The 68,957-nt window shown below is 38.1% G+C and overlaps 12 protein-coding genes across 16 annotated transcripts in view; 5 read left to right on the top strand and 7 right to left on the bottom strand.

The window, feature by feature from the left end:
* Window positions 1-88: 88 nt before the first annotated feature.
* Window positions 89-6,888, top strand: LOC310925876 (transmembrane protein 205). 3 transcript variants are annotated; one of them, XR_014592807.1, is made up of 5 exons: window positions 89-194; window positions 2,014-2,226; window positions 3,377-3,540; window positions 4,099-4,462; window positions 5,392-5,416. XR_014592807.1 is itself a non-coding variant. In XM_083887913.1 (4 exons), exons 2-4 carry the CDS (start codon window positions 2,127-2,129, stop codon window positions 4,399-4,401), a joined length of 567 nt encoding a protein of 188 aa, XP_083744039.1. In that variant the 5' UTR covers window positions 89-194; window positions 2,014-2,126; the 3' UTR covers window positions 4,402-6,888. The 3 variants fall into 3 exon arrangements, 2 of the variants coding, with proteins under 2 accessions (XP_083744039.1, XP_083744040.1); XM_083887913.1 differs by having other exon boundaries at window positions 4,099-6,888; XM_083887914.1 differs by lacking the exon at window positions 89-194 and adding an exon at window positions 377-458 and having other exon boundaries at window positions 4,099-6,888.
* A 9,586-nt stretch (window positions 6,889-16,474) lies between these two features.
* Window positions 16,475-23,808, bottom strand: slc35d1a (solute carrier family 35 member D1a). The gene is made up of 12 exons (XM_083887634.1): window positions 23,663-23,808; window positions 23,355-23,388; window positions 23,182-23,268; window positions 22,879-22,946; window positions 22,697-22,768; window positions 22,454-22,522; window positions 22,134-22,236; window positions 21,122-21,214; window positions 19,992-20,059; window positions 19,672-19,750; window positions 19,509-19,591; window positions 16,475-17,646 (listed from the first exon to the last, which is right to left on the bottom strand). The coding sequence occupies exons 1-12, from the start codon at window positions 23,770-23,772 to the stop codon at window positions 17,541-17,543; spliced, it is 972 nt and encodes a 323-aa protein (XP_083743760.1). The 5' UTR covers window positions 23,773-23,808; the 3' UTR covers window positions 16,475-17,540.
* A 1,784-nt stretch (window positions 23,809-25,592) lies between these two features.
* aqp12 (aquaporin 12) lies at window positions 25,593-27,237 on the top strand (the record flags this gene model as incomplete). The annotated part of the gene is made up of 3 exons (XM_083887918.1): window positions 25,593-26,187; window positions 26,910-27,026; window positions 27,110-27,237. 3 exons carry the CDS (start codon window positions 25,593-25,595, stop codon window positions 27,235-27,237), a joined length of 840 nt encoding a protein of 279 aa, XP_083744044.1.
* Window positions 27,238-27,305: 68 nt separating this feature from the next.
* rpp21 (ribonuclease P subunit p21) lies at window positions 27,306-29,146 on the bottom strand. Its single transcript, XM_083888760.1, has 5 exons — window positions 29,020-29,146; window positions 28,805-28,905; window positions 28,176-28,258; window positions 27,954-28,088; window positions 27,306-27,699 (listed from the first exon to the last, which is right to left on the bottom strand). Exons 1-5 carry the CDS (start codon window positions 29,074-29,076, stop codon window positions 27,602-27,604), a joined length of 474 nt encoding a protein of 157 aa, XP_083744886.1. The 5' UTR covers window positions 29,077-29,146; the 3' UTR covers window positions 27,306-27,601.
* A 563-nt stretch (window positions 29,147-29,709) lies between these two features.
* pak2b (p21 protein (Cdc42/Rac)-activated kinase 2b) lies at window positions 29,710-37,060 on the bottom strand (the record flags this gene model as incomplete). The annotated part of the gene is made up of 14 exons (XM_083888210.1): window positions 29,710-30,764; window positions 30,890-31,027; window positions 33,264-33,460; window positions 33,560-33,659; window positions 33,767-33,884; window positions 33,994-34,106; window positions 34,402-34,450; window positions 35,475-35,538; window positions 35,657-35,792; window positions 35,900-36,016; window positions 36,115-36,146; window positions 36,391-36,541; window positions 36,658-36,764; window positions 36,871-37,060. 14 exons carry the CDS (start codon window positions 37,058-37,060, stop codon window positions 30,678-30,680), a joined length of 1,599 nt encoding a protein of 532 aa, XP_083744336.1. The 3' UTR covers window positions 29,710-30,677.
* A 3,493-nt stretch (window positions 37,061-40,553) lies between these two features.
* pigx (phosphatidylinositol glycan anchor biosynthesis, class X) lies at window positions 40,554-41,984 on the bottom strand (the record flags this gene model as incomplete). Its single annotated transcript, XM_083888208.1, has 6 exons — window positions 40,554-40,691; window positions 40,783-40,883; window positions 40,994-41,207; window positions 41,306-41,441; window positions 41,522-41,609; window positions 41,963-41,984. 6 exons carry the CDS (start codon window positions 41,982-41,984, stop codon window positions 40,554-40,556), a joined length of 699 nt encoding a protein of 232 aa, XP_083744334.1.
* A 354-nt stretch (window positions 41,985-42,338) lies between these two features.
* On the top strand, window positions 42,339-43,823 carry cep19 (centrosomal protein 19). The gene is made up of 2 exons (XM_083888516.1): window positions 42,339-42,558; window positions 43,080-43,823. The coding sequence occupies exons 1-2, from the start codon at window positions 42,429-42,431 to the stop codon at window positions 43,424-43,426; spliced, it is 477 nt and encodes a 158-aa protein (XP_083744642.1). The 5' UTR covers window positions 42,339-42,428; the 3' UTR covers window positions 43,427-43,823.
* Window positions 43,824-43,995: 172 nt separating this feature from the next.
* On the bottom strand, window positions 43,996-49,023 carry ing5a (inhibitor of growth family, member 5a). Its single transcript, XM_083888441.1, has 8 exons — window positions 48,760-49,023; window positions 47,169-47,240; window positions 46,677-46,843; window positions 46,448-46,559; window positions 46,257-46,356; window positions 45,423-45,558; window positions 45,271-45,332; window positions 43,996-45,038 (listed from the first exon to the last, which is right to left on the bottom strand). The coding sequence occupies exons 1-8, from the start codon at window positions 48,794-48,796 to the stop codon at window positions 44,999-45,001; spliced, it is 726 nt and encodes a 241-aa protein (XP_083744567.1). The 5' UTR covers window positions 48,797-49,023; the 3' UTR covers window positions 43,996-44,998.
* Window positions 49,024-49,560: 537 nt separating this feature from the next.
* plekhb2 (pleckstrin homology domain containing, family B (evectins) member 2) lies at window positions 49,561-54,117 on the top strand. 3 transcript variants are annotated; one of them, XM_083887480.1, is made up of 8 exons: window positions 49,561-49,617; window positions 50,637-50,687; window positions 50,798-50,950; window positions 51,046-51,148; window positions 51,329-51,368; window positions 51,462-51,548; window positions 51,988-52,102; window positions 52,495-54,117. In XM_083887480.1, exons 2-8 carry the CDS (start codon window positions 50,651-50,653, stop codon window positions 52,629-52,631), a joined length of 672 nt encoding a protein of 223 aa, XP_083743606.1. In that variant the 5' UTR covers window positions 49,561-49,617; window positions 50,637-50,650; the 3' UTR covers window positions 52,632-54,117. The 3 variants fall into 3 exon arrangements, with proteins under 3 accessions (XP_083743606.1, XP_083743605.1, XP_083743604.1); XM_083887479.1 differs by having other exon boundaries at window positions 49,610-49,716; XM_083887478.1 differs by lacking the exon at window positions 49,561-49,617 and adding an exon at window positions 49,754-49,829.
* A 588-nt stretch (window positions 54,118-54,705) lies between these two features.
* LOC310925632 (vacuolar protein sorting-associated protein 4B-like) lies at window positions 54,706-59,838 on the bottom strand. The gene is made up of 11 exons (XM_083887619.1): window positions 59,706-59,838; window positions 59,011-59,122; window positions 57,848-57,995; window positions 57,558-57,616; window positions 56,787-56,906; window positions 56,558-56,714; window positions 56,331-56,479; window positions 56,155-56,236; window positions 55,820-56,039; window positions 55,479-55,619; window positions 54,706-55,098 (listed from the first exon to the last, which is right to left on the bottom strand). Exons 1-11 carry the CDS (start codon window positions 59,724-59,726, stop codon window positions 54,997-54,999), a joined length of 1,311 nt encoding a protein of 436 aa, XP_083743745.1. The 5' UTR covers window positions 59,727-59,838; the 3' UTR covers window positions 54,706-54,996.
* Window positions 59,839-60,902: 1,064 nt separating this feature from the next.
* Window positions 60,903-66,496, bottom strand: ankrd29 (ankyrin repeat domain 29; the record flags this gene model as incomplete). The annotated part of the gene is made up of 10 exons (XM_083888207.1): window positions 60,903-60,986; window positions 61,090-61,188; window positions 62,075-62,170; window positions 62,736-62,834; window positions 62,922-63,020; window positions 63,319-63,417; window positions 63,688-63,786; window positions 65,034-65,132; window positions 66,059-66,169; window positions 66,461-66,496. The coding sequence occupies 10 exons, from the start codon at window positions 66,494-66,496 to the stop codon at window positions 60,903-60,905; spliced, it is 921 nt and encodes a 306-aa protein (XP_083744333.1).
* A 2,287-nt stretch (window positions 66,497-68,783) lies between these two features.
* cts12 (cathepsin 12) overlaps window positions 68,784-68,957 on the top strand; it is a gene marked incomplete at both ends in the record, with an annotated part of 3,809 nt that continues 3,635 nt past the window's right edge. The window contains one exon of the mRNA XM_083888206.1: window positions 68,784-68,817. Coding sequence (XP_083744332.1) covers window positions 68,784-68,817 — 34 coding nt within the window. The remainder of the gene's footprint in view (window positions 68,818-68,957) is intronic.

The following is a 68,957-nucleotide window of genomic DNA, read 5'->3' as shown; positions in this document are numbered from 1 at the left end:
GGAAGGTTGTACCTGTTGTGGTACAGAAGGAAGGACTGACAGTGAAACTAGCAGAGAGCACATGAGCTGCTGTTCCGCCTTCTTCAGTTGTGTGTGTAGCAGCAGCTGCAGTTAGCAGGTTCACTCCGTTTACATCTGCAGCAACGACAGCAAAAGCTCGATTGGAGTTGTGCTTTTTTTTTTTGGAAACACAGGTAGGCCTGTACTCTTATTTATTACTCTTAAAGCCACACTGTTTGCTTTGACATTAGGATGAACACGCGCAGTGAAAGGAGTCGTGAGATAGTTTCCAACGCGAAGCTAACTTTACTTTAAAGTTAACATTTGGCTAGCTGTTAGCTGCCAGTTAGTGTCGTTAACTGCTAAAACTTGCTCACACACTCGTTGTTAGTTGACATAAAAGGTGACTTTGAAGCGTCGTTGACGCCCCCGTCGGTCACTCGTGGGCTTCTGCTGTTGTAAGTGCTTGTTAGCAGTGAAATCAAGCAGATATGTAATATGTCAATGAGATACTATGGTAGGCTAATATTAGCTGTGTATGTACTTTGTAGTATTTATTTTTTCTCCTGGTACAATACAAATATATATACACAATGCCACAGTAGGAGAAAGGTCAAGACAGCAAACCGGTTTCCTTGACAACAATGCGGAAGTTTGTGGAGCTTATTAAATGTTGCTTCTCTATCGAGTAAGTGCTACCTTACTGAGTTATGACACCTTTATTGTGTGTTTTGCTTTTACAAACGGAGATAAATGTTGTGTATACGGGGGAGCATAACTTCGACACGCCAGTATCCCCTGTACATGATCACTTTGTATGACACCAGTACTCATTTCATATCAGAACACCTGTTTTTCAAGATAGTTTGTTTTATTGATGACTTTAAATACCAAAAAGTGTGGGGAGAACTAGAGCAGAATAATTAATATTTTACAAATCGAAATAACACATTAGGCCAATCTCAAATGCTGCATTTCTTTTCTTTTTGTGTGTGCAAAATGTGCCAAAAGTGAATGACATTGACTATTTCAGTGTCAGAGATAGTTTACAGAACAGTAATTTTATTAATGTATCAAACACAGTTACAGCTATTGTGATAATTTGGCCAAATGTGTCTTTACGTTATCAACATTGCATTAGAATAGTTTTTTAATGGTGTGTCTAATGGTGGTGGTAATGTTTTATCATGGTTCACAAAAATATAAAACAATATCACAAAAATCCTCACAGTTAGTAGCCTATGCACACAGAAAAAATGAATGCAATGAATGCGTCATTTGAAATGTAACACCATTTTTATTGGTATCATTGAAAAATTTACATATTAATGCCCCCTTAAAACATTTCCTGCTACTCTAAAACACAAAATCAAATGTGTAAATTGTATTATCTACAAAGACGACATAAAAGCATAAATGTTCAGTGTGTCAGCGTAAAATGCAGTTTACCCTAAACAGTTATTTAACCAAGGTCCTAAAATGGCTTGTATTATGTATTGGCCTACAGAATTTAATGTTATTCTTTCCTTTTCATCCTCCACCCTTCCTTGAAGACATGGAGGTGCTGTTTATGTGAACTGCATTTACTGTATACAGGACAAGTCACAATGTTAGAGAAGGTAAATCATTCACAAAATGTATATCAGCTCAAATTAGGTATTGCATTGATTGCATTGACACATGCATAGTGTAGTTTAAATGCTCTAAATTTGTATATATTGAATTATATATATTTCCATAATATATATTTATATTTCTTTATGTTATCGCTGTATTTTTGAATCATTTCAGTTACCTGTTCATCTTAGCCTGTTGCTTTTCAGCAACAATGCCCCAAAGTGAAACTATTAACAGTTTTACTGTGCTGTTTGTTTGAACCCTCTGGGTCGTGCTCTACTTGACTTCAAACAATACCTGGATCTGACAAACCCTAAACTCACTTTTCACGTGACTTAAGTTAATGTTCTGCTTGGTGCCACACCCTCACTGTGGCATGTGGATTTATGTTTGCAGAGTTCTCTGATGTGAAACGAGACCAAGGTTGCAAGGCGAGACGCATTCCAGGTCCACGTCCAGGTCCAGACGGTGCAGTTGCTGCAGAGAGAAAGCGAAGAGGAATCGTTGTCATGGCCACCGACCATGAGCCCACGTACAGTGTGAAGCTGCTGCAGTTGCTGCTGCTCTCCACTTACTGGGGAATGCAAATTTGGGTCACCTTTATTTCAAGTTAGTTCCATGCACACACTGTGATTAGTTACTCAACCATGTTTTGTCTTCTTTGTTGTAATCTTGACATGCCTCCCTACCCATTATTATTCATTATGATACTGTTAATGAGTTTAGGAGGGAGTACAAACTCTGACATCAACAACTCAAACTTTTTTCCCAGACAACTTTATTCATTGACTTTATACATTAGGGGTGAGTCAAAATACCGTATATCGTCTTCCTTCTATTCCTTTTGCAATTCGCCAGGGACAAATTAACACGCTCTAAAGTGAACAGTCCCTACTAGTTTGACTCACCACGCGTAGTTACTTGAATGTGCAGATGAATGTAACTTGGGTGGAAGTTAAGTTAAGAAGAGTGAGTTTACAGTGGGATAATGGTGGAGAAAACTACGTTAGACTTTATATACTTTGTTCTCTATGTTGTGAATAAATAGAGAAATCCTGCACTTGTAACTTTTCACAGAAGTTTCCTTTAGTTACACAGATGTTGTGATGTATCGCTAAATGATTGTCTTATATAGTCAATATAGTGATTATCATAGAATCGTTGTATCGTGTGACCGTGTATCGTATCGTGAATCCTACACCTAGAATGCATTACAGAAACATTAAAGAAAATGTTCCAGAAACAAATTAAGGAATCAAGTACAGAAAGTTGTTCACGGGTTAGAACTTTGTGTTGCCTTTGTAAGGGTAAGATGTGAACTCAACTTCTTCACCTGCAGCTCAGTCCACTTACACAGTTGACAAAAATCCACAGCATGTCTGTGCTTATGGAGCGGTCATTCACATTCCACTCTCCATGCAGTCATTAACTAATTGACACATTACAGTGCAGCTCCTGAACTCCCTGCCATTATTTCACCACTGTATTTATAGAAGCATCACTGAGGTGTGGCTGTGGCAACAATATAATAATTTCTTTCCCTACAACTTAAGAGAGAAGAAGCAAGATGAAGAGTGTAGTTTAATCACTGTGTATTCCATGTCAAAGATGTAAAAAAAAAATCCAGAAATCAAAGTGAGATGTATATTCTTATGTTGGATTATCTGACCATACACTATTGTGGCTCAGTTCAGCTGTAATCAGAAAAAAAAACAGTTGTTCCCTGCAGTGCTAATGACTTTCTCTGGTTTCTGCACAGGCTTTGTGATGGACAGCCACCTGAGCAGACACACGTACGGCTTTATTCAGAGTCGTCTTGTGCCGTACTACCTCCACCTGGGTTCAGCTTGTGCCTTCTTCAACCTCACCATATACGCCGTGTATCATCCCTGTGACCTGCTCAATGAAAGAGAAGCCTTTCAGGTCTGTAGTTTCTTCCACATCATCACTTTGCACATCACGTACCCTCATCAGCCACTTTATTAGGTTCACAGGGCACCCCAAAAAAGTGGCAGGGGTGGCACCTGATGTGGTCTTCTGCTGCTGTCGCCTGTCATGTATCAAGGTTTGACATGCAGTGCATTCAGAGATGGTCCTCTGCATACCATAGATGTAACAAGTGGTTATTTGTATTACTGTTGCCTTGCTGTGATTGCAAACCTTCCACCTCTTCTGACCAAGCATTGACAAGGCATTTTTGCCTATATAACTGCTGCTCACTAAATATTTTTCTGCTTTCAGACCATTCTTTGTAAAACTAGATGGGATTGTGCTTGAAAAAAAATCACATTCAAAGTTCATTAACTTTGACTTGTATGTTTTGACCATGTCTACATGCCTAAATGCAGTGAGTTGCTGCCATGTGATTGGTCCACTAGATATTTGGAGCAGTAAAACAGGTGTGCCTAATAAAATTGCTGGTTAGTGTGAATTGCATCATTGCAATTACATCACTGTTTTGTCACTGCTTGTCCCCGCCAGATCTTCATCTTCTTTGTGTCAGTGATGGTTGCGGCTGTCAACGCTCAGTGGTTTGGCCAAATGACGTCTGACATCATGGCAGACATGCACCTCATTGAGCAGGCGTGTGGACTGGGCCAGGACATCGGCCTGTCGTCTAACCGCGAGGCGTACGCCAAGCTGTGTGACACGGACGTCAAATACAGACAACTCAGCAGTCGCCTGTGGCTGTACCAGCTACTGTGCTCCCTCTGTAACCTCTGCTGCATCGGCTGCAATTTCTACAGTCTCTGTTACATGGCTGAGAACCTCGTCACACTGTAACACTGACACACTGCGGCTGGACTGAAAACAACAACAACAAAAAAAGTTTTGTATAAGAGCAGTAAGTTATATATTTAATACGCAATGTATTTCCGTAAAAAAAAAAAGATTTGAAAACTCATATGGGCCTTTAGTGAGAATTAATGACAGGTTATAGGCTGTCAGTAAAGCTGAATTTCTCTCCTAATGTTGTCAGTAGACAAATTCAGCCTCAGTTATTGTCTTTTGAAAAACAAAACGAATGCCTTCAAAAATCCTTCATTTTAAGTATTTAAAACATCAGAGGAACAATATTGGGACGAAAATGGCCCAGAGCACCACACTGATCCACACATGTGAAGCAACATTTATTCTTAAGGAGACTGTGCTGTATGCTGCACGGTCCTGCTCTCCCTGTTTGGGTGGAGTGTTAATGCCTTGTTCACAGTGTGGTGTCGCAGGTTTATCAGGATTACCTCATGTTACTGTGGGACTGCACTTTGTTGTGAAAGTGCTTTTCTTGCCTTCTTTGACTGTTGGTATGAAGGAGAGTTCTAGCGTTTTTAATGTTATAGAATTAGTGTTGCTTTATTCCATCCACACGTACTTGCACTTTTGAAGCTAGCAATTATTGTCATCACCGATTCATCGGTTCAGAATGTTCTAAATTAATCAGATAATGGAGAAAAATGTAAGATATTCACAAAGATAATACTTTCTCAATAGGGAAACACTTTTGTGGCAAGGATTTGAGAAGTGCTATACAAATCAATATTATTATTATTATTATTGTTATTATTATTATAGCGGAGCAAAGAAACCAAAAAATATTCACATTTATTTTATTTTTGTATACTTTTCAGAATGGTATTATTCATTTGGCAACAGTAATACTGAGGGCTGGATAGTTTCACACATCTTTGATCAGACATCAGCAGATATTATAGGATTTGTCGTTGTAAGATTCTTTTAATTACAAGTGTGTTAATGAAGACACTCTCTGTCCTGCAGGTGAACACAAACGTGATGAGGACAGAAGTTCTAATAGTGTAGCAGATTTTTGATGATGATGATGATGATGATGATGATGATGATGATGATGATGATGGTCTAGGTCTAAATATTACAGAGCCACCAGAAAATCACAGTGGTGTTATCATTTCCTTCGTGATCTCACTGAGTTATTCATTATGAAAGGGGCTGAGTTTTGACTGGATTTGGTCACTGCTGTGACCTCAGATGAAGGTCGGGGCGAGGTTAGGGTCATTAATTTTTATATATCCAAACACATTTAAACATTATTTGAGAGGGGGAAAAGGTCATAGTACAGTGCTGAGAATAATGATAACTGGTCATGATGTCACATATTTGTACTTCTGCTTTGGGCCACATGGTGGTGCCATGGTTAGTTGTGTTGCTTCACAGCAAGAGGGTCAGTGGTCTGAATCTTGATCTGAAAAACAGAAACTGACAGCTGCACTTGAGGTTACTTATAGACTAGATACAGAACTGTTTACCATTGTTATTTATTTTCTTGACTGTTTTTGGTGCTGTAGCTGCTTTAACAACTTGTGAATGCCGATAAAGCATATTTAAAATTAAATTAAATTAAACGTTTTACATCAGGGTTCACACTGTGGTTGGCACTGTTGCCTCACAGTAAGAAGGTTGCAGGTTCCCGTACCAGTCTGTGTGGAGTTTGCATATTCTCCCTGTGTGCTTGGTCCCTGTGGTTTTCTCTGGGTTCTCCAGTTTCCACCCATATGTCCCAGAAACATGCAAAGGTTAATTGGATGCTCTAAATTGCCCAGTGTGAGACTGAACGGTTGTTGACAAGGTTGTGTTCAGCCCGATGATGAACTGGTCCAGTGGTGCACCCTGTCTTTCACCCCATGTCAGCTGGGATTGGCACCAGCAGCCCCCATGACCCTCATGTGCAGGATAAAAGGGGAGAAGATGGATGCTACTTATACCATCCAGTAATTATGCATCATATGCTACTATGGATGAGAGGGAAATGCAACACAAGCATTTAAAATCACTTCAATTTTTTAGTGGCTCTGTATAGAACAGGCTGTTCAGGAAGACCTGAATTACATCTCCCCACTTTCACTTACAATCAAGCCATGATCACAACGGAAGCATTGTGCTCACACTGCAGTGATTTACTCTTTCATTAGTTCTCAGGTTTTAGATTTGTTTTTATTATTATTGCAATACTTTGCAATTGAATCGATGTTACTTTCTCTCATCTTTCTTCCCGCCGTTCTACTTGTGTTCGTTTGTATTGTCGTCATGTTCATTAACTGTTAAAACTAGGAATACCTGTGACTGGCAGAAACAGTGCAATATTACTTGGTTGTTTTAAATGTTGCAGGTTTTCTATGATGTTTCTTGTTAATATGCAATTTCAATGCAAGTCATTTGTCTTCATCACATCGCGGGATATGACATTTTAGCTCATGCCCCCCCCCCCACCCCCTTTCTTTTTAATTGATGGTTGAGTTTGGGGTATAATTGTTATAGTCTAATGAGACAGATAGAAGCTGTTGATGGCATTGACTTTGTTGACATATGTGCTCTATTTTTGCATTAAAAGATATGTTTGCATTAAAATCTCTACTTCATTTTAATTCAATGTTGTTCAAAATGACTCGGAAGCTACAGGACGTGTTTTGGGTTTTGTGCATACAGTGGACAAAATAAATGCAAATGTGACAAAAAAGTCATTTTGACAAGAAAATGTTACTTTAATGTCATCCAAAATTTGACAAAAAAGTCTTACTTTGGTATGTCCTCCAAAATTTCACAAACAAGGCATTTGTCAAGACATGGTATAGTATGACGTTTTTGTCAAATTTTGGACCAAACATTTTTTTTCACAAAAATTGCCAAATTTTTGGACGACATAGTATAGTATGACATTCTTGACAAATTTTGGATGACATAGTATATAGTATGACGTTTAAGTCAAATTTTGGACCAAAAAATGTTTTTCAAAAAAAGTTTCAAATCTATAACGAAATATTGTATAGTATGACGTTTTTGTCAAATTCTGGACCAAACATTTTTTTTTCGACATAGTATAGTATGTCGTTTTCAACAATTTTTGGACGACGTACTATACTATGACATTTTTGACAATTTTGGACCATATAATATGTATGACGTTTTGACAAATTTTGGACCAAAATTTTTTTTTTTCAAAAATGTTTTAAATTTTTGGACAACTTCGTATAGTATGACGTTCTTGACAAATTTTGGACGACATGCTATACTTTGACTTTTTTTCACCATTTTTGGACGACATACTATACTATGAAGTTTGTGACAATTTTTGAACGACATACTATACTGTGAAATTTTGTGACCATTTTTTGAAAGAAAAATTAGGTCCAAAATTTGACAAAAACGATATTCCATACTTTGTCGTCCAAAATCGGACAATTTTTTTAAAAAACATTTGTTTGGTCCAAAACTTGACAAAAACATCATACTATACTATGTCGTCCAAAATGTGACCATTTTTGAAAAAAAAGATTTGGTCCAAAACTTGACAAAAACGTCATACTATACTATGTCGTCCAAAATGTGACCATTTTTGAAAAAAAAGATTTGGTCCAAAATTTGACAAAAACGAAATACTATACTATGTCGTCCAAAATCTGACCATTTTTGAAAAAAGAATTAGGTCCAAAATTTGAGAAAAATGTCGTCCAAAATCGGACAGTTTTTTTGAAAAACATTTTTTTGGTCCAAAACTTGACAAAAACGTCATACACAGTACGTCATATAGTATGACGTACTGTGTAGTACGTCATACTATACTATGTTGTCCAAAATGTGACCATTTTTGGACAAAAAATTTGGTCCAATATTTGACAAAAACGACATACTATGTCGTCCAAAATCGGACAATTTTTTTGAAGAACATTTTTTTGGTCCAAAACTTGACAAAAACGTCATACTATACTATGTAGTACGTCATACTATACTATGTCGTCCAAAATGTGACCATTTTTGAAAAAGAAATTTGGTCCAAAATTTGACAAAAACGAAATACTATACTATGTCGTCCAAAATCTGACCATTTATTTGAAGAACGTGTTTTTGGTCCAAAACTTGACAAAAACGTCATACTATAATATGTAATAAGTCCTACTATACTATGTCGTCCATAATGTGACAATTTTTTGAAAAAAAAGATTTGGTCCAAAATTTGACAAAAACGAAATACTAATCTATGTCATCCAAAATCGGACAGTTTTTTTGAAAAACATTTTTTTGGTCCAAAACTTGACAAAAACGTCATACTATACTTTGTAGTACGTCCTACTATACTATGTCGTCCAAAATGTGACCATTTTTGAAAAAAAAGATTTGGTCCAAAATTTGACAAAAACGACATACTATACTATGTCATCCAAAATTGGACAGTTTTTTTGAAAAACATTTTTTTGGTCCAAAACTTGATAAAAACGTCATACTATACTATGTAGTACGTCATACTATACTATGTCGTCCAAAATGTGACCATTTTTTAAAAAAAAATGAGGTCCAAAATTTGACAAAAATGATATACTATACTATGTCGTCCAAAATCTGACCATTTTTTTTAGAAAAACATTTTTTTGGTCCAAAACTTGACAAAAATGTCATACTATACTATGTAGTACGTCATACTATACTATGTTGTCCATAATGTGACAATTTTTTTGAAAAACATTTTTTTGGTCCAAAACTTGACAAAAACGTCATACTATACTATGTAGTACGTCATACTATACTATGTCGTCCAAAATGTGACCATTTTTTGAAAAAAAAATTAGGTCCAAAATTTGACAAAAACGACATACTATACTGTCATCCAAAATCTGACAATAATTTGGAAAAACATTTTTTTGGTCCAAAACTTGACAAAAACGTCATATTATACTATGTAGTCCAAAATGTGACCATTATTTGGAAAAAAAAATTGGTCCAAAATTTGACAAAAACAACATACTACACTATTTCGTCCAAAATCTGACCAATTTTTTGAAAAAAGAAATTTGGTCCAAAATTTGACAAAAACGTCATACTATACTATGTCTTCCAAAGTCGGAAAATTAAAAAAAAATAATAACATTTTTCCCAAAATGGGACCAAAACGTCATACTATGCTATGTCGTCGACCTCAATGTCATACTACACTATTTCGTCCAAAATATGACAATTTTTTGGAAAAAAAGATTTTGGTCCAAAATTTGACAAAAATGTAATACTATACTATGTCGTCCAAAGTCGGACAATTAAAAAAAAAAAAAAAAAAAATTGCCCAAAATGCGACCAAAACGTCATACTATACTATGTCGTCGACCTCAATGTCATACTACACCATTTCGTCCAAAATCAGATCATTTTCTTGAAAAAAAAAGTGTCCAAAACGTCATACTATACTATGTTGTCTACCTCAATGTCATTCTACACTATTTAGTCCAAAATCGGACCATTTTGTTGAAAAACTTTGTTTTTAGCATTTTTGGATGACATACTATACTGTGATGTTTTTGACCATTTTTGGACGACATACTATACCATGACGTTTTTTATTTACCATTTTTGACCGTTTTTTGAACAACATACTATATAGTAGGGAGGTTAAGTGACTTTTGACTTCAAGTCATGATGCAAAGGTCCCCTTTGGTATGGAAGTACCTTAGGGCCATACAAATAAATTTATCCTAAGACACAAGTGAGATCACACTTTGTTTTGGAAATAAACACGTTTTTTCAAAAATGGCCGCCAATGCGCGAAAAAAATACTCTTGAGCCCATATCTATGCTTCTGTTTTAGCTATAATGACAAATTTGGTGTCAAAGTGTACATTTTGGGGGTCAAGGAATCTAATAAAATTGGTTTCAAGTTTAAGAAACCAACAGTTTTCCCATTATTATGACAATTGGGGGTAAAAACGAACATTTCACATTGTGTCATCGAACTGTGTCATCAAAGTGACTTTATTTATCTTTTCCTTCAAAATCATTAATTTTGTATTCAAGCAGTGAAGCTACTTCTGTACATTACATTTGTCCTAAGTAGCATGAGATTTTGACCAGTCAGGAGTAGCTTATGCATTAGTTCCTGACACATCCCATCTGCATCAGGGGCTGTGACAGCTGTTCAAGGTCTGAGGTGAAAGGTTAACACTTTGAGGGACACATTATTTACCCATTGAATAGAAAAATGTGTTTAATGTTATATAACTAATAACTAGCTAACTAGTTAGCTTGGGTAAGGGTTACCCTACAGATGGAAAAAACATTAGATCCCTCTTCATCATTCAAGCTGCAAAATAATCCTGAAAGATTGCAATCGTGTAACAAAGAAGCTGTCGACAACATCCAGGAGCTGAAGGCATTAGGGGATCTGCCTGAGTTTATAGTGGACATTAGTGGTGGTAGTCAGGATGTAGTTCAGCTGATTCAAGCTGATTGTTTATCCTCAATGAGTTGCTTGAATACGTAGAGGACTATAGTTGCTCAGGGGAATCACTGGTGATGTGTGACTTGACAGCCTTCTATGACAAGCACATTTCTAATCTCCGATTTATAAACATTAAATGCAACACCACATGCCTTCGAGAGGATATTGAACGCCTCATTCCTGACATCAGATCAGTCTTAATTGTGTCTGGTCCCTTGTATTTGATGATGACCTGAGCAGAGCTGTTGTTGACATGAAAACACATCTACTGATCTCCGTTCTCCATCATCTTCCAAGCAGCCAAAATCCTTCGGCAAGAGTATCTCCCCATGAAGCATGCTTTTACAGGTTCAACTTCATGTGAAGCTGATTCTATCCCTCCCATGCTGAGATCATTCTTACACATGCTTCTTGATGGATCGGGTACTGATCAGCCACCTCCTGGACCTGAGAAGTCCCAGGATGCAACTTCCATTGGGCAGCAAATAATATTCAACTCTGCAAGATGCAGCTCAGAAACCAGCTTCGCTATATCTGGCAATGAAACTACACCAGCAAAGTGGTACTAGATATCTGGTGGAGACCATGCATAAAAGAGGAATATGTGTGTCATATGACCGCTGGAAAACATTCAGCATAGAGTTAGCGAATTCAGTGATCAGTCACTGGAGCAGATTGGTGTTGTGGTCCCACCTCAGGCAGTCAAGGTTATCAATGGTGGTTTTGATAACATTGACCACAGCCCATCATCAACAATAGCAACATCAGCCCTCCATGGTACATGCATCAGCATCATTCAACATCACTTCTCTTTAGACAGTCAACAGACTGAGAATCTGACTGACATCCTAGATCCAGCTGAAATGGGGAAGAAGCATGTGAAATCCTTGCCACCTCACTAAACAACAATGGATCTGGATGTGTCACTGCCACCTGATGAGGTTTTGTATGTTCCTGTCCTGAATACAAACAGTCATCCTCATCCAGCCTCCCGTCCTCTCATCAGTGTGATTTAAGAAGGTTAAAGAGAGGTTAGTGGTTAGAGAGAGTCAGAAACCTTATTGTGAAAGAGAACCTTCAAGCCGGAGAATGGATCTCATGGGCTGCATATTATGCCAGCATCACAGAGGCTACTTCAGCCCCTAATAAAAGTCCTCAGACAAACAATCAGCTACATTTAGTCCAGGTCAGAAACCAGTAATGGTAGCTGATCAACCACTCCTCACACTGGCCAAGTAACTTCAGTGGAAGTTTCCCCAGACAAAGCTTGGGGAGGATTCCTTTCTGGTAACATTGGGGCCAATGCATACAGAGAAGATGCTGTGGAGTGTGTCTGGTGACTGACTGGATGGCAGTGGGTGAACCACAGCTCTTACTTAAAGTGGCATCTCGATTCGTGTTAACTAGGGATGCACCTATTGCCATTTTTTGGGCCAATTGCAATTTCCGGGGCCCACGGTTGGTGTAGTGGTTAGCACTCTTGCCTTTGCAGCAAGAAGACCCGGGTTCCTGGGTTCGAGCCCCATTTGGAACAACTTCGGAACAAGGGCCTTTCTGCAAGGAGTTTGCATGTTCTCCCAGTGTGTGCGTGGGTTTTCTCTGGGTTCTCAGGCTTCCTCCCACAGTCCAAAAACATGCGATATGGGGATTAGGTGAATTGGTTACTCTAAATTGACCATAGGTGTGAGAGTGTGAGTGAATGGTTGTTTGTCTCTATATGTGGCCCTGTGATGGACTGGCGATCTGTCAGTACCCCGTACCCCGCCTATCGCCCAATGTCAGCTGAGATAGGCACAGCACCCCCCGCGACCCTCTGGTGGAGGATAAAGCAGTAGATAATGGATGGATGCAATTTCCGGTTATTCAGGGAGTTTGACCTGCCGATACCGATTTTAACTTCTCTTTCTGTCGACTCTCTGAGTTAACTTGCTATCCTGTTAGCCTCTCCACCTGCACCAGCTCATATCTCAACGTGTGTTGCTGTTGAGGCGCGATGTTGATCATGTGGCGTGCACATGCATTTGACCGCCATATCTCTGTCTGACCGGCCGGTCGCCGTTCATGGACGATCACGTGAAAATTGAAGAGGGATCTAATTTTGGTTTCCATCTGTAGGGTAACCCTTACCCAAGCTAACTAGTTAGCTAGTTATAAGTTATATAACATTAAACACATTTTTCTATTCAATGGGTAAATAATGTGTCCCTCAAAGTGTTAACCTTTCACCTCAGACCTTGAACAGCTGTCACAGCCCCTGATGCAGATGGGATGTGTCAGGAACTAATGCATAAGCTACTCCTGACTGGTAAAACTCTCATGCTACTTAGGACAAATGTAATGTACAGAAGTAGCTGCACTGCTTGAATACAAAATTAATGATTTTGAAGGAAAAGATAAATAAAGTCACTTTGATGACAGTTCGATGACACAATGTGAAATGTTCGTTTTTACCCCCAATTGTCATAATAAGGGGAAAACTGTGGTTTCTTAAACTTGAAACCAATTTTATTATATTCCTTGACCCCCAAAATGTACTCTTTGACACCAAATTTGTCATTATAGCTATAACAGAAGCAAAGATATGGGCTCAAGAGTATTTTCGGCGCATTGGCGGCCATTTTTGAAAAAACGTGTTTATTTCCAATACAAAGTGTGATCTCACTTGTGTCTTAGGATAAATTTATTTGTATGACCCTAAGGTACTTCCATACCAAAGGGGACCTTTGCATCATGACTTGAAGTCAAAGGCCTATTTTTTGGCCTTAACCTCCCTACTAATACTAGAGCTGCAACTAACGATTATTTTCGTAATCGATTAATCTGTCGATTATTTTCTCGATTAATCGATGAATCCGTTGGTCCATAAAATGGCAGAAAATGTTAGAAAAACATTGATCAGTGTTTGTCAAACCTTGAAATGACGATGTTCTTGAATGTCTTGTTTTGTCCACAAACCAAAAAGATTCAGTTTTAATGATTTCTTTGTTATGTGGAGCAAAGACTAAGAAAATATTCACATTTAAAAAGCTGAAACAATCAGAAATCTTGTTTTAATCATGAAAAAAGCTTCAAACCGATTAATTGATTATCAAAATAGTTGCCGATTAATTTAGTAATCGATTAATAATCGATTATTAATCGATTCATTGATTAATCGTTTCAGCTCTTTACTATACTATGACGTTTTTGACCAGTTTTGGACGACATACAAACTATGATGTTTTTGACCATTTTTGGACGACATACTATACTATGACGTTTTTGACCATTTTTGAATGACATACTATACTATGATGTTTTTGACCATTTTTGGACGACATACTATACTATGACGTTTTTGACCATTTTTGAACGACATACTATACTATGACGTTTTTGACCATTTTTGAATGACATACTATACAATGACGTTTTTTTTACCATTTTGACAGTTTTTGAACAACATACTATACTATGACGTTTTTGACCATTTTTGGACGACATACTATACAATGACGTTGTTGCCCATTTTTGAACTACATACTATACAATGACGTTTTTGACCATTTTTGAACTACATACTATACAATGACGTTTTTGACAATTTTTGAACGACATACTATACTATGACGTTTTTGACCATTTTTGAACGACATACTATACTATGACGTTTTTGACAATTTTTGAACGACATACTATACTATGATGTTTTTGACAATTTTTGAACGACATACTATACTATGACGTTTTTGACCATTTTTGGACGACATACTATACAATGACGTTGTTGACCATTTTTGAACTACATACTATACAATGACGTTTTTGACCATTTTTGAACTACATACTATACAATGACGTTTTTGACCATTTTTGAACGACATACTATACAATGACGTTTTTTACCATTTTGACAGTTTTTTGAACAACATACTATAGTATGACGTTTTTGATCATTTTTGGACGACATACTAAACATGATGTTTTTGACCGTTTTGGACGACATACTATACTATGACGTTTTTGACCATTTTTGAATGACATACTATACTATGATGTTTTTGACCATTTTTGGACGACATACTTTACCATGACGTTTTTGACCGTTTTTGGACGACATACTATACTTTGATGTTTTTGACCATTTTTGGACGACATACTATACCATGACGTTTTTGACCATTTTTGGACGACATACTATACTATGATGTTTTTGACCATTTTTGGACGACATACTATACTATGACGTTTTTGACAATTTTTGAACGACATACTATACCATGACGTTTTTGACCATTTTTGGACGACATACTATACTATGATGTTTTTGACCATTTTTGGAGGACATACTATACTATGACGTTTTTGACAATTTTTGAACGACATTCTATACCATGATGTTTTTGACCATTTTTGGACGACATACTATACCATGACGTTTTTGACCATTTTTGGACGACATACTATACTATGATGTTTTTGACCATTTTTGAATGACATACTATACTATGACGTTTTTGACCATTTTTGGACGACATACTATACCATGACGTTTTTGACCATTTTTGGACGACATACTATACTATGACGTTTTTGACAATTTTTGAACGACATACTATACCATGACGTTTTTGACCATTTTTGGACGACATACTTTACTATGATGTTTTTGACCATTTTTGGAGGACATACTATACTATGACGTTTTTGACAATTTTTGAACGACATTCTATACCATGATGTTTTTGACCATTTTTGGACGACATACTATACCATGACATTTTTGACCATTTTTGGACGACATACTATACCATGATGTTTTTGACCATTTTTGGACGACATACTATACTATGACGTTTTTGACCATTTTTGAACGAATATGATACTATACCAGGGGTCTGCAACCTGCGGCTCTGGAGCCACATGTGGCTCTTCAGCCACTCTGCAGTGGCTCATTGTAGCTTTAGGATCAAGGCGACAAATACAATTTTTTTAATATCTTGTGCATCACATCCAACGTCGACGTAAAATGCAATATTTAGTACACGTTTGGATGTGTCCTGTCTATCTTTGGATCCACATACCGTTTTCTCGAGCACGAACGACATACAATCCAAATATTTGCTTCATTTATTTCAAAGTGGGTTCATTTTAAATTCATTAATTTGCTATACTATGCCGTTTTTGACTATTTTTGACCATTTTTGGACGTCATACTATTGTATGACATTCTTCTCAAATTTTGGACCAAAACTTTTTTCCACAAAAATTATGCAATTTTTGGAAGACATAGTATAGTATGACGTTTCTGTCAATTTTTGGACCAAATTGACAAATTTTGGACGACAGTATAGTATGACGTTTTTGTCAAATTTTGGAGGACATAGTATAGTATGATGTTTTTGTCAAATTTTGGGCGACATAGTATAGTGTGACATTTTTGTCAAATTTTGGACCTAATTTTTTTTTTTTTAAATTGTCACATTTTGGACGACATAGTATAGTATGACGTACTACATAGTATAGTATGACGTTTTTGTCAAGTTTTGGAGAAAGTATAAAAGCAAAATCACATGTATATTGTGTCAACAAGGTTTTTAATGTAAAAATACATCATCGAGTTTTAGTTACAAATTCACTGTGTTTGAGATGAAATCAGCATAAACACCATCTATAAAAATGAATATTATTCAAAGAAAAGTAATAAATATAAAATGATGTAGATAAAACTGTAAAAAAAGAAAGAAAAAAGAACAGACACTTGTACCAGTTTACTCAAGGTTAAGAAAACCATGTTTCTTTTGAACAGCATATAAAACCTGAAATGTATGGGTCACAAATACACAATAATCCCATATTCAACATACATACAGTATGTGGATGTGGGAGCAATCTCCAAGTTAAAAGTGCGAGAATATCGTGTCAAATTATAAAAAAGGAAAAAATAACGGGTCCCCTTATTTGTTAATTCTGCATAGAGACTATAACCTACATCCACAAAAAACTTTCTGTTAATCCGAGGAAGCAAAATGTAAACCGTTAACACTTAATTATCTCCCAAAAAGAAGGCAGCAACATTATTTAAAGTCACAATCCTTACTGGGAACAGCCCCACTACCCATCCACTTTGGTTGTTTCAAGGATGAGGTTAAATTTCTGTTGGTTAACATGCTTACAACAGTGTATCCACACAAAAAAAAAGAAAAGAAAAAGTACTGAAGACTAAAGTAACAGACGTCAGTGCATCTCACTGTTCTTTGAAGGCATCTGAAGTAACATTTCTTAGTAACAGCAAAACAGAAAAAAGACAAAATAAAAATTGTGCCTTTAAAAAGAAGCATGACATGATTTTCCAACAATATTATGTAAAAACCCTTAAAACAACACGTCCAAACATGTCATGTTCGGTTTAAATGTCAGCAAATGATGCAACATTAATAACACTACTCCATGTTTCCCTTCTTCTCAGTACTCACTGTACAGTATTCAGATACAAATATATAAACAGGAAAACACCTAAAACCTGACCCACAATCCCTCTGGAGGGTTTCATTACCATGGCAGTATCAGCGGCAGCAGAAGGAGGCAGAGTCACCATGACGCCAGACACCGCCTCTGCTGCTGACATACTCCATAAATAGAAGTTGTACTTAAAATAGGTTTCTTCAGTTCATCAGTATATATAAAAAAGAATGAAATGAATCCAGTGTCTGTGTCATACAACCACCTTTCCCTTGATGTCCAGCTTGTTGTTTTCACTCGTTTTGCTGGACTGGTCCTCTGTGAATGTGATGTAGGAGTAAATCAGGCTGCCTGCTATGCTGCAATGACACAGAGAGGGGGAGCAGCTGTGTTACAACACACACACAACACAAACAACACAGTAATTAAACCAAGTGCTTACGGTTTTTGAATACTTCCAACATTTTATAAAATTTAATATAAATGTTTTGTAAAATTATTAATAAATAAATTGGTTACATAGGCAATTTTCTGTAATAATAATAATATTATTTAAGATTCTTATTTTACACTTTAAAATGTATCCCTAAAAGCATGTCTTTTGAACATTAAAACATTTTGTAACATTTTCCAGTGGTGGAAACGTGGTGTTTTTGTAATAAAAAGTATCATATTATTGTAACAATACAAAGGGTTAGGTATGTTGTGATTTTTTTTCTTCAAATTATTAATATTTTTTTATTTTCAACAACTTCAGTAACACTCCTGTGTGTGCATGTGTGTGTGGGTTTTCCCCGGGTTCTCCGGTTTCCTCCCACGGTCCAAAAACATGCAATATGGGGATTAGGTAAAGTGGACACTCTAAATTGTCCGTAGATGTGTGAGTGTATGGTTGTTTGTCTCTATGTGTCCCTGTGATGGACTGGCGATCTGTCCAGGATGTACTCCGCCTTTCGCCCCATGTCAGCTCAGATTGGCACAGCACCCACCACCACAACCCTCATGTGGAGGATAAAGTGGTAGATAATGGATAGATGGATGGGTAACATATGGACATTTGTCCAAACCAAAGACAGCTTACAGACAAAGGACTGTGCCTGTTTAGTTTTAAGAATGACAGAAAATATTCATATCATCCAATGCCAGATGACAAAATTACATCAACTGAGTGAGCGCTCACTGGGAGGCAGGAAAACAAAGCAATTTTCCTTTGAGCACTGATCAATAACATTGGGTCTATGGTCGTTGCAGGCAAGATCATGTTACTTGAGTCGTATCACTGTGGAGGTAAACATGTTGTAGCACATCACCCGTCAAAACAACTGGATCCATTTCCCAACAAGCATGCATGTTTGAGTTCATACAGCTGCATGACACATTCATATCTGCTTCTCTTTCCTTTCTCTGACCACAAACAAAAAAAGGGAAGACAAATGTAATGAGTCTTGTGAAAAAGACAAATGTTCCTGGTTCATATATCAAGCCCTCAGGCGCAGGTGGGTTTAGTGAAGATGTGGTGCACGTAGCTCTCACAATGTTCCCTTTGTCTTTTGGTTTTAAATGTCAGGAATCGAGTAATTTAACAAAATACTGGGCAAATTCAAAACTGGGCCAAATGATGGCACTAGATATAATCTCTAGATTAAGTTACTCACTCAATAGGTACTTTATAATCTTCACAGGACAATTACTCAAATGAAAATAGTGTCACCTAATGTGGTCTCTGACTTTCTTGAATATAAAACCAGTCTTGTCAGTCTCCTCTGACATCACCTAGGCATTTTTACCCAGAAAACTGCAGCTCACAGGATTTTTATTTTCCCTCTATTGGACCGTTCTCTGTAAACTGCAGAGAAGGTTGGATCAGGAGTTTCTTAGATAATTCAGATCAGCCCGTCTGGCAGCAACAACATTCAAAGTGGCTTTAATCGCATTTCTTCTCTTGTTCTGCTTGAACTTCAGCAAGTCATCCTGACCGTGTCCACAGACCATAATGCATCAAATTGCTGTCATGTGGTTGGCTGGTGTGTTGTGTGCATTAATATTGTGTTAAACAGGCGTATCCAATAAAGTGGCTGGTGAGAGTTAACAATATTCTGTTGTGGTTGCTTGGTGAGATAAAAAAAAACAAAAAACAACAAAACCAAATAGAAGATTTTTTATGAAAATGAATCCATCTATCTGACCTTTTTTTTTTAGAATTGTAAGTATTATTTTTTACCTGATATTCAAACCTATGAAGTTAGTCCAGGAGAAAATGTAGTCTCCACTGAACACCATCCCGATGTACGTTACCAGGACATTCTGCAGAGCAAAGGGAATGTAAATTAAAGTATAATGTTTGGTGTATTTCACTGTAACGCGACACAAACCGTGCAGCTCACCTTGATGCATCCCACGATCGTAGTTGTTAGGGCAGAGTTGTACTGCGTGCACAGCACGGTGGAGTACATCAGCACAAACCTGCCAAACAGAAATGTCATCATATTACTCACGAATCAACACATGTTGGAGCATGAAATCAGATTTCACAAGAAGAAATGTGAGGTCACAATGAGAGTGCTAGATTTCCCTGTTGTGACAGCAGTGCCTGAGAAACTTGGTATAATCCAGATGTTCAGTCCTGGCACAAAATGCCATCCTGCTCATTTACGCAAAAAAAAAACAAGGACGTCACACATGTTAAGTACTTGGCTCGTCTTACCCCATGATACATGAGAAGATGAACTGGGTGAGGAAAAGCACATCGGTCCAGCCGTCATATTCCACAGCCTGTCAAGAGAGGAACAGCGTGGGAAACAGCAAACATTAACAATGACATATACACGAGAACTAAGGATGAACACAATACACTTTCAAGTTGAGAGTCGAGGATCAATTATCGAGACAATTGTGAATGAGGAAAGGCATTAATATAGCCAACATAAGGGGGAACCAGTATCTTTCCAGTTAACAAAGGACCTCACAATTTATAGATTCTCATTTGAAAATATCCTACGTACCAGGTTTTTAATGTTAGTAATGAATTGGTGTTTTTTTTGGGTCACAGAAAAACGGTTTGTCACACTTCTTGGTAGCATCATTAATGCTTCTTGCAACATCAGCTCATCTGTTTCCACTTGTGTACAAACATGTGTACAAATACAGACATTCATCCAAACCAAAAGAAAGTCGATTACAAACAGAAGGCGCCAACCCTTTACGTTTAATCATCTAAAAGAAAACAATTGTTGACGCTTATTTGATCAATTATTGTAATAATCACAATCATCATTCGTTATGACAAACATTGTTCTATCTTCCCATGCCAAATGAGCACATACAGCAAAAACTGGAGGAAGAAAAGGCTAGATATATTAGATAGTGAGCCCTGAGGAGTCGATGTCACAACAAACACTAATACTAAAAAATTCAACAGTGAACGTCCAATAACTTAACTTAAGGCTAGTTGTCTCTATCTTTACTGTGGGTACTGAATCTGGACTGTGGGTACTGAGTCGAGGGGAGCTGTAGAAGCAGTTTTAATAACTGTAGTAGGTGCATAATAGCAGCTTTGTGCCTCCCTGGCTGCTGGGCCCCAGCTGGGCAAACCAGAAGGTCTTAGCCAGCTCATATTTACAGTGTACGCCCATGCCTTCATATATTTTCACTCCCTTCAATTCGGGATAAAACCTTGCAATAGCTGATTAGTTGAGCCAAGACCGTGAGCTCACTACCTTCGCAGTTTGACCACTGTTTCACAGATTTCACATTGGCAAATTTGCCATAGAAAAGAAAAGGATGTTTGGTTGTTTTAATGACAATATCTGGAAATATAATTAATAGATCAATTACCTTCTGCATATCTCCAGTCACATGAGCCAACAGCAGTGTGGGGACTATCATAAATAATGCATTATAATACAACAATCCATACTTTCCCAACTCCTGTAAGAGAAAAAGAGAGAGCAAAGTTGGGTGGAAGGAGGGAGCAACAGGAGCATGTAAAATTAGCAGAGCTTGAACAGAGAGGGTTATTCACAACTCTTTCCATTTATTCCTCACTAACTGGCATTTTTTAGACGTTAGACAGGGTCAGCCCACTGCACTACCTGGAAGCAACATTCCCACGCCTTCTTAACCATCACATTTCACACTTTCAGGGACTTTCTAACACCACACATTTTAACAGAACTATGTAGGCTTTACCAAAGTTCACTGACAACGAAGGGAGTTCAGAATAAAAATGTTCAGTCACTCTCTTCTTGGCTCTTGCACAGCAAAGCAATATTGTGTAAGTGGAGCAACAAACAGCAGGAAAGAAAAACCTACATTTCTATTTTTCCATAAGTTGTAAACATTAAATTTTATTAACCCCAAGTCTGGAAATAGAGTTATATATTCAAGGCCTCCATTTTCTTTTCTCGAATTCCCAAACATTCAAGAATTTCCAGGGCTTGTGGGAACTCCAATTCATCCGACTATAGCTCAGCGCTGGCAGATGGTGCGCTACAGCCATCACAGTCTAAATCTGGACCAAGTTCTGCCTCTGCTGTAATGCGAGAGCTACTGGGTGAGCTCATGTGACATACAGAATGACTAAAACAAGCCAGTCAAACTCATTGCGTAGAGGGCTGAATGCAAGGCAAACAAACACATTTTATGACAGTATAGTCTCACAGCAGCAAAACGAGTTTTAAATCCACTTAACTTGGACAGCAAGTAAACGCCTCAAGGTAACACTGCATTCTTTAAGCCAGACATTGAAGGACAGTTTAGTTTCTCCAAATTCACCAGCATCAGCTCGAGGCCAAAAACAGCTTCTCCCCAACAATGAAAACTATTCATCAGGCCATGCTGCACATACCTTTGCATCTAATTTTTGTTTCACATAGGCTCCATTAGCTGCAGTCAGTACATCATTCAGAAGGATGAACACGTAGCCTTCCATGTCAAAAGATAAGTCGGCACTATGGACAAAGATGAGAGAAAGCACATTGTTCAGCAGGTAAATAAGCATTATTTATGTCACAATTTAACCGCAGAGTCTCTTTAACTCCAGATACACATGTGTCTAATGAGCCTAAAGACAACATTACCAAGTGGACACATATATCAGGACAGGACATCTCTTTGTAGTGGTGGTAATTCTGCTTTAGTTAACAGTCAGGACACCTGGATTCTTACCTGGCAGCTATAAACGCCCCGAGGATCATTGTAAATACTGTCAGCTGGACCGGCCTGGAGAATTTCTTCCTGTCAGAGGTCAGAGACAGTAGAACAATTAAATGCAATTAAGATGTAAGTGAAAGCCACCATTTCAGTACCAGAAGAAAGGCTTGGCTTTCTTCTTCTGGTAACACGTCCCAATAAGTACAAGCACCAGTAAAATGACCAAGAATGTGGGTTATCTGTCATGTGCAATCTTACTTGAGCAGAATTCCCTCAGCCAGCATGGTGAACAAAATGGAAAACCTCCTGAGGACAGTAAACATGGGCAGGCTGGTGGAAGAATAAAAACATATATAAGGATTAACATTTACCATAGGAAACAAGCACACCTGATGAAACTAAATAAGCATCTCTTATACTGGAATGAGATGCGGACTCACTTGAGCCTTTTGGTTCCGAACAGACCAGTGATTTGATTTCCCACATAAAGAAGAGGTAGAGGAAATGTCTGAAAAACAAGGCAAACATACCAAGGCGCTGTGATCAGGAGCAGAAGTTTCTGATTTATAACTGTCTTGCTGTAAACAAATACCCAAGTTCTCCTTGCATGGTTAGTAAATGAGACATTCAAGGTAGAACTTACCAACAGCCTTATTTATTTATTACAGAATAGAAAATGGCAAAAGGCTTGAATTCATTGAGTGTATTCATTCATTCATAAACAAGAGGATGGTTTGTCTCACCTTGCGAAATATACTCTCATCGAAGTCAGAGAAGCTGATCACCTTCGCAGCCTTGCCCACCCACAGCACAATCACTGTGGCCAGCATCTACACACACATTCAACAGAAATGTACTTTTACCTCCGTTTCTGTCTTCGGTGAGGTGTCAACTCGTATAAATAACATTAACTTACTTGTCCTATTCCGACACATATTGAGGAAGGAAACCTGAAACGACAGAGTTGAACATCCGTTAGTCCAAAGCTTAATAATAAGCAAAATGTGACCACGCGAAGCTTCTAACGTTATAAGCTTGCTAAAAATGCTAATGTGAGTCAATCTTAAGTTAGCTCCATCGGGCGCTCTCGCTAGCAAAAAGTTGCCGGTAGCCATGAAGCTGCGCTGGGTCCGTCTCTCCGCCGTACGCGGGGAAGTTCCACGGCTAGGCTAGCTAAACGCTGTGTAGCATTCGTCACCGTTACCCGACGGCGTTAATCTTTACCTGTAGTTGGTGAGGACGCTCTTGTTCACCACGACGATGAAAAACGAACTCACTCCGTAAAACCCAGCGGCGAACAGCTTCACGAACACCGTCAGAGGTTTGTCCGCCATCCCTGACACAAGTTTTCATTCCTCTGTGAGCCGTGAGGGCTCAGTCTCCCCCTGCCATCACTGCACAGACGCGCACACACACACGGGCGCGCGCACACACACACGGGCGCGCGCACACACACACGGGCGCGCGCACACACACACGTTTCCATGACTTCAGAGGACATTTCTCCATTACATTTACTGACATGGAACTCACTAAAACCTTGAACGTAACTACTACTGGCCCAACCCTAACCTCATTCTAACCATGCAACATACCTTCCCCTTAAGCATTTTGAAATTTATGGTATTTTTGTCATGTGTCAAACTCAAGGCCCAGGGGCCAGATGTGGCCCGCCACGTCATTTTATGTGGCCCGCAAGTAATTATTTGGTCTTGAAAATCTGTGTTAAAATAGGGCTATGCTGCCAAACTACGTACGTAGTTTTTTGTCATATCTTAATACACACAGCACATGTTTAGACTCTAAATGGCTTATTTCTCACCTCAAATTATCTTAACACAGAAAAGTGAGAAACGGCCACTGTTTCAACAACAACAGTCTTTCTCTCTCGGACGCCATTGCTCACTGTGTCACGGAGAAGTATGAAGGCTTGAGGGGTCTCCGTGGTTACGCAGTCGGATAACGCATTACGCAGTCGGAGAAGTATAATGTGGCCTTAAGGTTTGCGTTGACCATAAACTACATTTCCCACAATGCATGGCGATTGCGTTACCCGCAAAGTGACGGGATCCCGCCACTACATCACAGTGTATCATTGTATACGCATCACACAAGGAGTGAAATTTCAGATTGAGACTGTGATCGTGGCAGAATGTATTCACAAAAGCCACAACCAAAAACTATGCTGCAGTGAAAGCTAGTTTTTATTGTGGCGGAAGAAATCACCTGTGTTTCAAAGTCTTTTTCTGAGTGTGCGTTTTTGAAGCAGTGCATGCTGAAGGTGTGTGAGCAGGTCTGCCCAGACCAGATACAGACTTTTAAAACTGTTAGTTTGTCAAGAAACACCATCGCGGACCGGGTTACATCTATAATGCCTGATATTTGCAACATGAATAAGTAATAAATACAGAAAGTTATTTAGCAATATGTTACGGAGTAGTTACCTTTATTTTACATATTTGGTTACATTTATTCTGTATGACAGTTGACACATCTGGCCCTTTGAGGGTAACCATTATGCTGATGTGGCCCTCAGTGAAAATGAGTTTGACATCCCTGCCCTGTAAGGGTCGTCAAGTCCCAATATATACCACAACTCAAATCCTAGCCCTGAACATAAACAGTTCCATCATGGATGTCAAGAATCTTTAACTGATAATAATAGGGTAGAAAGTGTGGTCAAGCTTAATTGCCTGTTAAGTCATCACAACCTTCGAGTTTAAAGTGCTGTATTGACATAATCTATACACCCAAGACAAGGAGACATAGTAAAAGTCTCACCACTTTCATTTTATTCTAAATCATACGACAGGTGGGACAATTTCAATACAAGGTTCTTTACAGAAGATTAGCTGTAAGTTGCCAACCATGTAAATGTAGAATGTGATGTAAAAAGATTTACAGTATATTATGATCCCAGGAGAGAGGGATGGAGTATTTAACCTAATTAGAAAGACCACTGGATGAAGGCCAGCTTCATGACCTGATCTCTCAAAGACCCATGTGTATTTTGGCAGGTGTTTCTGACATGTCTCTGATAAGAAATTTCTCTCTGCATGTGCCACGTTGTCCAACAGAAACTGCGGTTGCAGAGTCAAACCCTCAATTGTTTCCTTTTCTAAGAGACACAGCAGGGGAACGCTCAATCTGAGCCATGTCTGGACTGAACGCGTCTCTCGGATACTTTGTGGCTGTTGTGTTCTTTGCAGCCTCAGTTCGAACTCTTCTTAGAAAATGGCCAAAGTTGAGCTTCATTTTGGAGTTTGCCTCCTCTTTCATGCTGGTGGCATGTTGGCTGGAGGTGCAGACCATTGTGGAGGTGGGTGAGTGGGCTGGGGGCTTAGGCCCAGATGTGACCGTGACCATGCTGTTTGTGTTGTTGCTGACCCATGGAGTGATCTGTGGCAGCACGTCAGGAAATCCCAGTGTGGCTGTACGGGAGTTCCTGCAGCTGGAAGCCACCACTGTTCCCACTCTGCTCGCTGTTGCCTCCCAGTTCCTCGGGGCCTACATAGCTCTTCATGTTGCTGTTTATTACTGGAGCCTTGAGCTGACAGACATGCACATGATCAAAAATCTGATGGCGAGAGAATGCAGCACATCTCTGCTGGTGTCCTTGCTTCAGGGTTTTTTCACAGAGTGTGTTTGTGCTCTCATCTTTCACCTGATCCAACTCAACCTGAGACGTAGATCTGCTCTGATTCGGGTTCCTCTGATCGCTCTTCTCTTTACATTCCTGTCCTATACAGGTAAGTCTGAGCTGAATCACAAACTTAACAAGCAACAAAAGCAACACAAAATTGTACTTAATTTTAAAAAATAAAAGGAGGAAACAAACAAAAGAAAAAATAACCTAAATAAACTGCAACCATTTACTTCCACTCTCTAATTACACAACTACACACATTTCACTTTTAAACTGATCAAATATGCACAACTTAAAAGGCAATACTCTTGATTATTGCATGTAACATTAAATTAGATCTTTGGTTTCTAGCTTGGTATTTTTCTAAATCATGCCTATGTAGCACCTAGAAGAAGATTTTATTTGTAAAACACTCCTAAATATTATGATTCTTCATTTTTAAACATACTGTCATTTTTGTGGGTTTTGGTCATACCTGCCACTAGATGGCAGAGTGACCAATCTATAAGAGATGACAGCAGAACAAGCAGAAGTGAGGAGAAGCTTGAGAGTGCTGGAATGAAGTTGAAATCACTTTGTATAATATAACTTAAGTAAAAGTCTTAAAGTATATGATATGTAAATGTCATTTTCTGAAATAAAATGTACTTGTGTTTAATAAGTACAGGTATTAAAAAAGTGAGGGGTAAGGATCTCAATAGCAAAGATAGAGGAAATGTAGTGGAGTAAACGTTTCTAGAAATTACAAAAAAGGTTGGTGTGACCAATTGAATAAATGCTTGAAAACATGAACATTTGATTCAACTTTCATTATCCATTTTCTAGCCAGAGGCTTCACTTCAGCTTACATAAACCCATCTTTGGCTTATGGCCTCACCTTCTACTGTCCTGGATTTACCTTTGCAGAGTATGCATTGGTCTACTGGCTGGGCCCCCTCACAGGTAAATAATCATGACACCTGCATGTCACTGTCACTTCTGCAAACATGACCATGCTTCTCACAATGTAAATATCTGTTTTATAGGAATGATCCTGGCTCTTCTCTTGTTCATGGGTCACATTCCAAAACTTTTTGCCAAGAACCTCTTCTATTTCCAGAAGACACGCTTCAAAGGGCCCAGAGGAGACAAAGGAGAAAAGAAGAAAATGTGAAAGAAACTATGATTTGCCAGACAACAAATGACCAAGAGATGTTTACTTCAAATCAGCAAGCATGTGCATACAATGTCAAATATTTGGAAGAAATAATAATACCAAAATGTATTTATTACTTCCATTCTTGTCGGTTGTTTTAATTAAAAACTCAAGATTAACAGGCTACAGACAATTATTAAAAAAAATGATCTCACAGAGGCCAGACATTTATGATAGCAACAAAAATCTAAATTAAATACAGCAGAGTTGGCATTTAGATTGCATCAAACTGCCTCCTTCAATTCTGCTGGTCACAACTCAGCAGCACATGCTTAATGCAAAAACAAAAACAAAAACAAAACGTTACAAAGACTTGTTGCCGTTACGTGCTAGCAGTGCTCTGAGCAGAAGTGGGTTTAGAAGACTGAGGCCCATCTGGTTTTGTGCCTTTTGTCTTAGCTTTAGCAGAATCATCTGGACCTGTGGATAAGAAACAAGTGTTGAGGACTTGAAATAGTTTTATTGCCTAAATGGGAGTAGAAAAATGTGCTGCTTGGTCTACTTCAAAACTATCAAACAGGATACACACTTTATTTCAAATTCATTCACAACCATACACTATTATTCAAACCTTAGACTTAGATTATAGAGGGAACAATGATTTTGCACCACTTTATCCTTCTACCCATCGTCTTCTAAGAAGCAGCTGTGTAATATAATACATGGTTTGTCACCTGGTTTCTGCTGCTGCTCCAGCTGAGCTTCGGGGCGATCACTCCACAAAGAATAATCTGGATTATTCAGCAGCGTCTTGCTCTGTCCACAGCTGAGACACTTCACCACAGTGAAGCGAGTATTGCCCTTTTTTTCTTGGAGGGAAAAAGTCAACAAAATATTAAAAAAATGTAAAACTTGCCTCAAAATCTCAATACATTCAGTACATAATGCAAACTCACTTTTTTGTCTTGTTGAAGCAGTCACACCAGGTATAAGCAACACATAGCACTTCTTGCATAATGTTCTCTTCACTGATGGATCTCTGAAATAAAAAATAAACATTGATTGATTAAGCTTGTAGAGAGGATACCTATTTCATCATTTAAAACTAGTACTTTCATTTAAAACACATGTAATGTCATGCATGATCACATGACAGTTCTGAAGAAGATTGCCGGAAGTGCCGGTCAAAAGTATTACATTTAGAATATTACAGTATATCGTTATTAGAGTATTACATTTTGTGAGCTAGAATTAACCTTTTTGGACTAAGAGAGTTATAATGTTGCTTATGGAGAGGAGTTATAGGCACAAGCACAGTCTCGATGGCTACCTCATTTTATATAGTGTTGAAAGGCCAAAACACACCACCTTCTGGCTAAATAGATGATTAAAATCTGTATATAGTGTCGTTTCCTCAATATTTACAGAGGAAATATATTTTGATTGGGCTTGATTATAAGATTAAATTAAAAGATCAGAATATCGCCTCATGCAAATAAACAAAATTATGCATAAAACAAAGACATGCAAACACTGACCATCACATGACAATAACAGTACTCGAAAATGTTTAGGTTTAACTCACTGTCTGAGAACTAAACGTCGGGCTATGGTTCTCTGTGTGAAGGTGTAGAAACGAGCCAGCTCTACATTCTCTGGATTTTGAGATACAACACAGTGAGCAGCCTGTGGAGATAAAAACATGAGGAATTAGTTCAATCATACTGAGAGAGAAGGCTAACACGTTAGCTTAGCTATGTGATTACCAAGTCGCTTTTAAGTTGCTCTTGCTCGCCTTACCTGGTACAGAAAGTTTAATCTTTGATATGCGTCTTTGTCTTTCAGTGGTTGTCCCATTATGGAGGTTAGAAAGAAAAGGACCCAGAATGTTTCCCTCTTTTATTACATCGACTTCACTGAGTAAAAGTAGCTTTAGCGTTATAGACAGCAGTTACACTTCCGGGTCAATCTTTCAAAGTAAAAGCGCAAAAGGACTGACGACACACTATTACTGCGATCAAGTTATGTGACACTCGTTTCACCGTGCTGAAACCTACTGACGCTGAATTTTAACGCCCTCCTTACACAGGGTTTTATGGTAAAACGCTGTGATTAAATTCAAATGTGGAGTAACTGTTTTATTTTGAAAACCGGATGTTAGTGTCCTTACAGATGGCAGGCACTTTACCGTAAAAGCCTTTGTAAGGAGGGCGTTAAAATTAAGTTTAGTCGTACATTTTTATCAACTTGTTAAACGGGTTTCCTTTCAACAACAAGCCATTTGAGAAGTGAAAATACTGTTTGAAAGACTATAGACCAGATTAATAATTACGCTGTGCTCATACTGGCTTCACATTTTGTCTGGTTATTAATGACTTCCTCTTATTGATTTCACCAGAAAAGTTGATGTAAATGTACACCATTCACTGTCACACTCAAAACACAAAACAAAGAATAGCTGCATTTATTTTAAGGGCAAACAATGTTGTTAGTCATCCAGATTAGGAAAAAGAAACAGTCAAAGAAACAATTGGCTTTACCAGCTTTTGACAGCTAACCTCTACGATATGGCCACGATTTTTTTCTCTGTCAAACTAATTATTAAGTACACAATATACACATGAGAAAAAAACATTTGTTTAGAAGGACACAGAGGGACAGAGTTCAACATACAATACTTACTTTTAATAACAACAATAGAGAAAGTATAAACCCTGTCTAACAATTTAATTTGCCTGTAAGGTGCAGCTCTGATAACAAGAGTCTAATGATACAGGGGGTAAGAACTGGTACAGTAGGTCTGTCAGAGTATAACACCATCACAGCACATAGTCATAACGACGAACGCGCTGAAATGTTTCCTATAAAATGTGTGACAGAAAATGTCCATAAAACACTGGTCGATGTGGAAATAGCAAGAGTGTTCATTGAATGAGACCATTACGAAACAAGAAGGGGGGAGAAATATGAAATTCAAGTATCAAAATAACTAAGACACCGACAAGCTGAAAAGGTCAATTACAAAGGTAGTAAAAATCACGGGAAAAAGAGACACACAGACACAATCAACAATACATTAGGCAACATTTTGCATTTAAGGCAGTTGATTAAAAAACTAAACCGAACTAGGCGTCTTCTTCATTCCAAGTTAAATACAAGCCTAGCCCTAACTTTTCACCTGGAGATTCATTGTATAAAACAACTACGACTGACTCTGAAACTAAGCACTTTAGTTTGACTTGTCTTCTGACAACTGAGAGAGAATAGAGTTCATATGGACAGCGGTGGAAGTTGTGCTCTATATTTTTGGTCTTCTTCACAGTGAGGTTTGTCAGGGCTTATAAGGCTGGTGCATCAAGAGTGGCAGGTCACTCTCAGCCTATTGTCTGGCACAAAATCTAAATGGTTGGCACATATCTGTGCACAGCATAGGAAGGTAGGGTTGCTAGTTACTTCAGCTAACGATTGCCCTTCATGGCCTCCTTGGCTGCCAGGATGAGAGGTGTGAGGCTGGAGAGCGGCTTTGCCAGCTTCAGGAACGGATGCTGCACAGAAGGATTAAAATCACCAAAGAAAATGTATAAATATTAAATTAGACCAAGTGTCAGATTTAATAAGCCAATGATATTGTCAATAAAAAAGAAATCTAGTAAGAGGAAAAGTAATTAACCTGCAACAATTCTTTGCCTCCGCCTCTTTTATCTACATCCATTTCCAGGCAACGGTTGAGAAAATCTCTGAAAACTGGAGACAGCTTCTCTGGGTTCTGAAGCTCCGGTGTGCCGTTTGTGGCAATCAGGTATAACGCCTAGCAAAGGTGAAGACATTAGAAAAGAATAGGGGAAAACAGAGAGCTGTAAAATCAAGCAAATAACTCACAGCACATAAAACAAATCAGCTAGAACAGGTAAAATAAAAATATCTTCAAGTCTGATCTTCGTCCAGGTTTCCTTAGTGGGACACAAATTAAAGTTGAGCAGGAAAATTTTAACCTCTTAATAACCTTTTAATCTCCTACTACATCAACATACCGATTGCAACTAGTCTCAAAAATAGGCAAACAAACTGTGTTCCCATCAAAGAGACAGAATTTGTAAAATGCAATACAGACTAAGAGCAGGTTGTTTGTGGAGTCTGCACCATATTAAATTACAACTTACCCAGTGTCAAACTAACAATAATAACAGTGTTTGTGAAAGGTGACAAACAGATGTAATCCACTCTTGGACAAACATCATGGGATCACCACTGTTTTCATTTTAGTTTGCAATTGTGTGACACCTCCCAACTGTCCACAATCACGTAACACATTTAAAACTTAAACCATTTTTAATTAAGTTTATGTTCCTTCAATACCTTCCAACTTCACATTTAAGGCTTGATTTCCACAAGAACATGCATGCAGAAAAAAAAGTTGACAGTGAGTAAAATATAAAAATGTCAAAGATTAAATAGACTGGTGCACAATGAAGAGTCAACTCTTCAGTGTGCGTCTCATTCCTGAGGTCTTGTTACTGCGTAGGCAGAGCAGGAAAAACATCATGAGACTAATGAGTGTTTGTCACATAAAGACTGCAGTTGTTCAGTTCTGTTACAACACTGAAGTCTGACACCAACATGTCACTGATACCGCAAATAACTAATGCTAACAATACGAGTAAAATACCTCATTGTAATTTTTATGACATATCTATGGAAGTAAATCTGTGCCATCTGAGTTTGAATTCGAATTTCTAACACTGAATTTTTTTGCATCGAAATTAGAGTTTTTTTTGCCATTGATTTTTTTCAACTTTGAAATAAATTCAGTGTAAAAAAATGTGATGTCTCAAAAAATTCAGTTGCAAACAATTCGATGTCTCAAAAAATTCGATGTCTCAAAAAATTCGATGTCTCAAAAAATTCAGTTGCAAAAAATTCAATGTCTCAAAAAATTAAGTTGCAAAAAATTCGATGTCTCAAAAAATTCAGTCTAAAAATATTCACTTGCAAAAATGTCAGTTAATATCCAGGTCACCAGAGAGAAGCAATCGATCCCTGTCTCAATTCATCCAACACCAATCAACGTACGCTCCATTGGCCATACATGAATTACAGTTTAATACTAAACCTCATAACTTGATTTGTGGCGCCACCACTGGCTGCTCCTTGTTGTCTATCAGACAAACTGAGTAAATGCAATAAGCGCCTGGCTGACTGCAAAATGTCATCATGCTGACTACCCTGTCATCACAAACAGCATAGAAAAATTAGGATATTACAAACCAGTAGCAAAAAGATGATATTTTAAACAGATAAAAGTTACTGGACTTTGATTAGGATGACCATATTTAGAAAGGAGACCACTTGGCTCTGCGTCGAGGTACTTAAATTATACTTGGATGAATTGAGACAGGGATCGATTGCTTCTCTCTGGTGACCCGGATATTAACTGATGTTTTTGCAAGTGAATTTTTTGCGACTGAATTTTTGCAAGTGAATTTTTTGCGACTGAATTTTTGCAAGTGAATTTTTGCAAGTGAATTTTTTGAGACTGAATTTTTTGCAACTGAATTTTTTGAGACATCAAATTTTTTGCAACTGAATTTTTTGAGACATCAAATTTTTTGCAACTGAATTTTTTGAGACATCAAATTTTTTTTACACTGAATTTATTTCAACGTTGAAAAAAAATGAATGGCAAAAAAAAACAGTGCTTGAAATTTGATGGTTTTTAAAATTCAAAGTCTAATTTTGATGCAAAAAAATTCAGTGTTCGAAAAATTCGAATTCAAACTCAGATGGCACAGATTTACTTCCATACATATCGTATCGTTTCAGAGTGTAATTTGGATTTTAAAAGGTTTTTAATCATAATCTGTCGCCATAACGTACATTATGCTGTGATTTTGACAAAACCTTTTCACCATATATCTGACATAGAGGATTTAATAGGTGGTTGTGGGGTTGAGTGTAGGAAATTAACATTGTTAATTGTGTTTTTGATACTGGACTATATAAATAAAATTGACTTGACAACAGACATAAAAATGCTCTCCACTCACTCTTAGTGGGTTCTCATTCAGATAGGGAGGCTCTCCTTCAACCATCTCAATAGCCATAATACCCAGCGACCAAATGTCCACTTTAGGCCCATAAGCCTTCCTGGTCACCACCTCAGGAGCCATCCAGTACGGCGTGCCTACCATGGTGCTGCGTTTGCTCTGTTCTGGAGTGATCTGGGCACAGAAGCCAAAATCGGCTGTGGAGGAGAAAGAAGAACAGATACATATTAACGGTAAAAGGAGGCATATCACTGTAGGTTTACCGGGCTTGTTGATAGCGGCTGCACAGGACTTACTCAATTTAACGGAGCCATCCATCCCAAGTAACACATTGTCACTTTTAATGTCTCTGTGAATGACTTGGTTAGCATGTAGAAACTCCAATGCTTGTAAACACTGCAGATATGGAGACAAATAGGAGGCAACAGGGTTAGATATAGATTTTGTGGGAGTTTCATGATTTCCTGATTCCTGATTTTCATCCGGTAAAGAGTGGAGTTTACCTCTCGGCAGACAGCTGCTATCTGGGCCTCATCCATACAGGTTTCTGTCACCACATCTGTCAACGAGCCACCAGCCAGATACTCCATCACCACAAACAGCTCCTCCCCCATCAGGAAACTGAAACACACATGAATATATGTTGTCAAAACATGCAAGGTCACAAATCCATACTTTCCACATCAAATCCCACTTTTGCTCTGACAGCAGGTTTGCTTTTCACTCTTACCTGTCCAAAAAGTTGACAATGTTGGGATTCTTTAACTCCTTCATCACTAGAATCTCATTGATGATCAGCTCCTTCTTTGGCTGCTTTTGCAGGTTTATCTGTTTAATAGCAACCTGTAGATAGGCAATATGAGACAAACACATATTTAGAATAAATTAAGCTAACTACTCCAAATCATCCATTAGAATTTCAATAATTTCTTTTTTACTTTTTACACTCAATCTTTCAACCATGGTATAGATAATGCTAATGAATTTGTTATAAAGCTGTGATATCAAAGTTACCCTGAGATTCAAAATATTTAACACGTGTATGTTAATATTCCATATGTTGTTTGTGCATGAGAGTTAGACCCACTACTACACAGTTTCCCTGGTGGGTGTCATCTCCTCAACCACTGCTCCTTACCTCCTGTCCAGTGGCAACATCAATGGCTGTGAACACTGTTCCTGATGCTCTGTAATAAGGAGGAGACGACCGGTTTAGTTGAAAGTGCATGTACACAAACAGTCCCCATAAATGTGTGCAAATCCAATACATCTGTTACATAAAAGAGATGTATAATAGGACAATGGGGTTTGACTCAAAATCTGTCTCATGTGTTCAGACAGTTTCTTATCATGTTGCTTTGACTCATTTCTTTTGCAGTGATCACAGGTGTACAACAAGTAATGCTCTCAGTAGACCACAGTACAACAGCTTACATGCTCCACGTGCAACATACTGTAATTTTACACATTTTTAAGTGCAATATACGTATAGAATATCCCATGTTAAACTAAACTAACTACGTTTATAATGTAAATATCAAGCCCACAATGTATATATTCTGTCTATAAACTGCCTATAATGTACAATATTTTTAAAAACATGCATGTTTATTATTTATTATCTTTACCATCTTTGCTGCTGTGACAATGTAAATTTCCCCACAGCGGGACTAATAAAAGACTTTCTTATCTTAGTAGTAGGGGAGATAATTCTCCAGTAAAGCTGTTGAGTTGCTGCGTTTGGGTACTGAAGGTGCTTGAATTTGTGATACAAATGTAATCCCTTTATCATTTCATTCATACTGCATTTGACTGTGCTCAGTTTTGTTGTATAATCACAATAAGAATAACTGAATCTGTCATGAAGAGAGAGCACCAGACCTGTTTAAGTATCTATTTTCATTTCACCAGACACTGATGATGCTAGAAAATCCTTAACTTACAGATGGATTTAATTTGGCTCTAAATTCTAGTTTTATGAGAATGGAGTTGACACACATTTTTTGCTTCATGAATGTGTTCAATTATGACATGAAATATGTGGTGTTGTGTTTGTCTAAAGATGAATGATCAGATCATATTTTGAGGAAAAAAGAAAATCAGATAATTGAAAAGAGGTGTCCTACACACCAGAGTAAGTGGCTCATGAGGGAGTATAAACTTGTAAATAATTTGTTACTGCATATTTAAAACTGGTGAATGTGCACTCACCCCTGTCCAATCTTTTCATATCTGGTGTACTTCTTCTTGGGATCTCCAATGCTGACAATGGTTCCTATGAACCACAAACGTATCACAAGGAGAATATGAAGAAAAGATACATGAACGTGAAAGAAAGTATTAAAACAGCTCAAGTGTTGTGTCAGTGTATTTATAGGATTAATGAGGTTTACTGAGTTTGTCCATTATCTCCTCGTCAGTCATCTTGCCCTTCTTCTTCTGCTGTCTGTCCGCAGATTTGGAGGCAACATCTCCATCTGTACACATGCTCGGAGCAGGGATGGGATCAATGACAGAGCGAGTATACACCTGCACAAGAAACCAAAAACAGTAAATTCACTTACCACATACAACACATTAGATGTTCATAGACTTAACAATGATTCCCAAAACATGTGCATTAAGAGGTCACTTGCACTCTTTGTGTGTTCTGGCCGTGGTGCCACAATAGGAGGAGGGGCTTCATCATCATCGTCATCATCATCAATGTGTTTTATAGTTGGAGATGATGGTGCAGTGCCTTTTTTGACAGGCTAATTGAAAATGGGGAAAAAGTACCCTTTGTTAGACACTATAATATATATATAACTATAAAAAAAGTGTGTGCTTGCAAAAGTTGTGAAATACTTACAGACTGCGGCCCTGGAGTGAATGATTCTTTTTCTGTGAATGAAACAAAGAGACATTTTTTTTTTTTAAACTGTTTTTGAACTACATGTAGTCATAGATTATGTGAAACATTTCTTTTCAGTCCTTCAATAATATTGATCAAATTCCACTTGACAATGGGATAAAACTTGAGCAATAATTTACTTTTTATCACCAAAACAGATGGAGTCTTATTTGTAGCTTTTGGAGGCACAAAAGAGTTAAAGAGAACTTAAATGCACTTGTAACTTCGTCTTACCAGAAGATGAGAAGCTGAGGTACTTCTGACGACCGTTGCCCGTGGAGTCATAGAACTTGAGAACATCAAGCACAGCCTGTGGGTTTTTCTTCTGCTCTGACTTGGTGATGTTTGAGGTCTGGAGTAGTCGAGCCCACTGCTCTGGCATTCCCTGTGTGTGTCGAAAATGTCACACAACAGTCAAAGGTGTGATGTAAAACATTTATTTTAGTCAAGCTGGAGTTCTTTGAAAAAAATGCACAGAATAGCCCAACAGTGAAAACTCACAGTAAACTCCCCTGTGACAGCATCGAATCCAACATGTATGGTATGTTCAAAATCTGAAGGTGGAGAAATCTCTGGTCGCTCTTTGTCTCTGTCTTTCTTTCTGCCACCTGGATGTAAACAAACCCTTATAGAGATTACAGATGATAACCATTTTCTGATAACAGTGGGATAACTGTGTGCGATATAGTTTTTCTTTATGGTGCCAGGTCTCACCTTTTTCAGCTCCAGAGAAGATTGAGATGATCTTGTTGCGAGGTTTCCTCTCTTCTGGCACAGAAGGCAGTGGCTTAGAGCTGTGGTTGGCTGAGAGTGAGTCTTTGCCAGAGCTGGTGCTAAAGATCGTACTGCTCATTCTGACTGGAGGGGCAGGGGGTTTATCCTCGGGGTCTCCATTATCACACATTGCTATAAGGTTGTTGCAAGCCTCACAGAGCTAACTGGGCAGGGGGGACACAACAGGCAAGGATAGAGAGGGTGGCAAACAAAGAGGGAGTGAGGAAACGCTCACATTAGCAGGAGGCACGGGTGTGCTCATGCACTTTGAAAGGGTGTGCCGAAAATGACAGAAGAGACAGAAGGCACCAGGCTGTACCTGAAAGACACGGAAATTATACCAAAAAGGTCACAAATACAATGTTGACAATCTGAAATGTTCCCATCTCTTACAGGTAGAACTAAACATTCAAAATTGCTGCACAAACTGACTATTCTGTGAACATTAAGTGAAAAAGAGTGCGACTCGGGCTGAACGATTTTGGATAAATATCTAATCACATTTTTCTGACAGACAGATGTAATCATTTATAGATGATGGCTCACCTTCAAAACAACCACTCTACAGTATACTCAAAGGTGAAAACTTCAAGTCTATAACTGTTTCCAATATGCATGAATTTCATGTTTAATTGTACAGAACAATCAGAAGCTATACTAAATAAAATGTGGCCTAGGTCATTTGCAAATCGCATTGCTTTAAATTGTAATTTTGATTTTGAAAACTATTCATTGTTGTGACCTGACTTACTTGAACCATTAACACTGTCCTCTTATAAACGGTGTTGATATGGATTATTCTAACCCATGCTTATCTTTTTATTACTCAGGGCTTCAAATATTTATTTTTTTCACATTCACCATAAATAATGTTCTACAAACATGATAAGTTGCCACGCAATGCCCCAACATTTACAGTTGAAGAGTATTAAACTGATTAAACAAATGATCTACCGATATGTCCCAGGCTAGTATGTTCCTCTTCCTGGGCCAAGATAATGTTAAAAGGAAATTTAATACAAGAGAAAGAAGACCAGCCCCAACAAAAACATTTCCTTAATGTAACTGAGCCTTCGTTAAACAGGTTAACCAGCTTAGGTAATTTTAATGACTTTGCAGATTAAAATCTAGAACTTGAACAATTATGAAGCCTACATAATAACACTTTTTATTTTGAATTATTCATATTCCCTGATGTATCTGTATGTATTCGTGTCTGTTATTTTTTTTCCATGTTTACACACACTAAAGTCAAGTCTAAGTATGTATGTATATGAACATAAAAAAACACGATGCTTATATATTAACTAACCTTGAGGATCTGTGTGTGATTTGTTTTGTGTACTGTCCTATGTTTAGCCTGGTGTCTGTAAATATAGCTAATTAATTGGGTGATAGCAGATACTACAGCGTTTAAAGTGAAAGGAGTGACTGTGCGAGCGTAACGAAATCAGTAAACAGTACATCATATTCAAAACAAACATTTTAAAACGTCTATGACTTTAGCATTAATATGAGAACTGTTGACAGCTGTATTTTTGCTAATGTCGCTAATCATGTCTGGAAAAGACTGGGAGCTTTGGTTGAATACAACAACAATGGATGTTGCTCCACTGCCGGTGCACTTGATACAGAAATGGAAAGCTAACACGTTAAAGCCTCACACTAAGACATAGATTTTAGTCGAACTTTCCATAGAACTATAGAACTACCTTAAAGTATTCTCTGATGTGCCTTTCACATTAACAACAGGGGCGGCCAGCAAGCTAATGTGCTAGCATTGAGAACTCTACTCTAACAAGTGTGCTAGCATTAAGCTCATGCTAGCAAACGCTTCACCACAGTTTCGTATTAAATGGGACTTTTGTGGCTCAGCTAACGTGAACTAGCCTGGTGGCTTACGTTTATATATTCATCCTTAATAAAACGAACACCGCGGATATATTAAACTGAGACGAAACCAGTGACAAAACAGCAAATGAGCTAACAGGCTAGTACAGATGTGCTTTCTGTGCATGCTAATGAAGGAGCAGCGGAGCTCACCGGAGATTCCACACCAGCAGCTAAACTTCAGTAGAACTTAACTCCCGGACGATCCTTGAAACTGTCTACAAAAAGTCCGCAAATCCGTTGAATGTACTTCCTCTGTGTCGCGGGGTCCTGGCGGTTCCCACCGCATAAAAATATATGAGTAAAAACACCACTTCAGCTATTTACAATTCAACTTTTCTTGCAATCTTTTCGACCACTGGATAATTCCGCTATGGCGAAGGGGAAGCGGAACTAGCGACCCAGCCCTGCAGCTGCACTGAATACCGTTTCAAATGAATGGTGAGAATATGATTACACAGTTCACTGTAGTAAACACTCAATAGCTGGCGTGGATATGTATTACAGACATCTTAATTATTGTTCTTCCTAATCAAAGTGCACATTTCAACATTCATTGTGTCATTCTTTCTATCCACAGTTGGCATTTACAACTTAAATCTGGCTAAGGCAAATGACGTCACTTTTCCCATTCATGTGTATTGGATTTGTTATTACATCTTTTTTCAGTTTTCCAGTTGTTGATATCAACAATTTGATAAGTAGAAAATAATTACATTTAGATTTTTTAAGTATTATTATTATTATTACTAGATATAATTTACGATATCTGGAAGTGGAATTATGACTGGTCAGAATAAAAGTAGAGATATCTCAAACAAGTAATGTAATCTGCCCTGTTCCTCTATGGTGTTTACATTTGGAAAGGTATAAAGCTATATGTTTAATAATGTAATTTTAAAAATAAATTAATTTTAATTATTTTGTCTTGTGTGATTGTGACATCTAACCTAGATTCTCTCATCTCATCTTGTTCCATCTTCAACTAGAGGGTCGTGGGCTATAGTCGAGATGGGGACGGAAAGAGCACTCCAAACCATTGTAAAAATACAGAAGTTACAGTAATAACCTAGATTAAACCAAAGTTTAAAAAAGGAGAAAATGGCACAGTTTATTTACACATCAGTCTTAGTCAACTCTTACACATATTTTCAAAATGAATGACTATAAAAAGTCACATGTACAAGACTTTGAAACTTACATAAATATTTGACATTATTTTATAACCTGCACTTACAGTTTACAATCTGACATTTCTAAGCACTGCAGAGATAGAGCAAGATAACAAATTAACTTCAGCCAACATATAATAAGGTATATGTCTTCGCTTCAACGAGATAAAAATCACATGAGCACTGATTTTTTTTTTTTTTTTACAGTCATAATAAAACGTTCTACAAACATGATTCGTTGCCACACAACATTTACCCTTGAAGAGTTTTAAAAAGTAAAAAAACAAATCAACTTAATTTACAGACCAACTAGGTTAGGTTATCTTAATTACTTTGCAGATTAAATCCTGTTCTCTGTAGGTGTCAAACTTCTTATTTTGAATTATTCATATCCCCTGACCTTTTCTATCTCTATGTATTCATGTCTGTTTGTGAGGTGTTATGTTTTACATACAAACATACATAAGACATTATCATAATGGAATTAGAATGATTTTACTAGCTGACAAACCTGGAAATTATGAAATCATTAGTTGTTCAGCAAAAGGTATGCTACCATCACTATATAGTTTGATGCATACACATGTATTTGGTCAGCACCACACAACAGATCATTGTGACCAAAAGAGTTCCTCCACATACCGGTATCACCATCGACACATCACCGACTGGGAACTGTAAACTCCTGGGGCCATGCTTCTACAAGATAAAATATATTTTGAATGAATCAAAGGGAAAAGGAAAAAAACAACATTTGATATATTATAATGTTTTATTCAAGAGTTATCACCTGATAATACTGGATTTTAACCCACGAACATGTGCCTGAATTGTCAACAGTGCAGGGCGCATCCACAACAGTGTTAGGCTCCAAGTTGTTGAGGTGTAAACCTTGAGGAAAGAAAAGATATTAAATTAAAGCCATGCAATTAATACATACAAATACTGAAGTAACACATACACTCATATAAATAACCACAGAATAAATATGAATCACTTACATTTGTCATTTCGCAGCAGTAGTTCTGGCGCATGTATGTCAACGGATGTAAAAGTTTTCCCAACAGCAGAGGGCTCATGGTAGCGGCCATGTATTGGGAGTGTGACTTTTACCCGTCTGGGTGTTGAATCAGCATGAGTGGGATACACATAGGTGACAAATCCGGAAGTCTTGTGAGCAGGCACCTCAAGGTCAATGGCTGAATCTAGTAATATCTTACAAAAAGTAAAAACAAATTTGAACAAATTGCTGTTTCTGGTCAGCTGCGTGGCATTAGCCAAATGTAACGGTGTTTTGTGCATATCAGTGTCACCTGCCAATCCCTTTGTGTTTTCAGGGATGCAAGTTGATATGGATCAATGAAGACCCCTCTTGGCCATCGATACACCAGTAAGACTTGGACTCTACTGGTCAGAGCAGGACTGAGCTCAACTGTGGTTGTCACCTCCCTAAACATGACAAAAAGCACTTTATCATTTAATTCACAATAAACCTGAAACATTGCTGAACAAGTCTATTCTGCGAGTACCTGTGGAAACCCTGTTTAGAAATCTCCACTGACAATGATGTGGATTCAAGCCACAGTTTAAGATCACAATGGTCCACTTCTTTCTCATCTGTAAAAATGTGCAGGATACATTAATTAGGCCACAAACTACAGAAGGCACTTTTTATTTAACACAGCATTTATGACTAATTGCATTAGTTTAACATAATACACGATAATTATAAGCAATAGTTTAGCCAGCCCTGTCAGAAACTGGATTTTCAATTTTGGTAACATAAGAGATTATTAGTTTTAGTTAGAAAGTGTGGCATTATACCTTACCCTTTTCGATTAAACAATGACATGTTGCAAAACAAGTCAAAACAAAGGTCAATCTCACCCAATACATCAAAAATGTAATTGCTATCAAATCACTTAAAGTCCAGTTTACAGTGTTTATCTCTTTTAGACAAGATTACAGACTGAGTCCTATATCCGGAAACATTGTACTTCCGGGCTCCTCGCAGTACCAGGAAGACCGCTTTCCAGGGTTGCTATCACAAATGCCTGATTAGAAATAGAAACAAAGCAATTGAATTAAAAACGATCTAAAGCAAAAATCAAAGGTAAGATGTGATACGCATACAGTTGTAAGTAAAGAAACAAATGTTGATTACCAGTGAAATGGTTATTGAAAAATATTTAGTGTAAATATATTCAGGCTTCGATATAGACCAACCCTAACCCAAGTAGTATACAATAGCTCCCCGTTTAGAAACAACATGAACCGATAATCTGTAAAGCCACTAACGTATGCCGCTTTAGATTTATTGATTAAATGATAATGTAAGTTAACAATTGTTATGACTATACCACTATACTATTTTGCCATTGGACACCAAGCGAAGAGCAATTTTCAATTAGTTTGCCTGGAAATTATAACGAGAGGATGCGTTTCAAGGCAAAGCGTTGTGGAGTGCTGTTCTCTCCTCCTTCCATTGTTTTAATTTATCAACACACGGAAACCAACAAAGTACGAAAGAGAATAATACCTGTGCGAAATTTCTCAAAGTATTCAGGTACGGCAAGTATTATGCGAACTAAAGTCACTAACTAACATACTGCAACATGAGTCAGTGTGAATTTAACTATGCAACTAACTGGGCAGGAATAGAATACAATATATAAGGGGTAATTTGTTGTACTGTCAATAGAACACACACACACACACACACACACACACACACACACACACACACACACACACACACACACACACACACACACACACACACACACACACACACACACACACACACACACACACACACACACACACACACACACACACACACACACACACACACACACACACACACACAAATAAATAATAATCGCAAGGTACATTAAATAATGTCAGCTTATTTAAAATAAATAAAAATATTGCATAAATAGGCCTGATTAATAGGTATACCTCTACACTTGATACTTACAGACTGTAAAGTGAACAGGGGATCAATGATGACCTCTGAACTCAACCAATCTCCATAACTTTGTCCTCCAGTTTGAATCCTTGTTTCCCTCTCCCCTTTATTTCCAGACTACAGCATGGCAGCTGAAAGACTGAAGAACCACCCTCGGCACAGGGACTACCTGGAGAGTGTGTCTCAGAGCCAACTGGAGAAGCTTCACATCATGCTCCGAGATCACATGCAGGGCTTCAGCCTGGAGCATAGCCTCGCCTCGTTCCACTTGGACCCCGATGAAGACCTGAACAAACTGGACGATGAAGAGCTGACTCGTAAGAAAGGCCAGATGGATGAACTCTTTGAAAAGAACCGCAAGCACAAAGATGATCCTGGATTTGTTTATGACGTAGAAGTGAACTTCAGCAAGCCCGTCTTAGAAAAGGGCAGCTGGGATGAGGAGTCTGATGATGAATTTTAAAACTGTTCTCCAGTCAATCTTTGTTCAACCTGCTCATTCTTAATGAATTCAAGCAAAACATAGAAAATAACAGAAAAGTGACTTGAAAGAACACACTGAAAAAATTATGTGTAGTGCGTTACTGATTTTCAGTGCCAGACAAAATACATCTTAATTGTTAACAAGAGTTAAGTCTATTTTCACTATGAAACCGTTTTCCCATTTCCAGTAATACTAAGTTCACATTCAGATTTATACCCAAAGTGTGGTCATCTTCGTTTCATATTTTGTAGTTTATATGCCATCACTAGTAACTGCCACTAGTAGACAGTGTCTACTAGACACTGTGGCAAGAGGGAGTGGTAGGAAAAGAGAGAGTTGCTATTGGTTCAGACCTCACTGAAGATAATGTTTAAATCCCAGTGTCAGACACCATCATGTATACACATAACCCCAATATTCTTGTAATGAGTTGTGTCATGAAGAGACAGTCTAAACCAGTGTTTGTGAGTGACATGAATATACTACACGCATTTTGTGATAGAAAGAAAAGAAGCATTAATAATAGTGAATATTTATTTGGTATAAAATACTGAGTTTGTTTTACAAAATACAAAGACTTTGGCTCTTTTATTTGTGGCTTACACCTACATGAAGGATATTCACAGTTGAATGACACTAAACTCTTATTAAATACAATTTGCTTGTTCTCTCCATTAAGTAATTCAACAAATATATCTTTGGGAGAAAAAAACTGCTTCCACAAAATATGGTTTCATATAAAACAAAATATATTTTTATATATGTATATATTTCCATATATGGTTTGAAGGGATGTACTATGGCTAAGTTTAGATACAAAACCGAGCCTGCACTATCAAACCTCTTTCAGGGAAAATTTCACTCAAAGTGCTCCAATACCTCCTTCCGGTGACACTGATCATTAGTACCACAATACATTCAAAGATGTCACAGACTTTTTTTTTTTTTTGAAAATTAGATTGCTTTGCTCGTTTGGTTTAATTTCTTACATTAATTGCAGTGGTAATGTGTTCACTAAGGAGGTAGATCTGAAAATCTGACACATAATTATTTTTACCCCCCATTATTTGGGTGGTTTTTGTTAAAATGGTTCTCAGCAGGCTGTTCATTCATTTAAAATAGTTCTTTATAAAAACGGACATTTCAAGTATACTAAAGCCACAATCCAGGATTTTTGAGTATGTTAGTACTGAATATAGATGTTTAGTATAGAATAAGACCGATTGGCAACAATACTAGACAGACCAATTATTCCAGAGTACACAAATAATATATGCTGTAGGTGAATAAATGATTTGAAATCTAATGGAAATTGAGTCATGATTCAACAGCGCAAAGTGTAGCCAGTAGATAATATGACATAATGTTACAAGAGGTGAAGTTATACTCCAAATCCGGATTAGGCTTTTGAAAAAATAAAAACAAAAGTATGACTCACCATTTCTATGGAGAGTGATAGAAAATGAAATACACATATATATATGTTGTATATATTACACTATTAAACTACAAAAAATATGAACATTAATATTTTCTGAAAATAGGGAAAGCTTATTTTTTCTTCCTGTCTTGGGTACATCTTGGACAAAACCTGAAAGATTTGAGAGAGGAGGAAAAACAATGTTATGACACAGGACAACAATGTTTTATCTATGTTAAAAGGTAAAATGAGTACAATTAATTTAATTTGGCACAAAGTAGAGAAAAAAATATAATTTTTTACGTCACACATTGTACCTAAATGACAAGAAATTCACCTCAATTGCTTCATACAAACAACTCCAGGTTAACCTGCTGTGAACTTCTCAAAAAGCGGGTCTTACCATTTTCCTTTAGGTTTTGTGGTGAGATCAACACAAGCAAAGTGGAACCACTCAATTGGACACTGTAAATAAGAACAAAAAATGTTTTGAATCAAACAAAAAACAGACACGTTTGTGTACAACAGAGATGTGGAAAAAACATAAGAACCTACATCTGGGTTATCACATCCAATCATCTCTCCATATGAAACCTGGTGACAGAGGCAGTACGTTGGCTCATTGGGATCAACAGGCATGTCCAAAACATCTGAAGGCTGCATCGGCAGGAGAGCGTCATTCACTTCTGGGCTAAAAGTTCAACATAATACACAGAGCATGATTTGCGTTAAACACAATTCAAATAGGATTGAAATTAGAACTGAGCTACCTGAATAAACATACATACAGTGAGTCTGTGAATAACAGACTGAAATGATGAATGTATCATGTCAATTATCATGTCATGTACTTGGTGCTATTCAGCCAACACAGGGTCTCTGCAGGTTTCAACAAGTCAAATTTAAGACTTTTTAAGACCATAATGAATACAATTTAAAGGGACACTGTGTAGTATTTATGGGTTTATATAACCCAAAATCCACTTTTTTATACATATTATGTGCTCCTGCATTGTCTAGTCGCTGTATAATAGTTTTTGTTTCATTTTCGTAGTGTTTCAAAAAGTCATGTAAAATAACATGGTCGCAGGCCGCAGCGAGACGCCATGTTTCTACCGGAGCCTGTAAGGACAAACGCGAGAGAACAAATCAAGCGTCTCTTTACTTGGAGCGGAAGTCCCGGAAGAAAAATTTCAAAGCAAGACTGAAATTTACGCATGTTTTAAATAAAAGTAACGTTAATAGATTTTTAAGACCTTTCAAAATTGTATTTAAGACCTTTTATGAGGATTTTAGGAGAATTTAAGACATTTTAAGGCCTTAAATTCAAATTATTGGATTTAAGACTTTTTAAGACCCCGCGGATACCCTGCAACAGCACCGTGTTACCTGTTTTTAATTTTTTTCTTTTTGGGAGAATCTTCATCAGACGTTTTCCTTCCTCTTCCTCTGGATCCACGTTTCTCTCTCAGTCCACGCGGCTCATTCTCTATCAAAAAAGATTGACATGTTTCAATGTGTACCGATCGGCTTTGCAATGTCTTATGATTAAAGGCTTTTCTTATAGTAGCTCATCTTACTTTTGAGTGCTCTGCCTTCTGTACTTTCATAGCCGCTCCCTTCCAATTTCTCCTTTAGCTCATTCTCAAACCGTGCCAGATCTGCATCCAGTCTGCGGATATGTTTATCCACCTATGGTGAAAAAGAATTAATGTGGTAAAGAACCTTAATTATTTGTATGGCTTCATTAACAAAAGGAAAAACCTATACAATGCATATACAACACCAGTATGTCTGTTTTGGACTGACCATTTCGTATGTCTGCATTGCGAGCTGGACTTTATCATCGCTGAACTCTTTGCACTTGCTGTAGGCATTCTGGATCTTTTGCAGATGTTCCACTCTTTGTTGTGAGGCCAAGTTCTTCACATTTGCTATGTACTCATCTGCCAGTTTGTCGATCTCTCCTTTCTTTTCTGCACAACATGAATATTACAAGGATGGGAAACCAACATTGATGGGATGGAAAAATACTTGAAATGTATTTCAAAATGATACAACACAAGAATATATTAATTAAGGTCGCTTTAAAACCAGTACCTGAATCTATGTTGTCAGTTACTCTATATATTAGGTACACAAAAATTCAAAAACTAGTGAAATATGAAGGGGCTTGTTAAGATGACAATGAAGCCCTGCCTGTGTTTGCGCACACTGTTCTGACGTGTCAAATCAGGCAAAATAACTGATAACACCTAGACAGGTAATGCATGCAACTGATTCAAAAACTTGAATCATTACCTTCAGTCCTATTGTCCAGGTCCCGCATTAAAGTAAAATTCCTCTGTAGCTCACATGGTAGATTTTCAATACCTGAAAGATAAAGATAAAAAAAATAAGACATCCATTCAACTATTTTCTGTCCAAACAGTGAAGTGACATGGTGTATTACAACTTTTGCCGCTTGTTTTTATAAATATAGCTTGCCATAAACTTTGTTTAAGACAGTTTGATCCTGTGCTGCTCTGAAACACAGAGAAAAACGATGAATGACAAAACAAAACTAGGGCTGCAAGCAGCACTGAACCCTGGGCCCTCGCACTCCCATGCATGTCGGAGTGTGGAGTGACTGCAATGGCCAGTGCATGGCCCGAGAGAGAGGCAACCAATTACTTGTTACTTCAGACTATAGCATAGTAGAACAGAGACAGGGCAGAAGCCTGCTGCGTGCTATTCCTGCAAACATTTTTTGGCCACTGAAAACCATATACAGATCAAAAGAAGGTGAGCCTGCTGTATAGCTAGTGGGAACACACAATTAATCAATTAAAATAATCGGTTGATTTATTAATTTCCTGCTTTATCCTCCACATGGGGGTCGTGAAGGGCACAGGTCCCAATCCCAGCTGACAGTGTGAAAGGCAGGGTTCACCCTGGACAGGTCACCAGTCCAACACAGGGCCATATATAGAGATAAACAACCATCCATTCTCACAATCAATTTAGAGTGTCCAATTTGCTATTACTATTCCTCCGGCTAAATTCAATGGACTGCAATTTTCACAGGTGCAAACCAAGTTTGATGGGGTTTCAATAGTAAGGCTCTCGATGTGTATGAAACAGTCATAGCAGATGCACATTTCATTTAGCCTAATATTGACTGTTTTAATGATATGCTTGCAGTGAGTTTAAAGTGCATTTACTGAGCTGTGCAAAGTAACCCATAACGCACCATCACGTAAATATATAAAGCATTATATCAAAGACAAAAGGAGTCGTGGCTAGTGTTTGCACAAACTACAGGAATTAAATTATAGCCCCGTTTGTACCAGTGAGTGTCACTCAACATTACCGTCAGTGACGCACTTCACACCCCGCCCCGGCGCGTAAACGGTTACGGGTAAAGGAAACGCGGGTTATCAACAGGTTGCGAATGTATGATGTCTCTTCTCCTTCAGCAATTCAGACAAACAATTGTCAGAATATGGTTTCAAATAATTACATGATTTTACGAATCTACCCAACTAGCGATTAGCTAGCGCTGTAAGACACAACGCGGTTAAAAACCAACCATTAGCAAGCTAACAACAAGCGACACGTGTCGTCTTAGTTCTGTAATGGTGACATTTAATAGCCCCCGAGTGAATTACACATTTTAACTGAAGAGTTTGCCAATATTTGTCCCACTGAAAGATGTATTATGATATCAGTCTGGTAGCTAGCCAGCTAAAGTCAGTGACATGACAGCTACATGCTAACCCTCTGCGCTGCTACCTGTCAGTCGTCCAACCAGCAAAAAAAAGTCTCCGCCACAGTCAAACTAAACTAACATCATACACGAGTGACAAGTGGAATGTGTTGACATTAAGACGTTGTCTCAGCGGATACTTACTGTCAAGATAATGCTCTAAGTATATCGCAGTCGCCATTTCAAGTTGGCTGTTTAGCTTCTGCGTTGCTCTGGTTAGCACGCGAAGTGCTTGCTGCTCAGAGTTGGTGAGCTTGTTTTGTAACCCAGGATCGCCCGTCGGTCAGTGGGCTCGGCGATTCCGACACTCGATTCTGTGTCGCAGGCGTCCTCGGAAATAAAGCGAAGATTTACTACAGTAAATAGAGATAGTCCGTTTCCCTCCAGCTCACATGCACGAACTCAGAACACAACTCCCCTGCTCTGCTTTGAGGAGCGTGTGACTCGCATGCGCGAACAGCAGCGGCGTCCAGCTGTTATGCGAGTTTCATACATTAACATTCAAATAAAGTGTCAGATTAGTCAATTTGCTTGAGTAAATATTGTATTTTCAAATATGAGTTAATATGATTGAGTGCTTAGTCCAGCACCTTATAGTCACATCCCCACACTGTGCTCAGAAACACTTCGAAAATAATATCCACAACTACAAAAATGGCAGGGGAATTTCAACGTTTGTCTGTACAAACCACAGACCGCATATACATTAGCACCGATGAGCGGCTATTTCCACGTAGATTATCCCCCGTGTCAATGTGGGGCGATTGGGAGAGAGAAGCTGCAGCGAGCTCGCCCTGGTAGGCTGTGTTTGCTACTAGCACTTTCCATGATGGCCCTTCGCAGTCAGCTGAGCGTTACGTCAACAAGACAATCGCCCCTCCCTCCCCTGTATACAGAGATTGGACACTCGCGAAGATGCTCATCTGGCAGGACAAACGGAAACCATCGACGTGAAAATAACGGGCCGTGGCAACATTCTTATATTTATCCACTCTCATTCGGGTAATGAATCCGTTGCTGCGTCGAACGGCATATATCATACTTATTTTCTTTCGCACCAAAGCAAGCTTTGAAGGAGGGTTCTGTGGAATTGCAGTTCAGGTTTGTAGAACGTATCAAAGCGTCAGTGACTTTTCGATCCGAGGAGTGCATCCATCTGTTGTTGTCTTAAAGGAAGCTCTCGCGTTTTGTCTTAAAAACCTTCATATTAGCACGTAAGTAACGAAAAGTCACACTGTTTTGGACATACAACAGTTTTTCTTTGTTTTAAGCAATAGCGTCGACGTTATTTACATCGAACGAGTGAACGTGTTTGTTTTAAACAGCGCTAGCGTTTAATGCTATGTTTGCTATCAGACAAGATACACAAGCTACAGCTTCCAGTAAAATGTACTGGGTCAATATGTCGATACAACCTGTTATTCAACTCTTCCGCACCATTATAAATTGTATTTATAAGATGTAAGGTAACCATTTCCACCCTGGCAAACAGTTACGTAGAGTTAACACCAGTTAACTAAGCTAAGCTAAGCAACCAAAATAAAAGGAAAGTCATCCATTGTCAGTCATGTATTTTATACTAGCTTCTGCTAATGCTGTAATGCAGGGCTTTGAAAATGCAAAGTCATGGAAATATAGTCTTTGTTCTGGGAAAAATATAAATTAAAAGACATGACAATGCCTGAAGGAATAAGGTGTCTCGTTTTGTTATTGTTATTTGAATTGTATAAATGCGCTTATCTCGCTGTCTAAATGTTGGCCTAAATGGTAACCACATGTTATGTCAAGTGTTATTGAGCTCATTATGGTTATTTATAGTGATTTCTCGTTGGCAATGGGTACAATGTATTTTAAAATCAGTGTTATTTGTTTACTATAGAATAAACTAATTCGTCAACATATGCCTATGACAATGACAGTCTCAAGGTCTATGTGGCCACACCCTGGTCACCAGACCTTTAGTTTTTGCACATATAAGACAACAGATGATCTCATATACAGCATATATTCTATCTGTATAGGTGTTGTTTACAAGATGGCTATTGTGAAGAGTGGCTGGCTCCATCGACAAAGTGAGTGATGATGTAATCCATGTGGTAAAGATGGTGTGAATTGTGGTGTACAATCCAGTGAATCAGAATCACGTTTGCACTGAACTTGACTGTATCGATAATAATTAAAGGTACCATACTGCGTCGATGGAAAAGAAACTGGTTTGACCTGTGGGCCGATGGACGACTTGTTTTCTACAACGATCAACAATGCCGTGACATGGAGGACGACATTCACATGAGGGTGGACTGCATTAACATCCGCAACTCAGCTGCATGTCAAGGTGCTCCTCAGTTGCATGGTGATATTCTTGGCCGATTATCTACAGTATTGACCAACAACTGCTAATCCCTCTTCTATGTTTGTGTTGTTTTTCAGAACTGAACCCACCGGACGGGAAGATGCATGATGCCTTGCTTCAGATAGTGTGCAGAGATGGACGAGTCATCAGCCTGTGTGCAGACAGTGCAGATGATGCTCTGTAAGTCCCTGGATATATGTAGAGTCAGCATATCTTATTGATGAATTATTTTGGGCTCTCTCTGTTTGTTTCCATGTTGGTACTGTTGAATGTTTTAATTTTAGATATTCTGTATTGTTATTTTTAGCACAGGCATGGATTTATTTACAAGATGCTAACGGTTTCCACTTTTTGTTGCAGGGCCTGGACTATGGCACTTCAAGATGCCAGAATTAATTCTGTGAGTCTTTGACACATTTTAAATGACACCTTTTTAAAACAAAACATTCTGGGTGTGTTAAATTTTGATATTGTGTTCATATTTTTTTTTAAGGTGGTTACTGCTCCTCAGATCAGCCTTGCACAGGATGTAATGGCATCTGCTCCACCCCCTTACTCGGAATATGCACCCCCACCTCAGGTAAAAGACATAGACAATATACTTAAAAATTAGCATACAGGTTTGTTTTAAATAAGTCTAAATGCTTTCAATTAGCTATACACATTTGGGAAATTTTCCTTTTCACAGGAGTTGTAACTGAAAAATAAAGGCCTTTCAGTGCACTACAAATAATGATTGTGCTGTATGGATGCTGTGCACATCACAATTAATCACTGTATATACTCAAATATGCTACCATTTTACACAGTCCTTCATGGGAAAACACGGATAGAGTGAGTTATTTATAGATTTTACAAGTACAATGCCATGTGATCTACTGCCATCTACTGTTCTATTAATGGAATTGTTTAAAAATGTTGCAGAGTAGTATTTTGGAGTATTTCGCTAATGCTGACTTCCTACAAAGCATCAGGAGAGCCTTTTAATAATTGATTGTATTTCCTTTATTTTCCACCAGTCTTATGTCCCAGATCCATATGGAGACTACGCTGCCCCACCACCACATGCCACCCAGATCGTGTACTCTGCTGATGGGCAGCCCTACGCTGTTGCTTATCCTTATCAGTACCATGGTAAATATTCATTTGCATATGTGCAGAAGAAAGTCATAAAATACAATGTGATGTGTGCAAATATTTTGTCCCTTTGGTCTTCAGACTTTAAAATTCACTAGGTGTTTTTGTTTTTATACCTGTACATTGCTTTGTATTGTTTTTAGATATTTTTTGTATTACCTTTTATACCTTTTTTCAACTTTACTTGGCTCCATCATAGCCTTAGTAAAAAAAAGTTTGAGGTGAAATGCAATGGGATGGATTATGAAGCTGTTGTTATGTTATGATGTTATTCAGTGCTACACTGAATGAGGACTTGGTGAATGTGACTTGGACTAATGACATTAAAGCTCTGTTTTAATGGGTAAAGAGCACAGAAATCATAATATTTCTGTTTTTTTTCTTTCTAGGTGGGTACCCTGCTCGAGAAGTGAACCATGTTATTATTCAGGAGCGCCAGCGTGACGATGGAGGAGATGTAGCTCTGGGGATGCTTGCTGGAGCAGCGACTGGTTTGGCTATTGGCTCTCTCTTCACTGTCTTTTAATGTCTTGATCAATGTAACGTGTAGAAGCACACCGTCCCTCTGTCTGCACTGCTTTTGCCTTCTTCCTTGTGCCCTCACATGAGGTGGAGTGAAATCTGTATTTGGGCGACTTCTGTCGATGAAGCATGAATGTGATGGGCAGCCAAGCTACGCCCTAAGTATTCTATACATGGAGTATATTTACTGTCAGCACTTTCTCACATACCTTATGTGGCAGTTTCCCACAGTGTTGTTGCTGATTATGTTTGTATTTAACCAAAATGTTTCTTTGAATGTCAGGAAAACGGATACTCCTTTGATGTATACATCAGGTCCTCTCACCTGACGTCTTAGTCAGGTTCATTCACAGAGCACATTCGTCCTTTACATTTTTATATTTAGACAATTGTTGTTTTACATACCAGTTGTTTACTTTTGTTTGTGTATCTTATAGCACTGTAGTTGATGATAACACTAAGAAGACAAAGACCTGAGTGTACCCAAAGACTTACAGTATAAGACTGAGGCCAAGTCAAGACCAAGACCTTGATACAGCTGGTCAGTATGGTCAAAGGCATTATCTCAATTAAAAAAGTTCAAAGTGATAATTATCACAATAAAATGTCGGATATTTAAAATATTGTGTTTAGCCCTTGAGTGAATATTGAGAAAAAATTTGGTTTTAATAGACAACAAGCACTTATAAATGCAAAAGCAATATTGTGATGAATGTTATATCATGTTCATAGTACAAAAGTCTTTGGCTATGCCCATTAACTTGGAAGAAACTTGGTCTTGACTTTGTCTCACTTTACCTTGGTTTTGGTCTCAGTCTTGGTGTCGTTAGCATGGTCTTTGCTACAAAACTACTCCTGCCTTGCGTTTCCTCAGCTCCTCAGGTTATTTGTGGTGGTGGCAGTGGGCTGAAACGAGAGTTGTGTTCAGGGCAATAATCACGTTCACTGTAGAATGTCGAGGTACGCCATGTGACATGGATGTGCGATGTCATCACCACAGTTAAGTCTGTACGAGTTAACGCTGGCATTTACATGAAGTGCTTTGAAGTGAAAAAGGACGTCTCTCCTCTTGTGTTTCTTTGCATGCATTTATTATTATTTTTCTATTGTCATTTGTTGAATCGTACTTTGTTTTGTTTTTGTGTTTGACTGTTTTCATTTCAACACGCACAAAATTGAACCATGTGAATCTGTCCTTTGGGATTCAACTACATTTCAGTTTGAATTTTGACCCCAAAATGACTTGGATGTTTTCAATTCCATTATTCATTGATTATGAGTTTATTTATTTCTGCCACATGGAAAATGTTTTGGTTTTGTATTTCAAAAGTGACACTGCTTGTCTTTATTAATGAAATTTCTAAGAATATCAGTTTGTCAAGTATGAGCTTCAGCAAGCAGCGTGACACTGATGTCGTTTTCTATGTGTCTTAAATTGATGTGAAATAAATTATATTTCTCTTAACATGTGTACTAATAAAATTCTGATGTACCCCACGTTGAAAATATGACCCTTTTTTTTTAAAGAACATTTAAACAACAAAAGTGTGAATGACCACCATCAGCTTTATTTATATAACTAATAAGTAACCGCCACACACATACCAACACCAAAAGATGTGCCCGAATAAATAAAGGGTATATTAGAGAAGTACATTGGGAGGATTTATAAACAACTCAACACAAACCTAACCATTTAAGCCCCAACCAATAAAAGTGAGGAAAATGTGTATAGACACTGTAACTCAATGTAGCACACATCAAAAATGTATATGCTCTATATATGTACATACATATAAACATACATATATATATATATATATATATAGCTCTTGAAAGATTGTCTCCTGTACAATTCAGCAACTATGTCAATAACATTCAGAACTTAAGTGATTTTTTAACAGCATGTGTGTGATTGTAATAAAAAAAACAGTAAACGGTAACTGAAGTGAGTGCAGCCTTTAAAATCTTACAGTAAAAATTCCCATTTAAAAAAAAAAAAAAAAAAATCCAACTCTAAACTAACATGAATATGAATAGTTGGAGGTAAGTAGTGGTGCAAAGGTGCATTTGTCTTTTAATAAGATTTACTTTTAGTTGTGCAAATATAAAATCATTGAGTTAAACGATATGAAACCTTGCTAATGAGTAGATTGATATCAGTGCTGAAACAGTCGATTGAGTAGTTGTAGTTGCTTTTCTGTTTTCCGCGTCTTACTCTAATGTTCATTGTACCTCGGATACTTTTGAGAACCTGGTTAAGAACGTAAAGACTTAAGAGAACCAAGAATTTATTGTAGACTAGAAAATCCATAGCAAGTTCCAATCAATCAAAAGGAAAATAAATGCTAATGGTTGTGGGAACAGTGCTAGCCTTCTTGACCGAAATCTTCAGTGAACTTCTTCAGCTTCTCCAAGTCCTGCTCGTTCACGGTCGGCTTGGTGTTTGTGAGTGACCTCAGCATGTCGTCCTGTGCGGAGAGAACCGCACAAGTAAATAAAGTCACTGTCCTCTATTAGCGTTGCGTTTTCCACTATATAGTACCGCCTCGCCTCGCCTCGCCTCTACATGGTTTAGGTTGGTTTTCCATTACGATATAGTACCTCCTCAAAGTGGGCGGAGTCATCCCTGCACGGCTGCATGAAACTGCCGTGACTTCGACACACACACAAAACTAGTGAAAAATGACTTGTAAAGCAGTTTGAGCAGTTACTAAAAAAAGTATCAGGTATGGAAAAGCAAAATAACCATGCAGTGTCGAGGCGAGTCGAGTAGCCCTAGTGGATACACGCCATATGCAAATTTATTTTATTTTAAATTGTATGCACACATTTTCCTTCTTTTTCTTACCATGATTACAACTGGCTCAAGAAGCTTCTCCCCAGGTACGTCCATCCACTTCATCTCAATGGCGTTGGGATCTCCTGGTGAGCATGGAGTCAGGAGGTCCTCCACCATAACACTCGGATTGTTCCAAGATGATCCCCGAACCTAAATTAGTGTGTGTGGCAAAAATAGTTTATATGGAAAAGGAATTATAGTAGTTATTTTGTGTCCATGTGATGAATGTCATCTTTCTTTGAACTCCACTTTTAACCTCTACCAACTCCTGACTCTAACATCTTTTGGACGAGAGCTTCATGATGTTCACCAGCTGCTGCAGGTTGTGATTTTTTTTCCCCCTTATTCACCTTTTTGAAGTGCGTGGCTGACTGGACCTTACGAACAGGTTGCATGAGGGCGTCCCTGACAATGATGCTGACATCAGCCCCAGAGTAGCCACCTGTCTTTTTGCCCAGGGTGATGAAGTCTGCCTCTGTCAGGCTGTTGGGGGTGGACCCCAGGTGCAGCTTGAACATGAATGAGCGAGCGTGCTCCTCAGGCAAAGGGATGTAGATTCGCTTTTCAAACCTGAGACACAGAGAAAAGATCAGCCATGCAGAGGTATTTAATCTCTCAAATGAAGACTAAAAGCTTTTGAACTGCAGCCTTAGAGGTGATCTGGTAAGACCTATTTTTATACAACCTTCTTCTAATTGCAGAGTCCAATGTCCATGGTATATTTGTGGCTCCCAGGACCAGGATTCCCTCATTATTATTTCCAACACCTAAGAGGGGGAAAGGCCATTTTTTCTTCACTTATAATCAAAGTACAGCTTTTCAGTCGTGACCTCAGATTTTCATGTATTTCATCTTGCTCACCCTGCATCTGAACAAGGAACTCTGTCTTGATTCTGCGCGCCGCCTCACTCTCATTCTCACTCCTGGAGCCACAGAGGGAGTCGATCTCGTCGATGAAAATAATAGACGGTTTGTGTTCCCGAGCTAAAGAGAACAGGTTCTTCACCAGCCTAAAGAAAGACAGACCCTCGGTGTAAGTTTCTTGGATTCACATTACATTATCGTCATGTATAGAACCAGTGCCTCACTTTTCACTTTCCCCCAACCACTTAGACACAAGATCGGAGGATGAGATGGAAAAGAAGGTGGAGTTGTTGGCCTCTGTGGCTACTGCCTTTGCCAGGTAGGATTTTCCTGTTCCTGGAGGGCCGAAGAGAAGGATACCCCTCCAAGGAGTTCGCTTTCCTAAATAAAAAAAAGTTGCGATATTATTAAATACTCAAATACACAGAGGTTTGATGGTGAGGGTTTACAAACCTGTGAACAGATGAGGGAATTTGATGGGCAGGATGACAGCTTCCTTCAAGGCTTCTTTGGCCCCTTCAAGTCCGGCGACATCATCCCACTTGATGTTTGGCTTTTCCATGACAATGGCACCTATGAGTGAGGAGTTTGAATTTATAATGTTCAAAATCTAAGCTTCACAAGGAAACGCTCAAATCCAAAAGCCAAAAAAAAGTCAAATTACAATACTTGAAAAGAATAGTTTTCAGGACGGACAGAATGACAATGAGCATAACAGGGAGGACAATTACAAACATTGAGGAAGCTAATGGGCATGTTATTATTGAGCTATTGGAAATTAATACAACATTTATAAAAATCTAGTAACAAAAATATAGTAATATTCAACATTTTAGACCAATTTTATATCCCAGAGATTTCTGAGGAAAGGGAAACACTGGATCAACAACTAAATGTAGTGGAAATCTCAGAAGCCATAGGTGCATTGAAGGCAGCAAAAACAGCAGGGCGGGATGGTTTATTGACTTACGGAAACGTATAAATAATTTAAAGACAAACTGAAAGCCCCCCTCTATACAAGATGTACTCAGAATGCTCATTTGGCTGCATCTATAAGAGAGGCTTTGATTATCCTGCTTCCAAAACTAAGGCAGTCTAATACTAAATACGAGACTATGCGCCCTATAAGCTTAATAATCTTCAAATGTGTTTAGTTAGTACCATTGAGACTGAGTCGAACTGCTTTATCATTCTTCTAACTAATAACATATGGTGGTCCCTCACCTGAGAGCTGACTTTGGAGCTTCTTCTTTTCTTGGTCCTCCCCTTCATCACTTTCACTCCTGAAAAATAAAGACCCAACGTCATCATTTATTGACCTTTATTGAACACGAAGCCTAAAACACTTTCTTAGAGATCTTATAGTTTCTTAAACATTTTCTGACTGACTAGCTAGTGTACATTCTGTGGAGGGTTCATGGAAAAGAGTATGTTATGTGGAACAAATTATAGGGAAAGTTAAATAAAAAAAAAAAAATATATATATAAAGGAAATAACCTGAAGTATATCTCACCCTTTGTCGCCAGACTGATTCTCTTTGACAGGTTTGGCTGGTGTGTTCTCCTTCTTCTTCAGATATGTTTTCAGCTGCTCAGCTCTGTCCAGATACTCGGCACACTTCTCCCTGATGCTCACCTTTGCTCGTTCACTCGATGTCTCATCTGCAGCAACAACGCAGGCCTTGTATTAACTGTTATGTGCGATTGCGGAGGCATCACTCAGAATCTTTTTTTGCGTCGATCCTTACACCACTAACATTAAAGGCGGTGTATGTAAGAAATGTATTATAATAAGACCTAAAATGACACATGAGTAATACAGAAACATGCTGATGGTTCAGCCAGTATATTCACATTCAGGGTCTGCAGCGGAGATGAGCTTAAATATAAACAGCTGAAAAAGGAAGTGTAGATACTTTTCACCCGGAAATCAGCCGTCTTCAGTTTACACCTAACACATTCAATGTTTATAACTGTTGTGTTGTCCCCTCCTCTTATCATGTGATAAGTCTCCACTGCTGCTCTAAAGCAGACTAACTTTCACTTTTAGTCTCCGCAAACAGACAATGGGACAGTTACATATGTGCATGTGTATTTGCATGAACACAGTATAATGCTGGGGATTAGTGCAGTGTCTTATTTTTGTATTTTGTAAGATCTGGAAACCTACTTGAACCACTGTCATGCAATGTGTGTTATTAGTTGATTTCTTTTGTTTGTTTACAATTAGATGATTGATCTTCAGTATTAAGTATTTGTCTTTGTTATATTTTGTTAATCAAATTGGTTTTGTTCATCATAATTTCAAGTTTTCTTTAGTTAATATGATTGGTATTGACCACAGCTCACATGACTGGTAGGGGACCAGAATGCACCAGGACATTTAAGAAGACTTTTACTTAAGTAATATTATAAAAAATGACTTCAACTTCTACCAAAGTAATTTTCTGGTACTTTTACTCAAGTATACATTTAGGTAATTTATACAAAACTGCCAAAAACAACAATTATGTTCCTTTTGTCTGCATAAGACTTTGATTTTAATTTGATTTTAAATGACATTTTGAATTGGGATGGCAGTAACTGTTTTAAACACTAAAGGTCACTGTTGTACATATTTACGTTAAATAACAGAACAGAACTAAGGCAGACATGATGTTCAAAGCAGGTTACTTACACTTGACAGCATGAAGGAAGTACTGCAGTGCTTGCTGATAGCATCTGAGGGCCTCTTCATATTTTTTAGCTTTGTCCTCAGCTGCTGCTTTGTTGGCCAAATCGATGGCTTTCTGTGAACGAGACACATTTACACGTGTTACAAACTAATGATGTAAGGCTATGAAAATCAGTAATTGGTAAATATATAAAATACATTTCAAACATCCAACGTTTTAACTGGTAATGCTGAATAATTACTACTGATATATTGGTAATTTGTAATGTATAAAAACCATATATAGTCAGTTGTATTATTATTACTATATACATATATATATATATATATATATATATATATATATATATATATATATATATGTATATGTATATATATATATATATATATTTATATACACACATAATAATCACGTTTGTAATGCAGTTTAGTAGTTTTATCAGGATTTTTCACAATCTGGCAACCCAAACATTTATCTTGTCTTCCACTGATTCACACAGCATTAACAAATGATTAAATAACATTAATTAAAACGTGAGGTATACGTTTAAAACAACGACAGCTTCAGCTCATCACCAAGGTAATTACTTTTAACTTTATCAAGTTTGAATCGTTCAACAGTTTAGAAAAGTAACCAGTGCTAAAAGTTTGTTCGTCTTTTTTTTCCGGTGACAACGCAGAAAAGTTGTGTCACTCACCTGTAAATTACCGCCAGCCATTAGATGACGTACCGTCGGTCCAGATTTAACGTGTCCTTAAAATAAAAGTATGACCAAACCAACTCTCTCTGTCTGTTTACTTGTGTTTCATGTTTTACAAACAACGTCAAGCGGAAAGAATCTTTAAGACCTGTTTCTCTTCCGTATTACAACGTTGGCTGTCACTTCCGCATAGGTCACGTGACAATGTTATTGTCCTGTTGGACCCAAGTTGTATTCAGATATTTTAACAAAACAAATAAATGCATACAATAATACATATAATATGATCATAAATATTTTTATGATACAAAATTAATTAAAAAGTAAAAGGTGTTACTTATTATAACTAACTACTGCCTTGCTTTGATGCTTTAAAGCAATGAAGGCATCTATAACATCATGTAAGTGTGGTTGCCATGTTAAAGTAAACTCCGCAGTTGTTAATGAAAAATAAATGTGTGATTATTAAATTACGGCATCTCCACTGTTAATGTAAAAACAAGGTTTGTTTAAGGAGCTTTTGTTTGTGATTGTGGCCAAAAACACAAGGTAAAAAAGAAAAGATAAAACAACATTACATGAAGGAAAGTCTTTAGATAAAGACTTTATCAACACCACAGTTAACTTGTTTACATTCTCTTTGTATACCCTTGAGATAGCTATACATACATCCAGGTAGAAAAAGCAGTCCACAATTCAAAGCCGATTAAATATCTCTATATATCTTAAATATCTTTCTATTAAACATCTCATCATTTAGTAGTTGTATTTACAGCATGTACCCAAATAAACCCTCATTAAAACAAATGAATTCACACAGCCACTGTTGTGTTTATAACCAAATTTACACTTTATTACATTTATTAAAAAGGCAAATAAATAGTGTGCAAAAACTATCAAAAAATATTACAACACCTGGAGGAGGGAGGGGGGGGGATAAACAAAAATAAATGCAAAAATTATATAATACCAACATAAAGGAGACGATGCATGTGGCAGACGGATCCATTTTGGTTGCACATTACTTTGCTCAGAGTTTAGTCCGGGTTTATTCAACATGTGGCAGCAATCAAAAGCAAAGCACCATATACAGTACAGGTTGTATTTCAGACAGTTTGATACAGTTGTTGCATTATTTTCCCACTCACATGGACGTGGTGCAGGCGAGAAGGAAGGCCGGCGTCTGGATTGTCATCAGCTTTCTCTGTTTGAGATTTTTGGATGTAAAAGTTGAAGGATGCGATCGCTCTTTGTGAGATCTGCAGGGAGTTCATTATGCTGTAAAACACACACAAGAACACACAGAGCAGATGAGCCAAAGGTTTCCCGACGTTCTGCACGTTCACGTTCTCATCTCATCGTCTAAATCTCAAAGCCTTGCCTTATTTGGCAGCGTGGGGTCGGCGTTGGCCCCGAGCAGCAGCAGAACAGTCTGCAGATTTCCACCCATAACAGCGGCATGAAGGGCAGTGGAGCCATTCTGGAAACAACAACGTTAAACAGTATGGACTCGAAGCTAATGGCATGGTGCTGTATTCTCTGCTCAGAAATAAAAAACAATTTGAAAGATGCTCTTTTATCCTGTATCAAAGGAAAACATGACACTGTGGAAAATATTCACTTTTACATGGCGTGAGTAGAAAAGATGGGTGCTACTCATGTCTAACATATGCCTATACTGTACACTGAATATTAGGGATGTGTGATATTATACGGCAAGATATCTTTAAAATGCTTCAAAATGTATTATTGGATATCAGCAAACACGGCAAAATCCGCCAGCATTGGTATCGATTATCGGCCCAAGCACTCCCGATTTATCGGCATATCGGATATTGGCAAAAAGTTAAAGGTGAATTATGTAATAAATCTAAAGCAACTGGCCATAAAATCCTCCTAATATGTCACAGAGACTCAGGAATAATATTCATATAACAAACTGAACTCACCAACAACAACAGTACAGCCAAAATATTTGCATTAAAAGAAATATTTTGCAGACTGCAAATAATGTTTATGTTTTGAAATCATGTTTTGGCATGTGGCGCCACCTACAGCCGTCTACCAATCATTGCAGTCAGTAGAGTCTCAGCTGCTGAGCAACCGCGGGTTGCCAGTTACGTCAAAAAAAATAAATTAAAAGACCTCGCTATTTTGAATTTGAATGTAGTAACCGGTTTTTTTGGGCCACATTCTTACATATGGCGCCTTTAAATATCGTGCCTCTCTGCTGAATACCATTACCTGGTTCTACTGTATATGATGCAGATTGGACTTAATGAGAGACAACTGTTGGTAACCAGTGTCTTTCTGTTGTTAAAGCAACATTTGGACTTTAAACAACTATCAGTGACAGTGTCCTCTACCTTGAGACGTCCAAGTGAAGGAGAAAACTTGAGCAGCTCCTCGATGACACGGCTGTGTCCCTTTAAAGCTGCTTTGAATAATGCTGTTGATCCGTCCTAGAGAGAAAAAAAAAAAATAATGACTATAATTGTAGATAAATCACCACCCATGTTTGACATACTGGGTTGCTCGCCTTTATATAGCGTGGCCTTCATCCCCTTGTGAAAGAGTAAAATGTGTATTTATTGATTCTGGTGACTTACAAAGAGCAACAGTTTGTGCAGTGTGATAGAAATGTGATAGGATACGAAAGGCAATGTCCATGTAAGTGATGTTGAGGCACAGGAAATCCGAGATGCAGGTATTGAAGTCATAATGATTAAATGCTTGATTTAGGTCAGTGGTTAGTATTTGTGCCACACAGCAAGAAGGTCCTCAGTTTGGATCCCTGCATGGATTCATGCAGAATTGGGTTATGGGTATGCAGATGATGGATGCTTGATATAAAGCACAAAGTACATGCATCTGACGGGACGATTTTTGCATCATCTGACATTCTGAGTGTTGAAAAGTGAACGGTTAGATGCTTTTTTGTTATTTTACACGACAAGTACATTCAGTCAGTTTGGTACTACATGTAAGCTGCTGACTAGTGACTACTGTCAATCCTAAACGACCTACTTGTCTGTCAGCATCCCGATCTGCACCACGCAGGAGCAGCACCTTCACCACCTCACTGTGTCCCATCTGAGCTGCCATCCACAGGGGGGCAGTGCCATCCTGGACAACATGAAGACAACATGTGAAATATAAGAGACTATGGGCTTGTGTCCGCCCCTTAAAACCCATAACAGTTGAGGACATTACCTCCCTCACTTGGTTAACCCTGGCACCAGATGCAAGCAGCTGACGAATCACAGTCACGTGACCCTCTTGAGCAGCGAGGAACAGAGGCGTGGCACCATCCTGAAACATAAAAGGACCATCTCGTAGACGAGGCCAGGTTTGTCTCTTGTACTCGCCTGACAGAGAACATGGCTGCCGAGCGAAAGTGTATTTACACCAAATATATTACTATAATTTCATGAATACAAGCTTGGGCTGTTTGGTAGTTTTCCACATCCTGATCCTGACGAATGTCAGTCAGGTCTGACTCAGCGGTCTGCAGAAACCTGAGCAACCAGATTCCTGCTGCTGGGACAATGCGAGGCCACGTCTGACAGTGAGAGGAGACAAAGAGACATTGAGACATACACCTACTTACATTCAGCTGCTCATGAATGTTGGCTCCGTTCTTCAGTAAAATATCCACCACCTTGGAGTGCCCGTACTGTGCGGCGGCGGTGAGAGCCGTGCCACCATCCTGCCACAAAACAACGACAAAAAAAAATTAATAATAACGAGACAATTGAACCAAAAACACAGATCATCAGTCCTGTGAGCTACAGGAAGAAAATATCCAAGGCCTTCAGAGAGAAGCCTGAGGAGGAGGCTCTTCTGTTCTATGCATCACGTTTGTTTCCTTATCTCTTCATGACACACTGTGAATCACAGTCTGAGATGATGAGATAGCATCGGCCCACTCTCTATCACAGCCAACACTAACAGTGTGTCAATGTATTCTGTGGCATACCTTTGTCTGGAATTCAGTGGAGGCACCGAATTCAAAGAGGAGCTTCACAATCTCATGGTAGCCCTGCTGGGAGGCGAAGAACAGGGCAGTAGAACCTGTCTGGAGAGGACCACATGAGAAGACACTGCTGTTGTAATATCACTTGACATTCACTCACAGTTTAATTTTTTTTTTTTTTTTCATGGAATTGAAATATGGTACTGAATAGATATGATCAAATCCAGGCCCTGGTTTGGAGTCTGCTCGAACTTCCAGGCAGTCTGAAGGTTTTCTTTGATTAGATTAGATTAGATTGGACTTTATTGATCACACATCCAGAAACTATAAGCTATACATACGATAAAGTAAGAATATGAAAATAAAAAATTGGAAATAGATCAATCAACAAAACATATTTACATCATGAAGAATATACATCTTTCAGTGTGAAAAGTGGCGTAAAAAAGTGCAGATATACACTTTTTATATGGATAATGTGAGGGAAAAAAGTCAAGGAATAACAGGAAGACTGAAAATGCACAATGCACACATGCACAAGAGACGGATTTGTTCAGTCGGTACAAAGTGTTAAAAACAATTATTAACAGCTCCTCAGGGCAGGATCATACAACAGAGCTTAACTTAGCTTAACACACAGACAGGAAAAAGGTCTGAAGCCAAAAAAACAAAAAAAACATCCACGTATCAGCTCCTCTAAAGCTCACACAGCAGCACGTCATATCTCATTTATCTAATCTCTAAAAATCACAGTCTAAAAACGTGTCAGGATGTGATTTTGTGCAGGGATTATGTGCATCGTGTCTATTTCTCAGTGAGGAGCAGTGACTTCAGATCATTATCTGGCAACTTTTTATTCATTCTACATTCACTGTGACCCTAAACCCTTATTAATTATTATCATTATTTTCTTTCTGTAGGGTTATTTTCCCATCACATAATTTAAAACAATGCAATTCACTTATTGCCCAGGCTGCTTAAAATGTATATATAATGTTTATCTTGCATTGGAGCAGAGGAGTTCATATTTTGATGGTATTTTATGTGGTAATCCTCCATATTTTCTTTTTTAAGCTAGATTGCAAATCACAAACCCAATATACTGTATGTGTATACACACAAATCCTTAAGTTGTAGCATATGCCTAGTATGTTTACATCAATGTGCAATATTTAGCAACTTTGTAACGTGTACTCTTATCGAGCACCTCATACTTCTACATATGTTTTATCTCACTGAAGCACTAAATCCTGTTGCCACGTTGGTAAAAGTGCTGAACAAGGTGAACTCTGTAATCGCATTATTTTTCAAACAATTACAACAAAGCTCTTTCACTGCCGTCATCTTACCTCCCTCTGGTAGTTGATGTCAGCTCCTTGCATAATGAGCTCTCGGACACACTCATAATGGCCGCTGTATGACGCCACCATCAGCGCCGTAGTCCCATACTGAAAAGAAACGCGTCAACATTAGACGTCATTTGTGATGAGAGCTGCTCTACACGTGCGGATGAAGATATAAAATCAATGCAAATGTTCCAAATGAACACATGAACTGCCCACCTTTTATCGTAGAGGGGGAAAAAAAAACACTTATGGACGTGAAATTGTGATGCACACACTCAACAAAACCAGTTTCCATGTCTTCAGAGGACATTACATTGACTTACATTCATTTCCATTAACCTTAAACTCATCCTAACCATGCAACATGTCTTCACCTTCAAATGTCATCATTTATGTCCAGGGGACTTGTGTAAACAGATTTAGGTCCCCACGACATGGGTAAATACCCGGAATTAGGGCTGAACAATTCATGGAATTTTAAATTGAAATTGCAATACGGCCTACTGCAATTTTGTTCAAGACAAAATATGTCAAAATATAATTTTAGATTAATCATTTTCTTGATCTATACACATCATATTAGTAAATCACTGTTTTTTTTCGAATGGAAATGAGAATCATGATGTTAAGATTTCCATTCCCTCTGATATCACAATCCCTGTCAAAATAATCGCAAATTTGATAATTCAAAATCGTTCAGACCTACTTGAAACACACACACAAACTAGTTTTTATATCTTAGTGAGGACATATCATATCCCCTTACCCCAACCTTAACCATCACAACTAAGTGACTCACCCAAACAACTTACCTTAACCCAACCTAATGCTAAAACCAGATCTTGAAAAACCCTGAAAAGGCCTTATTGTCCACACAAAGATAGGTTTGTACATGATTACACTCACAAAGACATAAATATAGAGTATATACATGCAAACACCCACACCAAACCTCTGTCTCCCTACCACGGGTGAGTTTATGGTTAAAACGTGCAGCTGAGCAGAGCCAGGACATGCAGCGTTCCTACACTGTCTCTGCAGTCTGCGTCCACGCGGCCGCTGTTGAGCAGCAGCTGAAGAAGAGCCAAGTTCCCTTTCCGCGCCGCCCAAAACACAGCATTAGCCAGGGGTGTTTCCTTCTGGAGAGTGAATACACAAAACAAACACTGACCTCAAACCACTATTACTGTATTACACTGTCCACAGTCTGACAATAGAGCACAGAGAATAAATTAAAAAAAACACACAAGTGCATGGGTTTAAAGTGTGTGTGGTTATGAATGAGAGGCAGATCATTAAAGCGTCTGCTGACAAACATCCACAACCAATACTTACCAGACCATGACCTCAACACACCACAGGCACAAAATTCAGATTTTTGACTGGTAATCAGTTCTAGAGAAATGCACATCAGTGATTTAACCCCTGACCCTATCCATGTGGAGGTCACCATTTTGGCCCGCCATGTTTTTACAGTACAATGTTAAGCCCACAATGGAAAAAAAGTCTGCGAACTAAAGGCGACACAAGTTCTCCAACACACCTAGAAGGAATAAGGTAAGGGATAGTCAGCTGCAACAAGCAACTTCACCTATAAATGTCGCAAAATCTGACACACTGTATCTTTAACCACTTTAAAACTGTCCAGAATGCTTCTCTGGATATTTAAACCCCCCCCCCCCCCCCCAAAGAGTGAATGAGGGAGTGATAAGGACAGTTATGATATTAAACTTAAATCTAAATGAAAACCTCAAGGTCTTAATGCTCAAAAAGTACCACAATGTGTCCTCACAACTACAGTACACAACCTCATTTCTAACCTGTTTATTAGAAATGAGGTTAGGACCAGGATTTGGACCCTATGATGAGTACTGGTTCTGACATGGTCAATGTTTATACAAGTAAAGGTAACAACAGTGTATATACGAGTCCATATTCAGTGATTGTCTGGTTGATCCATTTATTTATTATTATTATTATTATTATTATTATTATTATTATTATTATTATTAATAACAAAAAAAAGCTTGATCCATAACCATAATCAGTTAATACCTAAACACATTCTCACTTTACCAGGTTCAGTCTTATTAGGACCAGGACTAAGTCATTATAACGTCTCCTGATCCTGATCAATGTTCAAAGATAATAACCTTTAAATATAACATTATAAGTATACTTCTGCGTGCACACACACGCACACACACACACACACACACACACACACACACACACACACACACACACACACACACACACACACTGAGTCAGGTTGTATGACAGGCCCTCACGAAGCGTGCAAAGCATGATGGAGGCAAAAAAAAAACCGCGCTGCTTTACCTTAAAAGACATGGTGCAGAGAGCTCACTCACTCGTGACTCATGTTTCTTCGTGCGCACTCACTCATTAGAGACGACGCTGAGCTGAGCGACACTCGCCTGTTTTTTTTTGCCGCACTGGTGTCTGGGTGTTGGCGGCGGGTCCGTCCACAGCTTTAATAATAACAACAGACGAGCAGCTGAGCTGAGCTCATCCTCTGCAGTCAGTGCTGCTGCTGCTGCTGCAAGCGAGGAGGAGGAGGAGCTCTGCAGGCCAGCAGGGGGCGCCACTGAGCACAAGCACAACCATCCTTTCAGAGAGAGTGGAGACAGGAGGAGGGAATCCAAGGTGACACACACAGAGTAAATTTAGATACAGACCTCAGGTATAAAGTTAGTCTGTGTTCTTGTGCCAGATTTGCTGCTTTATACCTAAAAAGTTGAAGCAATTGAGTACAATGTAGATAGGACAAGATAAGATTAGCTTTTATTGAGTCTCATAGGGGAAACACAATTTAAACAGCACAAAGGGTACTGATTGAATGTAATAACATATGATATAATAATACAAATAAGAACAGAAAAAATATTGCATAGTTCGAGTCGAATAATTTGGATGAGTTGGAAAAGAGATTTGCAATCTCAATGGGATTATCCTGGTAACATAAAGATTAAATAAATACACGTGACACCAAATTTTGACCATTAAAAAGTCCCAAAAATGTTGTTCAACTGCAGTTTGTAGATGGACCCTCAAGTTTATGACAACAGTTGTTCACTAATATCTCACCAAATGAACATGTTGCACACAGATTTTTACTTTTACTTCTTGCTTCATTTTATATAAATTTAGAGAACTGATTAACCCCAAAAAATACACATTCTAGTGTTGTTGTTTTTTTTACTTTTTAAGAGTATACTTTTGTCAAATAATAATAATAATAATAATAATAATAATAATAATAAACTATGAGAGAGAATTAAATGAATTAAAATAACAAAACATTCAACCCTTCACATGGCTCTAACTGCATAAAACAATAACTAAAGAAATACATTTCGTCATAATCCTTTCCCAGGTTTAACATTTCAATTGCAATGGAGTATTTTGACATGAAATGACTGGTATTTTGATGTTGTAATGGATCTGTGTACTTTCTTCGACCACTGATTTTGGAAAGTCGCATTTCAGGTGTTGTGTTCAATCATAAACTAGTATTTGAAAGATTTGCCAAATTGCAGCTTTCACTCTCTCTAAAGGATAATGAGGTATTACCGAGGAGGAGCAGAGAACGCATCTTATTTTTGTTGACTAATATCCTGCTCAGGTGTTTCAAAGTGTTGATTTAAGGATTTTGCAAAAGTATAGTGGAGGCATGTACTTATTGCAAAGCTTTATAAGGACGGCAGGCTGCGAGTCTGCTGCTGTCCGAACATGGGGAAAAAACAGCAACATCAAGTCAACGCAGGTAAGACTTTTTATTTTATTTCAAACGAAAACAACTGAAAACAACATGTGGAATGTGAAAGTCTTAAATGTTCTGAGGTTTGACACAAACTCTGAGACTGTGGCTTTAACATGAACTAATTAAATCAATGAAAGTCTGAC

The sequence above is a fragment of the Microchirus variegatus genome, assembly GCF_963457635.1.
Source record: "Microchirus variegatus genome assembly, chromosome: 4".
Taxonomy (NCBI): Eukaryota; Metazoa; Chordata; class Actinopteri; order Pleuronectiformes; family Soleidae; genus Microchirus; species Microchirus variegatus.
The sequence above is the reverse complement of the archived record's forward strand: the minus strand, read 5'-3'. Positions and strand labels throughout refer to the sequence as shown.

What these genes read in the sequence shown, in the direction of transcription:
- plekhb2 (XM_083887480.1), top strand. Translation starts at nt 50,651, where the DNA reads ATGGCTATTGTGAAGAGTGGCTGGCTCCATCGACAAA. An exon ending in TGGCTGGCTCCATCGACAAA is followed by an intron (nt 50,688 to 50,797) that starts GTGAGTGATGAT and finishes TAATAATTAAAG; the next exon opens with GTACCATACTGCGTCGATGG. An exon ending in AAGATGCCAGAATTAATTCT is followed by an intron (nt 51,369 to 51,461) that starts GTGAGTCTTTGA and finishes TTTTTTTTTAAG; the next exon opens with GTGGTTACTGCTCCTCAGAT.
- LOC310925876 (XM_083887913.1), top strand. Translation starts at nt 2,127, where the DNA reads ATGGCCACCGACCATGAGCCCACGTACAGTGTGAAGCTGCTGCAGTTG. An exon ending in TTGGGTCACCTTTATTTCAA is followed by an intron (nt 2,227 to 3,376) that starts GTTAGTTCCATG and finishes GTTTCTGCACAG; the next exon opens with GCTTTGTGATGGACAGCCAC. An exon ending in ATGAAAGAGAAGCCTTTCAG is followed by an intron (nt 3,541 to 4,098) that starts GTCTGTAGTTTC and finishes TGTCCCCGCCAG; the next exon opens with ATCTTCATCTTCTTTGTGTC.
- rpp21 (XM_083888760.1), bottom strand. Translation starts at nt 29,076, where the DNA reads ATGGGACAACCACTGAAAGACAAAGACGCATATCAAAGATTAAACTTT. An exon ending in GATTAAACTTTCTGTACCAG is followed by an intron (nt 28,906 to 29,019) that starts GTAAGGCGAGCA and finishes TTATCTCCACAG; the next exon opens with GCTGCTCACTGTGTTGTATC. An exon ending in CGACGTTTAGTTCTCAGACA is followed by an intron (nt 28,259 to 28,804) that starts GTGAGTTAAACC and finishes TTTTTATTTCAG; the next exon opens with AGATCCATCAGTGAAGAGAA.
- slc35d1a (XM_083887634.1), bottom strand. Translation starts at nt 23,772, where the DNA reads ATGGCGGACAAACCTCTGACGGTGTTCGTGAAGCTGTTCGCCGCTGGG. An exon ending in TATGTGTCGGAATAGGACAA is followed by an intron (nt 23,269 to 23,354) that starts GTAAGTTAATGT and finishes ATGTGTGTGTAG; the next exon opens with ATGCTGGCCACAGTGATTGT. An exon ending in ATCTTCTCATGTATCATGGG is followed by an intron (nt 19,751 to 19,991) that starts GTAAGACGAGCC and finishes TCTGTTTGGCAG; the next exon opens with GTTTGTGCTGATGTACTCCA.
- ing5a (XM_083888441.1), bottom strand. Translation starts at nt 48,796, where the DNA reads ATGGCGACTGCGATATACTTAGAGCATTATCTTGACA. An exon ending in CCTGGACAATAGGACTGAAG is followed by an intron (nt 46,844 to 47,168) that starts GTAATGATTCAA and finishes CATGTTGTGCAG; the next exon opens with AAAAGAAAGGAGAGATCGAC. An exon ending in TTGGATGTGATAACCCAGAT is followed by an intron (nt 45,333 to 45,422) that starts GTAGGTTCTTAT and finishes TCTTATTTACAG; the next exon opens with TGTCCAATTGAGTGGTTCCA.
- LOC310925632 (XM_083887619.1), bottom strand. Translation starts at nt 59,726, where the DNA reads ATGGCTGGCGGTAATTTACAG. An exon ending in CTTCCTTCATGCTGTCAAGT is followed by an intron (nt 57,996 to 59,010) that starts GTAAGTAACCTG and finishes TTGTTGCTGCAG; the next exon opens with ATGAGACATCGAGTGAACGA. An exon ending in TTGAGCCAGTTGTAATCATG is followed by an intron (nt 55,099 to 55,478) that starts GTAAGAAAAAGA and finishes CTCTCCGCACAG; the next exon opens with GACGACATGCTGAGGTCACT.
- cep19 (XM_083888516.1), top strand. Translation starts at nt 42,429, where the DNA reads ATGCGTTTCAAGGCAAAGCGTTGTGGAGTGCTGTTCTCTCCTCCTTCC. An exon ending in AAATTTCTCAAAGTATTCAG is followed by an intron (nt 42,559 to 43,079) that starts GTACGGCAAGTA and finishes CTTTATTTCCAG; the next exon opens with ACTACAGCATGGCAGCTGAA.